At 39.8% G+C, this 60,948-nt stretch overlaps 3 protein-coding genes across 6 annotated transcripts; 2 read left to right on the forward strand and 1 right to left on the reverse strand.

Moving 5' to 3' along the window:
- Positions 1 to 8,078: 8,078 nt before the first annotated feature.
- Positions 8,079 to 12,822, reverse strand: slc25a47a (solute carrier family 25 member 47a). 2 transcript variants are annotated; one of them, XM_080882394.1, is made up of 6 exons: positions 12,685 to 12,822; positions 12,093 to 12,136; positions 11,940 to 12,011; positions 9,967 to 10,146; positions 9,597 to 9,861; positions 8,079 to 9,313 (listed from the first exon to the last, which is right to left on the reverse strand). In XM_080882394.1, the coding sequence occupies exons 1-6, from the start codon at positions 12,719 to 12,721 to the stop codon at positions 9,000 to 9,002; spliced, it is 912 nt and encodes a 303-aa protein (XP_080738520.1). In that variant the 5' UTR covers positions 12,722 to 12,822; the 3' UTR covers positions 8,079 to 8,999. The 2 variants fall into 2 exon arrangements, with proteins under 2 accessions (XP_080738520.1, XP_080738521.1); XM_080882395.1 differs by lacking the exon at positions 12,093 to 12,136 and having other exon boundaries at positions 11,940 to 12,030; positions 12,685 to 12,795.
- A 10,820-nt stretch (positions 12,823 to 23,642) lies between these two features.
- Positions 23,643 to 30,490, forward strand: LOC308396530 (mitochondrial basic amino acids transporter-like). Its single transcript, XM_080881904.1, has 4 exons — positions 23,643 to 24,004; positions 24,968 to 25,011; positions 25,181 to 25,264; positions 27,199 to 30,490. The coding sequence occupies exons 1-4, from the start codon at positions 23,977 to 23,979 to the stop codon at positions 27,955 to 27,957; spliced, it is 915 nt and encodes a 304-aa protein (XP_080738030.1). The 5' UTR covers positions 23,643 to 23,976; the 3' UTR covers positions 27,958 to 30,490.
- A 15,686-nt stretch (positions 30,491 to 46,176) lies between these two features.
- On the forward strand, positions 46,177 to 54,466 carry vrtn (vertebrae development associated). Of its 3 annotated transcripts, none has more exons than XM_080883787.1 (3): positions 46,177 to 46,427; positions 47,619 to 47,977; positions 52,228 to 54,466. In XM_080883787.1, exons 2-3 carry the CDS (start codon positions 47,666 to 47,668, stop codon positions 53,971 to 53,973), a joined length of 2,058 nt encoding a protein of 685 aa, XP_080739913.1. In that variant the 5' UTR covers positions 46,177 to 46,427; positions 47,619 to 47,665; the 3' UTR covers positions 53,974 to 54,466. The 3 variants fall into 3 exon arrangements, with proteins under 3 accessions (XP_080739913.1, XP_080739912.1, XP_080739911.1); XM_080883786.1 differs by having other exon boundaries at positions 47,664 to 47,977; XM_080883785.1 differs by lacking the exon at positions 46,177 to 46,427 and adding an exon at positions 46,650 to 46,721 and having other exon boundaries at positions 47,664 to 47,977.
- The last annotated feature ends 6,482 nt before the right edge of the window (positions 54,467 to 60,948 follow it).

The raw sequence follows: 60,948 nt of genomic DNA on the forward strand, positions 1-60,948 counted from the left end.
GTCTGTCAATCTCCCGCTCCCCTCAATCATGAATAAGTTCCCCAAGATACTTAAACTCCTCCAGTTGGGGCAGTAACTCGTCCCTGACCCGGAATGGGCATTCCAGCCTTTTCCAGCTGAGGACCATGGCCTAAGACTTGTAGGTGCTGATTCTCATTCCTGCCGCTTCACACTCAGCTGTGAACCACTCTAGTGGGGTTCCAATCTCTTCGAGGCAGTCTGAGAGTCTTTTTCCATGGCCTCTCTGAACTCCCCCCACACCCAAGTTTTTGCTTCAGCCACCGCCCAAGCTGCGGTCTGAACATGAACATGATCCATTCGGACTCAATGTCCCCAGTCTCCCTCAGAATGCTTTTGAAGCTCTGCCAGAGGTGGGAGTTGAAGATGTTGTGAACCGGGCCTCTGCAAGGTGTTCGGAGCACACCCTCATAATATGTTTAGGTGCCCCAGGTCTATTCAGCATCCTCCCAAAAGAACTGAGCACTTCTCTTCACCCGAGTGTCCAGAACATAAGGCTGCAGATCTGATGACTCGATTAAAAAATCAATCATCAATGTGCAGCATAGGGTGTCCTGGTGCCACATGCACTTATGGACACCATTATGTCCGAACATGGTGTTCATTATGGACAAACTGTGGTTTGCACAGATTTCCAATAACAGAACACCGTTCGGGTTCAGGTCTGCCAGGCCGTTCCTCCCAGGTCTCACTGTCATTGCCCGCATGAGCGTGGAGGCCCCCAGTAAGACGACAGAGTCCCCTGGTAGAGCACCCTCAAGCACCCCAACCAGGAACTCCAAGAAAGATGGGTACTGTAAACTGTCATTCAGCACAAAAGTGCAGATGGCAGTCAGGACCATTTCCCCAATCCGAAGGCACAGGGAACAAACCCTCTCGTCCACCAGGAAAATCTCCAACGTACAGAGTTGCAAGTTGAGGGAATACTAAGATACCCACCCCAACCCACTGGCTCTCACCAAATTCCAACTCCAGACTTGGACAGAGTCCAACCTCTGTCCAGGATTCTGGTTCCAGAGCTCAAGGCCTGCATTGAGGTGAGCCTGTTTATACAGACCCAATCAAAAGTTTAAGACGACTTGAAAAATGGCAAAAAGGCAAAAAAAATCATATTTTGGATGGTTGAATCTTAACAAGCTTCCAAGTAGAGCATCAACATGCAACAAGAAGAAATGGGAGGGAGACAAAACATTTTTTGAGCATGCACTTTATTGAAAACAACGCTTAAACTGAAACAGGCTGTTTTGCAGCTGATCAAAAGGACCACACCTCAAAAAAACCTGTAAACCCACCCAAAACAGAAATCAAAGTTCCAAACACGAACTCAGTATTGAGTAGGCCCACCGTTATTGTTGATCACTTAAAAAATTTGTTGTGGCATACTTGATGCAAGCGTTTCCATGAGGTGCATGGGAACATTTCTCCAAGTGGTGTGTGTTTCCCTTGCCATCTATCCCTGAATGTTCTCAGTTGTGGTCTTAAACTTTTGATCTGTATCTAGCCAGTACCTCTCAACCTCACGTGACACCTCAGGCCACTTCTCCAGAGGTCATGTTCCATGTCCCAATCTCTAGTCTTGGTAGCCGGGGAATCACCTCAGCATCTCTTGCAGGTGGTGGGCCTACAGGAGGGTTATCAGCACTTTTTATGTAAAAAAAAGTGTTCCTGGTGTGGTATGGCAGTCCTATTTCTATTGCAGTTTCTGCAGGGAAGATGCAATAAAGTCCTTAACTTATGAAGTTTGATCACATTTGAAACTAATAAGGGGGTGTGGAATTTATCCACTGCCAATATCTGGGTCAACACGTGCTTTGAATATAATCTGTCATCTGATGACTGACCTGGTCTGAACCCTCTACCATGACGCCAAGCTGTCAGTGTGAGTAGATGATCAGAGATGCCAACACTAAGGCTGCTCTAAGGCTCTCTTCTAGAACTGCATGACAGTTCTCTTCACCTACCCTTACTCTTATATCTCATCAGTTTTTCTTTGCCTCTTCCTTATCCCTTCTCCCTCACTTATCCTTGTCTGTTGCTTTCTGCTGTTTCTCTCTTTATTTTTCTCCATCTTTCCCTACTAATTTTCTTCTCTTGCAAAAGGTTCTTCCTTCTCAAATGTTTTCTTCTTGTTTTTTTCAATTGCCCTACATACAGTCATTTGGTTCAATTAATTTCACTTTCACACACTCATCCTGTGACATCAATAAAACAGTATAAAAACACCCTGCACATAAAATTGGGTTGCTGGCAGGTTGTACACAACATATCAAAAGTAAATGCCCATTCTACAGAAGAATATGCATCATTAGAGTTATACAGATTTTTAAGTACTTTACATCTGTTCAATCTCCAGCAATGGATTTATGTTCTGTAACATCATATTTGTAGTGGCTTTTGTGACACCACATATATCTGAAAACAGCTGATTGATTGAAAAAATATTCTAAATATATTAAATGAAATCTCAACAGAAAGAAAAGGCCTTAGCATTGTGTGTCATGATTAACTGTATGTATCAGCTGGGCATGGAGTGGGGTTAAAATATTACTGAAAAATACTGAAAAACAACTGCTTACACTGTGCTGATTCATTTAACAGAGATGCTAATCTGAACAGGCTCAATTTGCATTGCCAGCTGACACTGCAGCTGATGTCCACTCTCCATCATCAAAGCTTTTTTTTGTTAACATGCTAAAGGAGTTAACAAGAACTTCTTCACACCCTAAATCCTCTGCATCACATTGGCCAAGATGGTAGGTAATAGATGATTTACCTGTTAACATGCTTAGTGACTGAAATCACATTCAGCTCTGCCAACTCCTTTTCCCATTTTTTTCCCTGTACCACTATCTCCAAGTCATACACCATAGCAGATCTCTCTACCACCTTGATTTTACAATGCTACGAAATTCGAGTACAAATATTTCTAGGAAATGGGTGGAATGACATTTAACCCACACTTCCTGGTGTAACTAATTCTAACTCACTTTTATACTGTTGCATAAAAAAGAGGAATTTAAGCATGTGATGTTAAACAAAACAGCACCAGATGTTTATCTGCATGGAAAGCTGGCTCTGTGCCAGTGCTTTAAATGACAGTAGCTGTGTTTTGATGGAACAGAGGGGAGAAAGGGGACTGTGTACTGATTCCCAGAGCCTGAGGAATTTGAATAGGTTACTGAGGACATCTGTGCGTGAGGGAATGCGATTATGGGTGTTTATTGCCCCACCTCTGCAATTAGTGAAGCTCTGGAGGAGATAAGGTATTTATGGTTGACTTATCGATCCTCTGAATTTATGTTTCTGATTAAACTGATTTCAACGGATATCCAAACTGAAATGACTAAAGGAATGAGAAATCTTTGCTTTAACAGGCAATTTTTTGAAAGGGATAAAAACAAACTTCAACCACTGATTAATTATAATGTCTACAACAATTGTGTGACTGACTGAAACTCTGTTTGGGGATAATTGTCTCATTGTGGAAATCAGATAAAGTCGTATTTTTTTGTAAAGGTATGGTAACACTGGTGGCCTAAATATCTGATGATGTCATTGCTGTTTAACTATAATCCTAGAATCATTCTTTAACACAAACCTTTTTTGTCCATTATAACTACCAGGATTTAATCTTTGACCTACTACTGTTAATAAGTTCCTACACACTTGTAAAATTTATGGTTTTTGTGATTTCTTGTCAAATCAAACACATTAGAAGCTCAGAAAGGTGTCCTCCAAGGAGCAATATTGGGTCTCCTGTCATCTACTCTATGAACTTCTCTGCTATTTATATGCACTTTCTAGAGCCGCTTCCAGTATTGCTGTTGGAAAAGTCAAAGAAGAAAAATGTTAGATGGTTTATGTTTATTTATGTGTATTACGGACTGCTGTTCATCCCTCTTTAAGATAAAAGTATCTGATGGTGAAGGTGATGCACTATCAGGACACTAATGTAAGGCCAGTGGAAGTATCCGTTGTACTACTGTCATGAATTAAAATCAATTTCAAACCTAAAGAACTCGCTAAACAATATACAATACTCTCCTTGTCTACTTTTTAGCAAAAGGATTGTGAAAACTTTCTCATTTAAATGCAGTTTTAATTACCCAGTCTACCCAGTGCAAGAAATAAAGCAAAAGTACCACAAATGGATCTTGAAAGGCATGATTTAAGACAGAATTTGCGCTGAACATCAAGGGGATTTATTCAGTATATCCTTTCTTCCAAACAAATAAGAAGTACAATAGCGCCCCCACTCCTCCACCTCCATCATTGCGCCCGACTCTTCCCTACACTTGTTAGTCATCAAGAATTGAGAGCAGTTGATTTTTCCTCATGAATGTGTTCTTCATCTCTTCCCTTTCATGCAAACAGAATTTCACCAATGCTTAATTTAAAATGACTCAGATTCAAATAAAAATAATTGAGTTTTTTCCAAAGTGTTTCTGTCTGATTAATTATCTTGTGTACTGTATTTTTTCCCATTTTGAACTGCATCTCACTTAACATCCCTCTCTTGTCCTCGGATCATCTCACAGTATTTGTATTTCTTTAGTTTTTTCTGTCCACCTCCTCTCGTTCTAGTATCTTTGCTCTTACCCTTTCTTCTCATCCCTCCCACCCCTCTATTTCCTCCCGATTGATGCCATCTGAGGTTGCAGGCCCAGGCCGCCGGAGCTGCAAATTTACCCAGCAGCACACGTCACTAACAGGGGAGCGCAGAGCTCCCAAAATAGCCCAAACAGCAATTGGTTAAAGGGGGCCCAAGTGGTAGTTACCAAGGACCATTTCTGACAACAAAATGAAGCTTTCAAGACATTTTGCGAACACGCATCATTTAATGAATCACCCACACAACTGGCTGATTAATCATTGTACTTTGGACAGCCCTTTGGAAGTTCCTAAGATTTTGCTTCGAAACAATTGTTCTGAATTCACTTTATTCTATTAAAGTAAACTTGCTGCTTAATAATTTGGTTCTAGTAATAAAAAGAAACCAGGCTCCTATGATCCTTGAATATTCAGCATAGAAACATAACATGTGCTCTGATATAGTTAAAATACATGAAATTCTCCTTTGCCATGAGTCATGTGTTAGAACTAAACTCACCGATTAGCTTAGTAAAGTGGCAGCAGGACAATATTCTCTTTGCATGCTCTGCTTTGTGCATAAGAAGTTATGCTATCTTCTGTGCCATCCAAAAATGGAAAATCCAGGTTAGAAACATCTTCTTTTAATCACTGACAAATACGATAATCGAGTCATGTCAGCATATTCTAAGCCTGCGTCCTTCAATGTTGTTGAAAGATAGCAACACAAAAAGAAGAAGAAAAAGGTGTCACTCAGTATTCAGCCTAGCTTTACTGAAGGAGATCTTTAAATCATTGCATAATTGTGTGTTGTTGTTGCATGAGGGGAAAATGCCTGGTTTAATTAAAAGCAGCTAACAAAGACAACATGACTGGTTTTCTTGTTTCACAGTACAAAAGGCAGTTCCTAGAATTTTAGCAATCATCTCATTGTGGAAACGCCTGGTTTATGAATCCCCACTCTGGCTTGGAACTGAGATGAAGGCTTATAGACTGAGAAAACCTTCTTTTATGTTTGGCCAAACTCTTCACCCTTGCCGATCAAAGGCATTGAACTACACATAACTTTGCATAATTGCTATGTTAGGTCATTTTTAACGGAAACTGCGAACTTTTCTGGTTATCAATCATGTTTAAGACTGGTTTTTGCAGGCAGTGTAATGACTTGTCTGTAAATACATGCATGCAGTTTCACAACAGGAAAGCATGTATGTGTTTTATTTGTTCATGTTTGCAGGATGTAAACCAAAGGTCTGCCCAAGTGAAAACAAAACTCCTGGGGTCTCACCCAGCGTGATCTCACTTTATTCACTGAATAAATCTGTCATTTGTACTGCGATTAAATAATTACAGTTGAGTTCTAACAGGCCTTTATTGCACCCATTGTGGATACGCATGAGCCACACACATTTACACATGTAAAACAGATGAAACTGTCACTTTAACACATACTTCATGTGGAATAATTAGCAGTTCACACAACAAGCACCCTGAGAGAGAAGGAGAGTGAGAGAATGATTAGTGGGGTTATTGCAGAAATAGTGTCTGTGGGCTGCTCGGCGTGGTCATTCATTCAGCTCTTAAAATGCTTCCAGGATTCCACTTGATATTACTTGCGGGATAATGGCCTGTATTTGTATAGCGCTTTTAAAGTCCCTAAGGACCCCAAAGCGCTTTACACAACCAGTCATCCACACACTGGTGATGGCAAGCTACATGTAGCCACAGCCACCCTGAGGCACACTGACAGAGGCAAGGCTGCCGGACACTGGCACCACCAGGGCCTCTGACCACCACCAGTAGGCAACGGGTGAAGTGTCTCGCCCAAGGACACAATGTCCAAGCCGGGGCTCGAACCGGCAAACTTCCGATTACAAGGCAAACTCCCAACTCTTGAGCCACGATCGCCCTAACTGAGCCAATCATTTCATCAAACAATAGTGTTGTTTATACCCCTAACTCAGTTTTGAAGGGAATAGAAGAGGTGCCAGCTTCAAAAGAAGCTTTTGAAATGGATGTAACTCTGTGACATGGGGTTCTTGGTAGGAAGGTTTGATTCTCGCCTGCTTTTAATTTTTCCTTTTCTCTGACTAAAACTCAAGAACATCTACAGACCTTAATTTATTGGTTGCAGTGCAGCTGCTGTACCAATTTGTGAGGGAATTGAACTAGAGGATCATTAGGGGGTCCTATGGGACTCCCATAGGGCTTAAATCTTGGAGTCTCCACCATTTGACCTTAGAACTGATAAAGCTGCTCAGATGAGAGGTGAAGCATCTTCAATCAACTTAAAGAAGTCCAGACACTTTTCTGTCCAAGCTCTTTGTACATTTCCATAATGACTAAAACTAGCACCATTGAAGAAACAATGGGCTCGGCGTTCAGTTCCTTGATCATTAATATGCAAATTCTCATGACCATTGATCAACAACCACTGATCAACCACTGATTCGGATAATAGGGTCAGAATGTGCATGAACAACACGAAACATGACTCCATCCTGCCTTGTATAAACAGGCCAGACTGGTTGTAGCTTGGGGGATATTTTTATGCCACACTTTGTGGTCAATAATAGCAAGTAAGCATTGTTTAAATGCCAGAGCCTACAATTTGAAAATAGAATAGAGAACATGTGTCAATTTGGTCCAATCTGAGTAAAGTATGTCCAAGCCTGTCCAATTATTTTGGTAGTATAGGTCTCTAGATAATCATTTGGGAGATGCTAAATGTGTCCAATTCAAGAACAGCTCATACTGAAAAACTTGAACTCTGTCAAGTAACTGGGGACATTTAAAAAGCCGTGTTAGTGTGCCTTGCATGCAAAGTTCATTCTTTTGTCCATTCAAGCATGAATTTCGTTTCAATTTAATAATGCCAATGTATAATTATTGTAATAAATATCAACCTTCCTCTAATAATTCCTCGAATAAAATTAAAGGCTAATTTACAGCTCATGTTTTTTAGGTACATGAGGCGAGACACAGTTTGGACAGCATGTCTCCAAAAGTTGATTCTGTTCATCTGGATGTAGCGTTTTCAGTGGGAGAAACGTAACATGAACCATTTATCCACAATCTAATTCAATCAAATTTTTAATACTTATGGTAACTTTACTAATTTGGATAGTTATGTGAATTTGTTTCCTGTTATAACTGACAGTATTTATAGTACATATCTTTAAATATTTATGCATGATTTCTTTGGTTTCATGACATCTAGTCTTGTTAGAGTGTAGTAGTTGGAAAATATCCACTTGTAGAGACTTATCTTTACTTATAGGTGAGAATATATGTCTGTGTTTTTGTTTCCCCCCCAAAAAATAATATATAACTAAATAATTCAGCAACATTTTGAACAGGTAAATAAACCAGAGCGACAGAGCAATAATTGCTTTCGCTTACTTTTAACACTTAATTATGAAATTAATTACTAGCATTAATGAGGAGACTGTCACAACACTTAAAACAAATTTTCTGCAAACTTCCTTTATTATGGAAAGCACATTGAACATTCTCATAATACCTGTACAAACACATTGCTGGAGATACATAATTTGCAACATTCCTAGTGTTTGAAGATCCCTGATTTTTCTGTGCACCCACAAGACCTCAAAATAAAACCATAGCCAGCAGGAGTTAAATTGTGCTGTATTTTCAGAAATGAGAAAGAAATGGGAAAGCAAGAAAAACAGAAATGTATGAGTTAATGTAGATAGGCTCCAATATTATATTATAGATACAGATAACTTGTTTTAAAGATTTAAATAGGACTCATAAAGTCCTATTTGGTGATATGCAGAATGTAATCCTGAGTCTATTTTTAAAGACATTCAATTAATAAATAATTCAGTTCAAAAATGCCTAACAATACACTGATTTATGTTCAGCATATTTAAGTCACATTCTCCACATGTAACATTTTTGGAAACAGCAAAAAAATAAATAAATAAAAATGCACTAACTAAAAACATATACATGGCATGGTTGTGGACAGGTAACATGATTGCTGTAAACTGTGCGTACTGCGGCTCATTTTAAGCTGAAGACTTAAACGGTCTTGAATAAAGTCAAATATACGGTCACTGACAAAAGTCCTTTAATGACTCTGCAGACTGTTTTCTTACTTTTAGGCAGAGCAGAAAAACAAAGGCCAAAATGTGACAAGTTGGTCAGGGAGGCCATCTAGTGGTCACATGGATCATGCCAAAAACTCTTGGTAGCTTGACACTTAAACTTTACACTAAAAATGTATTGTATCACTTACTAATGTATGCATTATATGTAACAGTGCCAATGAAATGATCTTTCTTTTAAAATATTGCAATGCAAAAATGCATAAAGCAGTAGAATGCTATTACATATCAAGCACTCAGCCTTGAGGTTGGCAAATATTACTCTAACCCTAACTGAGGCGGGTCAACGCCTTCACCTCCAGCTTGGAAAAAACCAGTCAGAACCTCATATGTAAAAAACACCACCATGTTTACAGGGAATGCACGCAGCAAATTGATGCCTAGGCTCCTGAAGAAAACCCCAGTTCCCTCCACTCTTGCAGTCTCAGCTATGCAGTGGAAAAAGCCCTTATATTTCTTTATCTCCCTTGCTCCATCCATCTGAAGGCGCGCTTTGATGACGTCCATGGGTGTTCCTATAGTCCAACCGGCCATTCCTGCTATTCCTCCAGCCAGCATCACAACATACCAATCTAGAGGAAACATTACACAACTTTTATCATCGGGTAAATGCTAGTTAGGCTCCTCATATGAGCAGGTTAACATTTTCTACAGGGATTTGAATTAGTTTCAGGTGTGGAGCCACATTTAAAGCAGGTATTTTATAGAATTATATATAGCAAATTATAGAAATCGTTCTTGTACAATTCACCACACAACTGCTGGTTGTGTTGATACAGCTGACACAGATGAGTATTGAAGAAGATTTGCACATACTTAAAACAATAGCAGGCTTTCGCCCCCTGCTTCACTTACCTAACTTTTTCTTATTGCCACCTGCAAACCATTCACAGATAGTTGCATATGTCAAAAAGTAAGTGGCATATGATGGCCCATCTCTTAACATGATAGGAAGAGCTCCTCTGTAGAGCCCCATGAGTCCCTCCTGCTTGACGATGGTTAGCAGGCAGTGAACTGGACCGTGGTACTTTAGCGTGGGCGTCTTGGTTAATGCTCGCCTGGACTCTGTCTGACACTGCAGACGTACTTTCACGATGTCACCTGGAGACATCACTGATACCTGTTGGTCGGCATATCACAAGAGCTTCAGCAAAAAAAATGTTGCATGTTAGCATTGATGTAAACAATCTGTACAACTGCAAAACGTTATTGAAATCTCCATTACCTGAGCTACACCGCTGGCCATTCCAGACAGGAAGACTTCCAGTTTGGTGTTTGGACCACAACAAGCTCCTCGTGCCTGGCTCAGACACTGCAAGCAGTTCCGGTATGTGCCAAACACCACCGAGGACGTCATAGAGACTGTGGCAATGGGTAAGGACATGCCTTTGAAGAAGCCATGCACCTGATGAGATTAGAGAATAAAAAGAGAAACCACTGATCACGTAACTCCAAACGCTCAAACGCTAACACAGAAAACTAATGCTGAATTACACACAGCAACACATTTTCAAAACATTTATCACTCTATAGCATCGCCTCTTCTTTCCCACAGGGTTACGTCACCTCTTCTGAATTCAAAATGGCTTAATAATAATATAGCTGTATGTGGTGAGTATATTTAAGCTACATTCTCCAGATGCAACGTTTTTGGAAACAGAAAATGGAAATGACTAAGCAGTTGTAGTTTTGAAAGCTAAACGTACATTTTCAATCTTGAACGATCTAAGATTACAGCTGGTAAACAATTAACATCAAGAGGCAATTCAATTTAAAATCATCAATTAACCTAACCCCACTAACTAAGTTTGCACTGTTGGAGGAAGATTACCTGGAGAGAACCCACACGAACACAGGAGAACATGCAAACTCCACACACAAAAGCCCTGGCTAGATGGTGGAGTCTAATATACTCACCACATACAGCTATATTATTATTAAGCCATTTTGAATTGAGAAGAGGTGACGTAACCCCGTGGGAAAGAAGAGGCGATGCTACAGAGTAATAAACGTTTTGAAAATGGGTCGCCTACTGACCCAACAGATCCACAGAGGATGCCATCGCCCACGTCCTGCACACCACACTCAGCCACGTGGACAAGAAACAGGGTAACTATGTGAGAATGCTGTTTGTTGATTACAGTTCAGCGTTTAACACAATAGTGCCCTGCAGACTGTTCACAAAGCTCAGGGATCTGGGACTCAACAGCCGTCTGTGTGCATGGGTGTTGGACTTCCTCACTGGCAGAACTCAGGTGGAGAGGGTGCAGACCTTCAAGTATCTTGGTGTCCACATCTCCTCAGACCTGACATGGGCTGCCCACATTCAGGTCCAGACCAAAAAGGCTAGGCAGCGCCTGTATCACCTATGACAACTGAGGAAGTTCAGGGTCTCTCTAAAGATCCTCAGGATTTTCTATACAGGCGCTGTGGAGAGCATCCTCACACAGAACATGACATCGTGGTTTGGGAACAGCTGTGTGAAGGACCAAAAAGCTCTCCAGAGAGTGATCCGTACAGCAGAACGCTGCTGCAGGATTGCTCTCCCCCCGCTTCAGGACACCTACACCAGGAGATGCCGGACTAGAGCAGCGCAGATACTGAAGGACCCGTCCCATCCTGGCAACAAACTGTTCCAACTTCTGCAATCTGGTAGAAGGTTCCGCATCATCTGGGCAAGGACAGAGAGACTCAAGAGGAGCCTCTATCCCCTATATATATATATATATATATATATATATATATATATATATATATATATATATATTGTTCTTCCTCTACCCCCCCATTTTTGCACATGTCGAGGAGTGTGTCAGGTTACATTTCACTGTGTGTTATACTTGTATAACTATGCATGTGACAAATAAAGAACCTTGAACCTTGGAGTCAAACTCAGGACCTTCTTGGTGTGAGGCAACAGTGCTAACCACTGCGCTCCCAAGCTGCCCGTATTTGATACATTTTATATGTTGTTTAAATGATCTGAAAACTATAGTGTTCCATTTTCACCAACACTGGAGCTGTAGCTGTGCACACTTAATGTAACAAACTGATCTGTCACATGTGCTGCTTTTCCACAATTCTATTAGCTGAGCTGGTCCGCCTGAATCCCTGGATTTTGTCACATTAGCTTGAATTAGATCACACACCCACACCTTTACTGGGCATTTATGGTTAGGCTATAGAAGTTCCACTTACCCCTTCTTTTGAAAATGTCTCCACTACACACTGATATACACCTGTGAACTGCTTCTGTGTTTGTATTCGAACCTAGAGAGATTGAGAATATCTAGTAAAAAAAGCAAAAACAAATTATGTATGTTGTATTGCTTTGAGACATATTCGCCGTACCTTCACAGTGTCCAGAGGGTAGCCCACTGCAACTCCACATGCCCCTGTTTGTTTACAAGAAAATAGTGCAAGTACATAGCACACACATAGATGTTTGAGGTTATAAGTTTTAACTGCTACACTTAAAAATGGGGGACGGTGACAGCAAGGTCAGAAATGAGAAGTTACTGATCTGATGTTTTGTGTAATTTAAAAAAGTAACCTTGACAGGCTTTTCAGGGTAAACATTTTCTGTCATAGGTGGCAATCAAACTGCTAGACATGGAAAGTTTAAAGTTGTTGTGGATAATGATGATAATGATAATGCCAGGTTATATCTTTTTTTTTTTAATTGTCTAGTTAACATATCAGTATTAAGATCGTAACATTTACCAGGACAGAAGACGGTTTAGCTAGTGAGGACAGGACTCATTTATTTTAACAATTTACGGCAAAACATAGCGATCAAAGCATTATATGCGTTAGCATTAATCTAATATGCTGTTATTATAGAGGGTGTCCAAATTCATATCATGCTAGCTCATTAGCAAATTCCTCAGCTAACGTTAGCTTACATTCATTTATAAAATGATAGATTAATGTAAACCGGCACCTGCAAATGATCCAGACACGAAATCAGCCAAATGCATCCTGTCATTTGGTGACTGACCGACAAATATATGCCATATGCGAGCCCATTCTTCCTCTTGAATGCGCTACATAACCTTGACTGTCGCTCTGTTACGTCAATTTGTGTAACAGTGAAACGTCACCGCCGATGCCGACGAGGGAAAACGTTTTTTCCGACTTTACCTGAACCTAGCCAAAATGACCAAACTCAGCTTAGCGACACTGTTCGATAAATTTATAAATGCCAAAAAGAGTCATGTGAACTTAATAAACCCAGTTCGCTTTTATGTAGGATACTGTCCATGTATTATATATAAAATTGTGTGCGTGTGTGTGTGTGTGTGTGTGTGTACAGCTAGTTCAATAACTATTTAACTCCACACATGCAAGCAAATCAAAGCATAGACGTTCACGTTTTATGTAATAAGGAGAAATGATACAGGGAAAAAGTATTAAACTATGAAGAAAGGGGGGTGCAAAAAGGCATGGAAAGTCTTGCCACTAGCTGAAATCTATCAGTAATTATGAAGCAACCCTGCCAGTTAGTGCAAATTGGTTCATGCCCAACTGATGGCTATTAAAAAGGCCTCTCATTACCAAGGTGTCACACAAGAAACATTTTGTGATGGGTAAAATGAATGAGCCCTCTCAAGACCTTTGCAACTTTATTGTTGCAAAATATACTGATGGCACTGGATATAGAAGAATTTCTAAACTACTGAAGGTTTACATGAGCACTGTTGAGTTCTAATAATGGTCATAATCTGGAATCTGTGATGTACATATTGAAGTAATGAACCGGTATTGAACCACTTCATCAGCTGTATTGAAAATAGGTTCATTCATGCAACAAGAGGGAAAAACACACTGGACAAAGCCTACAGCAACATCCAAAAAAGTTATAGAGCAACCACATCGAGGTTTGTCAGACCACGTGTCCATGCTGCTGATCCCTGCATACACTCCCGTCAGGAGGAGAGCCTCCCTTAACCACAAAGACTTTGTAAACCTGTCCAGAAAGTTCATCACATTAGCTGCAGGACTGTTGTCTGTTGAACACCAGGACCTCAAGGAGCATACTACATCAGTGCTCTGCTACATAATCTTCAGTGTTGACAGTGTCACTATGGACTAACGTCTCTGGTTGTATTCCCACCAGAAACCTTGGATAACTAAAGAGGTTTAGGTCCTGCTGAAGCAACATGAAGCTGCTTTCAGATCTGGTGACGGTACAGTGCAGTCAGATCTGATCTGAAAAGAGGTATCAGAGATGCCAAGGCAGCACACAAGAGGAATATGGAAGACCACTTAAGCATCAACAATTCATGACAGGTATGGTAGGGAGTTCAGCACCTAACCAACTACAAGCCTGGCAAACTACACTGAAGTTGGCCACAATTGTCCCTGCCTAAACTGACCAATATTAGCAGCCTTAAAAACTACCGACCAGTTGCTCTAACACCTGTTGTAATTAAGTGTTACGAGAAACTTGTCCAACACCACATCATGTCCTGTCTTGATCTAACAGATCAACTGAAGACGCCATTGTTACAATTGGACAAATCGTTCCACCGAGGACGCTATCACCATAGCGCTCCACACTGCGCTGAGTCACCTGGAGCACCGAGGAAGCTATGTGAGAATGCTCTTTCTGGACTTCAGCTCAGCATTCAATCATATCATCCCGGAGATCCTGGTCCAGAAACTGTCTCACCTGGGACTCTCCACCCCCATCTGCCTCTGGATCAAGGACTTCCTGACAAATAGACCACAGTCTGTCAGACTCGGCCCCCACCGGTCCAGCACCATCACACTCAGCACCGGGTCTCCACAAGGATGTGTTTTGAGTCCCCTCCTGTTTACGCTCTACACATCCGACTGCTCCCCTACCCATCTCTCAAACACCATCATAAAGTTCGCGGATGACACCACAGTGGTTGGACTCATCTCAAGGGGGGATGAGTCGGACTACAGAGATGAGGTCAACAGACTGACTGAGTGGTGTTCAGTTAACAACCTCCAACTGAACACCACGAAAACTAAAGAACTTATCTTGGACTTCAGGAAGGGCAGAGCAGACCCGGCCCCACTTTACATTCACGGGAGCTGTGTGGAGAGGGTACACTCCATGAGGTTTCTGGGCGTGCAGATATCTGATGACCTCTCCTGGACTGCAAATACTACAGCGGTGGTTAAAAAGGCCCAGCAGCGTCTCCACTTTCTGAGAGTGCTCAGGAGGAACAACCTGGAGGAGAGGCTGCTGGTGACATTTTACAGAGCCACCATAGAGAGCATCCTAACGTATGGCATAAAAACATGGTATGCAGGGTGCTCAGCTGCAGACAGGAAAGTACTGCAGAGGGTCATCAACACAGCCCAGAAGATCACTGGCTGCTCTCTGCCCAGCCTGGAGGTCACTGCAAACTCTCGGTACCTCAGCAGAGCTGGCAATATCATCAAGGACCACTCTCACCCCAGCAACCAACTGTTTGAACTATTACCGTCAGGCCGACGGTACAGGTCACATAAAACCAGGACAAACAGATTCAGGGATAGCTTCTTTCCCAGAGCTATCACCGTAGTAAATAAGCACAAAAACAATTGAACCTATTCCATACCGTCACTGTCATTATATTATGCTGCTATTCATACTGTCATTATATTAATGCTGCTATCCTGTATATATTGTACATACTATTGTTTGAGTACTTACGATTTTTTTTTTGTACTTTTTATATTTTACATTTATATTTATTATTGAAACTTGCACCAAGGGAGTGGCACTCCAATTCCGTTGTACTCTGTACAATGACAATAAAGGCTATTCTATTCTATTCTATTCTATTCTATTCTATTCTATTCTATTCTCCACACCACCATCTCCCACATGGAACAACAGGGGCGCTACGCCAGGCTGCTCTTTGCTGACTTTAGCTTTGCTTTTAATATGATACTCTTGGATAGACTGCTAGTAAAACTTCGGACTCTGACTTCCTTCTACCACCTGCCGCAAGATCACAGATTTCCTCTCAGTACAGAGAATTAGAGTGGGTCCTCAGCCCTCAGTCTTAACACCAGCTCTCCACAAGGCTATGTACCAGGTCCCCTACTGTACAATCTGTACACACATGACTGCATCAGTACCAACCCAGACAATGGCAGCATGCAGAGTTGAGGTTCAGAGGCTGTCGGATTGGTGTGCAGACAACAACTTGGACCTCAATACCACCAAGACAAAAAAAAACTGAGTCGACTTCAGATGGAGGACGATCGTGCTGCAGCCCATCAGCATCAACACAGAGTGCGTGGAAAGGGTTTCCAGCCTTAAATTCCTGGGTGTGCACATAGACACAGACCTCCAATGGATCTCAAACACTTCAGCGGTTTTAAAGAAGGCCAAACAGCATCTACATTTTCTGAGAATCCTCAGAATAATGTACCTGAAGATGGAGCTGCTGATCATCTTCTACCGTTGCTTCATTGAAAGTGTGCTGACATGCTGCATCTCTGTACGGTTCTCAGCTGCGACATGGCACACAAAAAGGCACTTCAAAGGGTCAAGGGACATCCTCTTCACTCCCTGAAGGACCTGTGCAATGAAGAGTTATCTTATCTTATCATTGAAAGCTTTGTTTCAATGACATCTAGTGGCCAAACACAAGACATCAAAATGGTGTCTCAATAATCATGCGCTGAGTGTAAATAGGGTTTGTATGAATTATATAAATACATTCTTGGAAAGGTGCACTGACTGGTAATTCAGACTGTTGATTCTGTAAACTTATGTAATGCAGTAAAGAAAGGGGGTGTTTGTGTAACTAGGGCAGGGTGTGATTATCATTAGCAGCTGCAATGTTTTCAGCAGTGTCATCTTGTGGGAGGGGCAACACTACTGAAACTACTGTAGCCACGTTTGCATTGTCAAGCACATAATTGCAAATAACTCCAAGATATGTGTCCATAGTCAGGCTACTCCTTCTAAGTTTTCCAGCTTAGTCTTGGCCTTGTTCTCCTCCTCATATTTTTTCCCCCAGCATGTTCTTTAGTGCATGTCTAGAAGTGTACGTGGGGTTGTCGAGGAGTCAAGGACAACATGTGGAGAGCTACAGAAAGACCTCAAATCAGCAGGTACAATTACTTCAAATTATTTAAGTGCCACGCTCACAATGCAAGACTCCATTGCTAAAGAAAAACCATGTTGAATAATGTTTAAAGTGTGCTGAAGAAAGGGAACTGCATGTCATACCAAAAGCACCATACCAGCAGTGAAGTCTAGAGGCAGAAATATCATGGTGTGTGGCTGTGTTTCAATATGCAGCACTGGCATGTGTCATATCACTGAAGGAAGGATGAATGGAAAAATGTGCCGAGACATTCTTGATAAAAATCTGCTGCCGTCTACAAGGAGGATAAGGATGAAATGAGGGTGCACGTTTCAGCAAAAAATGATCCCAAACACACAACCAAGGAAACTCTCAGTTGGTTTGGGAGAAAGAAATTAAAGCTGCCATAATGGCCCAACCAATCACCTGAATCCAACTAAAAATCTATGGAAAGAACTAAAGCTCAGAGTTTATGAAAGGGGCACAAATAACCTTCAAGATCTGAAGACTGTGTGGAAGAATGGGCCAAAATCACACTGGAGCATATGACTAGTTCCTCCATAAGGAGGCATAAGGAGGTGTCTTTAAGCTGTCATCACCAACAAAGGCTTTGTGACAAAGTATTAAATTAATTATTTTAAGCGTGTTCAATACCTTTTCCCTGTGACTCATTATTAGACATAATCAATTTATGGACATCTGTTGTTTGATTTATTTGTATGTGTGGATCATATGGATTTTTATCAGCATCTGGTGAAAATTTCATGTCAATAGCACTTTGGAAAATTGTTGATATGTTCAATACTTATTTTACCTATACCCCACCTCTTGAGAATATGTTGCTTTGACTGCTTGAAACGAATAAACAGAAAGCACTTCTTTTCTTTTATTACATCTTTTGTTTATTTTTTTTTATTTTATAGTAAACATGACACCAAACTTACAACAAAACAAATGGCAGGAACAAGGCACAGACTGAAACAAACAAAACAACATACATAATTACATATTATGTAATTAGAGTATGTGTACAATACCTTGCATATCCAAGTACATGCTGTGTACTTTGTGTATGTGTGAATGTAGGCAGATCCATCTAGAGATATAAATAGATAGATATACAGACAAATAGATAAATAAAAATGATGATAATAAGAATAGAGAATGTACATCAATCAGATTATTTTGCATTTTAATCCTACTGGATTTGTGTGCCTTTGCAGCCTAATGAATGTTTTTGCAGGTTTTTTCCTTTTAGTTTTGCTTTCATTTTTATTTTCACCATGTGTGCATCCCTGGGTGGGGACACGGATGTTTCTTTAAATAATCACGGATGTCATAAAACAAATGTTTATTTAAGGAGAAGACTATCCAGGTGTTTTTTTTTGTCACCGTTTATCATTTGCAAAGTCACATTTAAAACACTCCCATATCTGTGTTACCAATCTACCATAATGGTAAGAACAGATTCATCTGAGCAGGTCCAACTAGACTGTTCAGCAGACTGCCAACGCACCATCTGTTCTGAACCATGAATTCTGATCGAATGTTAGTCATCTGATATGTGGGCCAGAAATGGGAAAGGAGCAAAAGTGGAGGTCAACGAGAAAACCACAAAAGAAGTACAGCATTAAGAGTACCCATGGCTGCAGTAGAAAAATTTCTTTGTTTTTAACATTCGGTTTCACTTCATCTCTTCAACTTCCTTCTTCTGCACGGCCCACAAAACAGCACAGACAAGAATGTTCCACAGACTAGGAGCGCCATATACTTTGTACACTGCCTCCATCAACAACAGTTATAATCTGGCAGATGGCTCCTTCCTGGACTACCAGCAGACTGCAACGCTTTTGCTTGTTCTGTACTTGGTCCATTATCCAGCCATGCAAAAAACACAGAAGTTATAACATACAAACAGCTGATTACCAAGTCCCCACTGTGGGTTTTTAAAATGAAAACAACAACACAGCTAAAGGTTAGAAACAATTCCAGCTGGTTATTTTAGGTGAATTTAACTGACACTTCCATATTTCTTTCTTTTTTCTAAAAGTAGACATTACAAAGGGTCTTACATTTAAAAACAAACATCAGCTTTCATTTATTGTAAAAACTGGCTTACAGGAGGTTTAGCAATTTTAAGCTACAGCAAAACCTTTCAGTTTTCAGCATGACAGTGAGTGGAGATAACACCGTGGGAACAATAACTGCAGTTCAACTCATCTGTGATTCTATTCTGATAGTTATTTTCAGTTGGTAATTTCAAATAGATTTGTATTAGAGATAAATCATGTCATTGGCAGATTTTACTTTGAGGTTCTTTCTGACTGGACTGAGTGGATTTCTCTTCAGTAGACAGATAGTTCAGATGTTAACAATTAGTATCTGTCACAATACTGGGTCTATGACCCAGTGTTTTGTGTTTGTTGTTTAATTTATATTATTTGATTTGGTGTTATTTGTGGGCACCCCATCCGTCCTGGACACCCTCATGTTTCATGTCTAGTCACCCCGGTCTCTATGTTTGTGCATCTCCTGTGCCTCCCCAGTCATATCTCCAGGTCTCAGTGTCAAGTCTTTGCCTTTGTGAATGTCTCTTGTTACCTGTTTTACTTTGACAGTTTTACGTCCTATGTTAGTGTTTGCAGTTTTGCTTCCTCCCGGACTTGTTGTGTGTGATTATCCCCAGCTCTCCTCCTGTATCTCATTCCCTCTTTATCTCTCTGTGTATTTAAGCCCATTGTCTTCTTCTGTTTGTTCCTGGATTTTCTGTATTTCACCCACTGCATTTCCCATGGTCCAGTTTTCACATCTCAGGTTTTTTAGTTTCTTTATACTTGTTTGGAGTTTCCTCCCTGTTTAGGTTTTGTCAGTCTTCCTGAGATTTTTTTGTGTTTTTTTGTTTTGCCTCAGTAAAAGGCACGTTTTCAGTTTCAGTCCATTGCTCGTGTCTGCATTTGGGTCCACACTCTCTCTCCCCTCCACACGTCTGCCACAGCAGACTTGACAGAATTAATTGGTGACCGTGAAATGATTGGAGTTTTTCTGACTGAATAGAACTGAAACCCTTCAACACAGGGTACATGTCTTTATAAGTTCATTTACATTTCAACTTCATTTTAAATTTCAAGGACTCCTTCCTTTTACCTCAAAAACAGAGAAGCTGTCAAACAGCTAACTGATCATCTGCAGAGGAAGAGTTTCACTCAGAATTCATAATTCATCACAGTTTCGAAACCGCATTAGTGAATGATCTTTGTATGGTCTCTGACTCATGTCTTATTTTTGGCTAAGATGTGTCCTTCAATGTGCATATTAACCTAATATGTAGGACTGATTTCTTGCTATTGCACTGTATCTCTAAAAGTAGAACAATTGTGTCTCAGAGTGATGCTGAAAATAGTTCATGCATTCGTTACTTGTAGGATGGACTATTGTTTTAATATTCATTGCTGGAGTTCATTTTACCTATACTGGCTTCTCTTCATTGGCTCCCTTTAAAATTCAGAATAAAAATTAAAATCCTCACTTACAAGGTCTTGAATAATCAGGCTCCGTCTTGTATTAAAGACCTCATAGCACCATATCACCCAAACAGAGCACTTCGCTCTCAGACTGAAGGCATATCTTGTGGTTTCTAGGATATGTAAAACTAGAATGGAAGGCAGAGCCTCCAGCTTTTAGGCCCCTCTTTTGTGACTGCGGCTCCCAGTTTGGATTTGTGATAGAGACACCCCCTCTACTCTCTAAAATTAGGCTCAAAACTTTCCTTTTTGATAAGTCATATAGTTAGGGCTGGATCCAGTGATCCTGAATCCTACTTTAATTAGCATTTTCAATCTTTGCTTTTATACACCACTTTACATTTAATTGTTAGGTATTATTGATCTTTGGCTCTCTTGCACAGTGTGCATTTTGCCCCATCTTACTCCCCTCCCGGCAGATGCCCGCCCCTCCTTGAGCCTGGTTCTACTGGAGTTTTCTTCCTGTTTAAAGGGAGTTTTTCCTTCCCACTGTTGCCAAGTGCTTGCTCATAGAGGGCTGTTTGATTGTTGGGAATTTTGTTGTATTATTGCAGGGTCTTTAGCTTACCTTAAATAAAATTGATTTCAATTGAACTGAATAATCTGTGTAGTTGTCATCATATACCACAGGAAGAAGTTTTCAAAATGAACTTTCAAATTCAGTCTTACCAGCTGAAACTGATTTTAAGTTCTAAACTCTCTTTCTATGTCACTCTCTTCCTGAAATGGATGGAATCTTGGCTGTGATTGATTCTTGCGATTAGGGTTGGTTAGTCAGAGAAATAAGAGAGTGTTTTAAGTATGACTTTGTCTGAGATAAACAATGACAAAAACACACGGAGGAGCAGTCCTGCTCGGTTTTATGAGATCCAAAACTCTTTAAAAAAGAGTGGGGTGCTATACTGTGAAGCTCGCTCAACATACACAGGTAAATATCTTCAGATTGGTAAAGCTGTTGTTGGGTTAGTTCTTAGTTGTACAGTGCACATGTGACAACAATTAAAAGCTACACTTTAGCTATTAGTGACTCATGGTAGAAGTTGCCATTCATTTTATCTGAATCCTCGAATCTCACCCTTCCTAATGATGTCCCTCCATCCATTTCTTTACCACGTTAACTTCATCTTCCCTCCTCTGAGTGTAAGACCTGGTTACTAGTTGTTGCTGATACTGTTGTCACGGTGCAGCAGCTATAACAGCATCTAACATGATGGTTAATTTGTCACATTGTGCCGCATCTATTTTTAGTTTCGTTTTATTGTTTTCTCTCAGCGTTTTACCCCACCTCAGTGGCGGATCTACAACATTTTACAAGGGGGAGCAAGGTCTTTTTTAAAACAGCCCTCACCACTCCACAGTCTTTCCCCCAGCCCACTGACAGCAGGCATCATAATGCCCCCGCTTCGGCACCTTTCGCCACTCCGGCAGAACACACAAAACGACACAGCTTTGCGATCTCCCCAGCATGCAGAGTCTGATGTCGAGGCCTTCTTGGTATGCTTTTAAAATTGTTTTAAAGCTCAATCACAATGTCATTGTACTCTTATCTTCAAAACACCAATTTATACTCCTGAATGTCATCTTGTTGTGATTTTCTTTCACAAAGTCCCAAAATATGTATGACTGTAACTCTAATAATAAAAAGCCAAAACAATCTTACTTTTAAATGTGGTATACTTGCTTTGAAAACATATGTGCATAAACAATAGAATAGAGAATCTGCTAATAGTCAAAATAGCTGAAACAACTTAATTTAAAATATATATTTTTGCATTTCTTTGTGTCTGACGGTGTTGACAAAAACCTTGCACTTCTCCAGCAAAAACATAAATTATTAAAAAAAATTTACACCTGGGAGATTGTACCAAAACATGGTGAGACAGCCAAAACTTTGTGTAACAATTATATGTAAATATGTTTTTGAAAAATCAAAAAATATATTTTAGAAAATTGAAACCTGTTTTGTCCCTAATCTCAGGAATCACTGCAGTATAGTATGTGAAACTCCGCATGGAGCCAACAAAATATCCACATAAATACTTAATAACTATTTAAATCTTCTAAGAAAACAAGATCTTCTAGAAATATAATTGGGCAATCCAGTGTCAACAAGGAATGGGCTAAAAACGCCCCTGGGCTGCACATTAGAGCTTTGAAGCTTTTTTTTTTACTGGATTTATTTTAACATTGAAGCTTACTGTCCCAGAGTCTGATAAGGAAGACGCGGAAATCCCTTCTGTTTGTCGCAGAACAACGTGAAATCAATGTGATTGAATAATCATATTAATACGGGCACATTCCCGTGACAACAGTTTTAATAAGGTACAGCTTCACAAATTGCACATGTAAAAGTATTCGCAGAGCAAAGACTCTATAATAAACATGCTTTATTTGAAGAAATGACGTAGCGCTTGCGGCTGATTTGAAAGCGAAACGGAAAATAACTTGACAGCTTTATTCTTCTCGCTGCAGACTGCGGTATTTAAGGCTTAGAGAGTAAAAATGAAACATAAGAGCAGAAATGAAACTTCAGATCAGCAAGAACAGTGTAGGAGTCCTGTTCTATGAAATATTAAGAGCAACTACTGTTGTGAAGTTGTTTTGCTGCAAATAGAACGAAATAAGGAATAAAGTTGCGTCTAAATATCGATATTATTTGTGACTAAAACGCAAAGGGGAAACACAAAGACAAATATGCGACAAATATGTGTATTTGTATGCGATTAAAAAACAAACAAACAGAAAAAAGAAACACAAGCAAAAAAAAATTTTGGTCCTCGGAGAGGTCCGAGGGACCTTCCAGGACAGGTGACGCTATTTTCTGGAGAACATCTCCGGAGCAGGTTGGGTCACAAGTTACCATATACCTCGGTAAGAAGCGAACCACGTTCGTAGTACAGAAAACCCAGTTAGCCAAAATTCAGGAGGAGGTCTGCATTGACTGTAAATCAAAATCTTGCTGACTAGTACCAACTCGGATTACGCCTGCCAGTTTCTGTGGATGCAACTTACCATGCGGGAAACCGCGCTTTAACGTGTTTATCACATTTTAAAAGAAGAAATTCTGTTTTATTCAACGAGAGAGCATTCAAAATGTGCGAAATGCGATATATACCACATGAGTAAAAACATATAGTTTCATATCACCCGTAGCATCAAGCTGTAGTGTGTATTTATTTATTTATTGTTTTCTAAATGTTAAGATACGCGGTGGTGTCTGTTCCCCTGATTGGATAGCAATTCTATGCGGGCCGTCCTACCGTTACCTGCAACTTCCTGTGACGCAAGCTCCTTTGACATACATATGTAATGAACTTCTGAATTACAGACAGTGTGGAGGAAGTCTGCATTGACTGTAAACATCGCAAAGGTTCATATAAAGCGCGTAGGTCAACAGGAGAGGTTTACCAGCACAAAGAGAGAAAATACTATTAGCAGGATTCGTGACTGTAACAGAGAGAGGCACGTTACAAGCTAGCTAATGGTAGCTAAGACAAACGTTATCTGATATTATCATTTAGCAGTGATCCATCAGCTAGATAAAACGCTTAGGTACACGTTTCGGAAACGTTAAAGTAAAGGTTGTTTGGGGAAAAGCTGAGAAAGACAGAAAGACATCGAGAACCTTTTGGTGTGCTTTAGATATTATTGATGGACTTCATTGCTGGATGCTTAGGAGGTAAGTCACTCATCACTTCTGTTCGTTTTTACCGTGTCAGATACCCACTGCGGTTCCTGATATTTGTCATGGTAGCAAACCATCAAAACACTGAGCAGCTTAAAAAAACTATCATACATAAAAACACGTGTGTGTAAAACGTATTTAAAAAATATGATTATATACTCTCACTCTCTCACACACACTCACACATCTATCTATCTATCTATCTATCTATCTATCTATCTATCTATCTATCTATCTATCTATCTATCTATCTATCTATCTGTGTGTGTGTGTGTGTGTGTGTATTTAGAAACGACTACTGTGATGTGTGTGCGTGTGTAAAAAATGTATATATACATTTAAAAAAACTAACTTACTATGATGTTTTTGTTTGTTTGCATGCACACACATAATGTGTGATTATATGACGCACGAAATATTGTAGTTTCACTTTCACTAATGGTATGACACTGAAGTTTGCTTTCGCTTCTAAGAAACTGCATTACTGAGCCTCATTTTATTAATGCCTCTTCCACCGATTGATTGGGTTCATTTATGGATGTAGATGTGGTTAACTCACTTTACTGTGTTCCAGAATTATTATTCAGTAGCTTAAATTAACATGGAACATGTGCTTTACAGGCCCAGATTACGCAACATTCAAAGGCATGCTGAAGAGAGTTTTAGAGAGTGTTGATGCTCAGAGAGGTGGCTCTGAAGAGGCGATGGCAGTAGACTCTAAAATGACACAACTGCAGCAAGAGTTTTTGAGCTTCAAAGACTGGTCAAGTGGGCCATATGGGTTATAAAGACTGCTTTAAATAGAAACATATGAATAATAAATGAATAGCTACATATGAATTGCAGGATATCTCATGTGTAATCAGAGAGTGCCTCTCTCAGGGTTTCCTATTTTTGCTTCAGTTTGCTCCAGATTAAAACCAAATGATTATTCCAGTATTGTTTCATTGTCTGTAGGTGCGGCTGGAGTGTTGGTTGGACACCCATTTGACACAGTAAAGGTAGGTAATAACAACGTTATTGCCATTTTTTCCCGTTTTTTTTTTCTTCCCCCCCACTCTCTCTCCTTGCATGTTTTAAAAGTGAAATCAGTTGCTTATAATGTGTAAAACATGCATGATTCTAGTCTTCCAGTGTTGAGGTGATCATTCCAAACATCTTGTCTTTCAGGTTAGACTGCAGGTCCAGAATGCTGATAAACCTCTCTATCGTGGGACTTTCCACTGCTTCCAGTCCATCATACGTCAGGAGTCGGTATGTGGATTTCTTTAGTCGTTCATTTTCTTCATATTATCCAGTGCAGGGTTGGAGCCTACCTGAGCTCTCATAGGGAAAGAGGCGGGGAACATGCTGGACAGGTTACCAATCTATCGCAGGGCGTGCAGATTGCTTTCACAGATCAATCTAATGCTAGTATGCATTATAATATGATTACAGAGATCATAGTTATATATTATAGCTTATATAATATATATAACTTGCTTGTTAGATTAAAGTCAATAAAGTCAAAGTGACGTGTAGACTTAAGTGATGCTTGATTCTTTTTCACACACTAACATAGGGATGGGTATCGAAAACCGGTTCTTGTTGAGAACCGGTTCCCACTGTTTCAATTCCCTGGAATCGTTTGCCATTTTTGCAAACGATTCCCTTATCGAATTCAGTCGCCACGAATGACGTCACCACGTTGCGGAGCGTCATTTACCTGGCAGGAAACACGGTGCCTAAGCGGCTCAAACGCTCAAAAGTTTGGTTATACTTTACAAGAACGGATGACAACAGGGCAACTTGCAATACTTGCAAAGTAGATACCTACGAACCTACGAATATGCAAAAGCCATTTGTTCACAAAACACGTGATAACCTTAAATGAATGTCGTGTTTTTAATTCCGCTCCGGACTCGTGAATCTCAACCAGCAGCAGCGGTAACGTTTGCACGTCCTCTCCCGTTAATGCAGCAGGTAAATAATCAACTAACAGTGCATATTATGTTAGCGCGATCTGCCTTATTACAAAACCTGCCATTACTGTGCATTTAGGTGACCATGATGAGACAGACAGAGTCTGGCTCAGATGCTGGCAGTTCTCGCTGCAGTCTTTTTTCCTGGGGACCCTGTGACACCCCGTTAAAGAGCCGTAGGCTGTGGATCTCTTAAGATCTCACTGTTGGGTTTGTAAGGCCATGTTACTCCTAAATTTCTATCTTATTCAAAGAGAAGATAAAAAACAAAGTTCTGAGCTAATCGACCTTAGTGTTCTCCTTTTTTAAAAAGAATCGATAGGAGAATCGATAAAGAATCGAATCGTTAAACAGAATCGAAAATGGAATTGGAATCGTGAAAATCTTATCAATACCCATCCCTACACTAACACCAGGCAGTGTTAGGAGAATCAGAGTGGGTCATTGTCCAAAGGTGCACTTTCTCACGTGTAACACACAGCAAGAGACATTGGCCCCATTGGGTAACACACACGTCTGAAAATGGCTTTGGTTTTATGGGCCATTTTAACCACACTTCCCATCAGAATGGTGCTATGTTTTTACTTTCACTGTAATTACTTCACAGATTTTCCCTAAATCATCATATTTTCTTCTTTAGGATTCAGGATACTGTTGGAAATATATATAAAATGGTCATAAGATTTGTTATGCAAATGCATGTTATCAGTCTCACTGTGGTACTGCAGGCTGCTTTATCATAGGGAATGGTATGTAGAAAATAATTAACTGCCTTGAAAGATAAAGCAACTTATGGCTCTTGCCATCACTTTATAAGATGTAATGTAGGTGTTTTTTTCTGACCCTTCTGGTTCTCAAGAGAAAAAGCTGTTCAAACTGAGATCAGGGAAGTAATGACAAGTGTAGATAAGTTCCTCATTGTGATGAAGGAACAATATATTATAGGTCTGGGATATGAAAAAGCTATCAAGAATACATATAGGCTTTAATTTATAGTGTTAGCTTGAAATATATGGGCTTCTGTGAAAACAGAAAATGCGAGTTAACCTGTTTTTTATTTTTTATTTTTAATGATTATTAAAATTATTATTGGATATTAATGCTATTTAAAATTAAGTAACAAGGAAAAAACAGAAACTGTTTAATTAAAACTCTTTTTATCTTTTACCCTGATTTCATTTTATCGTGATGTGTTACTGTATGTCTTATCTTTCACGCTTACCACAGGTATTTGGCTTGTATAAAGGCATTGGATCCCCCATCATGGGCCTTACATTCATCAATGCTATAGTGTTTGGTGTTCAGGGAAATACAATGCGATGGCTGGGGGAAGACACCCCAAGGAACCAGTTCCTTGCTGGTGCTACAGCAGGAGCCATCCAGACTGTGGTCTGCTGCCCCATGGAGCTGGCCAAAACCCGCATGCAAATGCAGGGTACAGGGGTAAAGACGGGCTATAAAAAGATGTACAAGAACTCCTTTGACTGTTTGCTACGCATTTACAAACACGAGGGTCTGCGAGGTGTAAACAGGGGCATGGTTACTACACTTGTCCGTGAAACACCTGCCTTCGGGGTTTACTTCCTGTCGTATGATTTGCTGACTCGCAGCCTCGGCTGTGAGCCAGATGCCCGCTTTTTGATTCCCAAACTGCTCTTTGCTGGGGGTATGGCAGGCGTCACGTCTTGGGTCTGCAACTATCCCGTAGATGTGATCAAATCACGACTCCAAGCAGATGGGATGGGTGGTGTGAACCAGTACAGCAGCATTGCTGACTGTATCCGGCAGAGTGTCAGAAAAGAGGGTTACATGGTGTTTACTCGAGGCCTCACTTCCACACTGCTAAGAGCCTTCCCTGTGAATGCTGCCACTTTTGCTACCGTCACCCTCTTCCTCATGTACGTACAAGGTGAGGACAGAGGGCCTAAAGACTGTGAGCCGGCCCCGACACAGACAGAGGAGCAGACCCGGCCCACCAACCTGTGACAGCATACAGTGCTCATCCTCAACCCAGGCACTTTAGAAGAATACAGCAAAACAAAATATATATTCAAACTTTTTGTTACTCTGACTTGGTTTCGCATCACATCAGCCATTCCTTGTTTTGAATCCAAATATACTTGTACTTTATATCAGCACTTTTTATTTTCTATGGAGCAAAAAGGAGAGCAAAACATCTTTACTTTTAGCAATAATTTAAGTTTAGTGTTTGCTTCTGTAGATGCAGAAGTTGATATACCTCTAATAAGGTGGGGGAAATAGAAGCTGACAGATTCTACAGCTTTTGAAATGACCTCATCCTTTGGATTATTTTGTATAAAAGAAAAGGATTTGTTACTTAGCCTCAAACCTGACAGTATGGCTAGATTGTGTGTATGGTATAGGCACTGGAAATTAATATCTCTATTTACATATATCTTCAAATTTGCAGGGTTTATTTGGATTTAAATATTCCAGAGAATCGTTTTTTAATGTATATCTAAAGAATTTCTCCTGCCTTATAAAATGTTTTTTTCTTTGTGTAAGGAAGCTAAAGCACCTGAAGTGTATCCTCTGAAGATTTGGGTGAGTAACAGGGAACCAATGTAGCGTGTGATAAGGGTGCACAACTTTTCACATTTAAACTGCTTTCAAACCAAAAACCATCACAGCTTCAGTCTCATCCATTGCACGATTAGCCCGTGCAGCACATGCCAGTATGGATGCAAGCAAAAAGCATCAGGTCTAACAGCTCTTCAGGGATCGAATGAAAAACGTATGGGTGTGAATCGAGGTTGCGGTTGCCGTTTTTGTTTTATTGTTTTGCCTGTGGGTGTTGTGTTCTTCCAAATAATATCAAGTTTTATTATTGTTACTCACTGCTGCGTTAAAGGTCTAGTATAAAACCTTGCTATTTTGTTTGTCATTATCTTCTTTTTAAAGGTGATTTTAAGTGTGTGCCTGATATTCAAGGCCAGATATTCATGCTGGGGCACTTTAAAGAAATCTGCTAGAATTGCATTTCTGAAACCAACAAATAACACAAGATTGAGGATGTTCCTTATTTTCTTGACCATTCATGTTTAACGTGTGAATGTGTTACTGCAGGCATGCGGCTTCTTGTTTTTACTCTAGGTCAGGGATCTCAAAGTCATTTTACATTGAGGGCCACACGCAGTCCACTTTCATCTTAAATGGGCCGGACAAGTGACACTCCACTTTCTGTTTAACTGCGCATTTAATCTATGAGATATATTAATATGAAGTAAAGAAGTGCAATTTCAACAGAACCTCTGTTTTTCTAAGTTGTAAATGTGCAAAATTACAGAAAACATTCTGGTAGCTCACTGAACACACTGTACTGTATTTATAAAACCTAAAGCTTTCATTGATTAATGAAAGTCTTTTTGTTTTAACTGAAATTTCTATAACAGGAACCTCTCTGTTATTTAATTGTTTAGCTATTACTTAACTACTTTGGTATAGTATGAATGACTGTGGGGGAGGTCTTTATCAGCAGGAAAGGCTTAAAACGTATAAAAAAATAAAGTTAATCCAAAAATGTGTGCCCTTCGTGATAGTTTCTAAAGTCATCCAGAGACCAGCTGTCTTTGCTGGGCCAATTTTAGGCCCTGGGCCTTATGTTTGACACCCCTGCTCTAGGTGATTCATTGCACTTTGGTGTTCTTCTGACTTTGTCTTGTTTCAGGGAAAACAGATCCAGATTTCTTTAACCATAACTGCCTTTAAGCTCTGGTGGTGTAACATCCTTTGCTGAATGAAGAACAGCAAACAAATTTAAAAGAAGAAATTTTGGATCAGTGTTCATGTTTAAATGTAAATGTTGCTATGAACTTGAGGTTTTCTTCTCAATAAGGGGATACTTTTCTGTCAGTCCTGTCAGACTCCAATCAAAGCTTTTTCGAGCTTTTAAGTTCTCACACTGGCAGCATATTAAACCCAACATGTTTTGCATTAAAACAATCTACTTACCTGCAGCTGCACTAATTCCACGTTTGTTGAATGTAACACACCTGTTTTGATGTGGAGGTCTTTTATTTTAAGAGTTTAAGAGTTAAGTATTTTGGGGGAGTCTTTCAATGATGCTTCACTTAAACAGAGTTGTGTTGTGGTGGCGGTGATGAATGAAAGCATGATTGCCATGTATGCAAAAGTTGCTTTTGTTTAACTCTATATTCAACTTCTCAAACAGCGACTGGTATCTGTGGCTATAAAGTACATCTGAAGCATATTACATGACAAATATTTAATTTATTTAATCCAGCTCTTTAAAAGATACAATACTTACAGGATATAATTCTGATAATGCAGGATTGTTTTGAAGTGACTGGTTAAATATATATTATATATTTTTTATTCTAAAGTAATAATGCAGTGCAATGCCTTGAATGACCACGTTTAAGTTTAAACTGTCTTTAATCAGTTTAAGGTACCTGGTGTATTTTCACAAAAAAGCTGAGACGTGATATTTTTGCCATGCAGAACCTATTTGTCTATTTTGGCAATAAAGATCTGTACAACTGGGTAAATAAAAATAATTTCAATAGTTGCTTGTTTCTTTTATCTCAGTCTTCTTAGTCAATGCAGTTTTTCATCTTTACTTCACACCAACAGTCACCTCAAGATACTTTATACTGTAAGGTAAAGACCCTACAATAATAGATTCCTGACAATCAGACAATACTGCTTGTGTGTCTGTAGCTCTGCGATTAGCACATATGCATTTTCTGAACAGTAATAATCACACCTCTTCTTTACTTGAGTTGGAGATATAGATTTCAAGGGCCAAACCCGATTTGATCAAAGTGTAGTTGGAATACTACTACATTAAATACAACAACAAATACATTACACATTCTTTCAGGCTTCAGTGTTGAATTAAAAAACAACGACAACAACCTGCATTTACACTGACTCGTCACTAGATGACAACCTACCTTTGTTTTGAGAAGTTTACATCCACTCATCTGTGCGTGAATGTTTTCTTTTTAAATTTCTTTGAATTGTTCTTTTTTCCAGAAAAACTAAAAAACGAGAATTGGGTGCACAAATTTATTTTGGGATTTCTCTAATCCACAATAGATCAAGAGTATACATGCGGGCTCAAATATATACAAATCCTCCCCTAAATCTTTAATAAGTGATGCTGAAGGTCACAGCTAGACTGGCCGTGGAAAATTCCGGGCAATTGCCCGATGGGCCGATGGTGATTTTTTTTGTAGCGGTATAAACAATGAAATGTGGTGGATTGGGCAAGGAGGTCGGATACACCCTCCCCCTTGCTTGGGCAAGGGCGCTGAAAGCAGTCTTATCACAGTCAAACAGAAGAAAATAGTGTGGAGGTGAAAAGGAACGTGATTTGTCCCGTACTTCAGCTAGAATGAAAAAAAGACACAGTGCTTGAATTATTCTGTGTCTTCTTCTCTCAGTCTTTCCCCTCCCTCTCCTGTTGCTACTGATCAATGATCAGCTGATCGGCTTTTCTGACGCAAGTCCCGTGTTTTGTTTATCGCCCACTTTGCGTCAGAAAGAGGAAACCAGCGGATATCGCGCTAAACAACACGTTTAAGTTTGATAAGCTGTTGTTAGAATTTATTTTATATTACTTTCTAGTATCAGCTGATGTTTGCTGGAGCCATGTCTGTAAACGCTGCTGGTCCTAGTATCGGTTTTGATGTCTTGTGAGAGGAAAATATGAAGATGAAACCAGGAGATGTCCTTACTGAGCTGAGCAGGTGATGGAGAAACAGGTTTATCTTTTAGGTGACATGAATGAGTTGAAGGGAAGTTATGAACTGTTTCTGAGAGACAAACAACACCTTCTTAAGGTGTTGTTTGTCCTTCTTAAGTAGCTGACAGCTAGTAACTGTGCAGGGGCGGGTCTAGCAGAGTTTTGCCAGGGGGGCAGGTAGGGCATTAACAGGGAAAGTGGGGCACAAAGAAATACTTTTCTTTCTTATTCTTATTTAAAATGTCTAGCTTTTATTAAATAATTATCTGATGTAAAATGTATAGAAATCATACATATATGCCAACAAGACTGTTTTTTTTTTGTTTTGTTTTTTTCATTCAAAGCCTTTTTATTGTTTTTCCTATAATGCCTGGTGGGCCGGTCTCTAGTCAAAATGCCAGGGCCAATTTTTGTGGCATTCCAGCCCTGCTGAAGGTTCAACAAAGTCAATAAAGTTGACAGGGCTGATGCATATTAACTTTTTAGTGATCGTGATTGAGTACAAGTTGTAGCGTCTCTTTGCTAGCATGAAAAAGGACTGGTTTGACCAGAACAATAAGAAAGTGCAAGGAACTCTGTGAAGATCTAAGGCAAACAAGTTAGAAAAGGTCCCTTTCATTTCTAAAAAACTGTAAATTCCAAGATCATCAGTTTAAACAATTGCAATTAGAAGTTATTTGGATGTAACTTTGCCAAGGTTATAGGGCCAGACTTTCATCCTTTTATGAGGAAACTGATTAAGATGTTCAGGAACTACACAGGAACCACCAAGGCTCAATCCTTCAATAAAAACATCCTGAAAATGTGTTAAACCTAAAGTGTAAAGAGTAGAAGCTACAGATATTTGTGTAAAAATATAGGGAGTAAAATTAAAATGAAATACTCAAGTAAAGTACAGATACCTGGAAATTCTCCTTAGGTATAGTAATGAAGTATTTGTACTTCATTACTTTGCACCTCTATAAATCCAGCATCTGTTCCTTTAGCTAGCAGACACATTGTGCAATAAACTCTGCAGAAAGTTTGTGTGTTTTCCTGATATTTGTTGCTCTGCTTGCACTCGCTCCTCTTCTGCAGTGGTAGTTGGATGCTGAAGTGCCACGACCACAACTTATCGACATCAGCACTTAAAACGCTGTTTCAAATCCCTCCAGTCCACTTTAATGCCCGAGTGTTACACTATAAATGACACATAAATCATGCAGTGATGGATATTTTCATTTAAACTTTCACATTGTTTTTCAAACTATATCTAAACTCTAACCGATTACCAAATGCAGGGAAAATTACATCTTAGGATAACAACAAGAAGAGAAGTTGAACTAACTGTCTGACACTGAGGGCGACACAAGGTTGTGGATGAGGAGCTAAAACTTGAACAAGGCATGTGTGCAAATAGTTACACTGTAGTAAACCATCATAAACAGTTTTGTCACATCTGTTTAACAAAACCAAACCAATGGCTGATAAAAACTAGCACTAATACAGCATTACAGAATAACATCTGTATATTTATTTACTTGATAGTTAAGTAGAATGTGGTAGAAATATATAATTTCATATTAAAGGTATTTGCATATTTTTTTTATCCAGAACAGATCTACTTACACCATGGACATAAAAACAATAAACAAATACATAAAACTAAATGAAAGCCACAGTTTAAGAGTAACAAGGGAAGCAAAACAACTAAAGACACAAAATTGAATACAAAATAAAACACACAAAATGCACACTTGTGATGTTATAGTTAAAAACACAAAACAAAACAAAAACCTTGGATGTTTTCATTTTTATTGACCTCAGTCGACACTGTCATGAGTTCAAGTGTGAACCAGAATTCATAAAAAGTTAGGATAAGAGAATCTTAGTGCTTAGATAATCCAACTGCATGGATTACATCCATTACCAAGGAAAGCCAAATTGTGCAGAGTATAATTTTATTTCTTTTATCTCCACCTGTTAATCCATTCTTCTCCTGTACTCATAAAGTATTTATATACTATATAGGTACTGAACACACTAAATTAAATGTAAATGTTCAGAAATTAGAAAAAAGGCTGTATTACAGCGTTCTACTGAATTCAATTTCAGTTGAAGCGCAATGACAGTAAACCTGAATTTTTCGTAAATAGATTCACACACGGGATGGTTGGTAATGTCATATTATTATGTGGCTGCTGCTTTTATCTTTGATCAGAACACATACAGTGGGGCAAAAAAGTATTTAGTCAGCCACCGATTGTGCAAGTTCCCCCACCTAAAATGATGACAGAGGTCAGTAATTTGCACCAGAGGTACACTTCAACTGTGAGAGACAGAATGTGAAAAAAAAAAATCCATGAATCCACATGGTAGGATTTGTAAAGAATTTATTCATAAATTAGGGTGGAAAATAAGTATTTGGTCAATAACACATCAGAGCTGCTTTTCCACCATCTCTGGACCCGCACCAGTTTGCATACAGGGAGAACCGGTCAACTGAGGATGTGATCGCCATAGTGCTGCACACATTATTGAAGCACTTGGAACACAGGAACACCTATGCACGGCTCCTCTTTGTAGACTACAGCTCGGCTTTTAATACCATCCGGCCATATAAACTCCGTCCCAAACTCCACCAACTGGGACTCAACTCCTCTCTGTGCAACTGGATTGTGGACTTCCTCACTAACCGCAGACAGAGTGTCAGAGTGGGTAAGAACACCTCTTCCACCCTTGTGGTCAACACCGGTGCCCCTCAGGGGTGTGTTCTGAGCCCTCTGCTATACACTCTCTTCACCCATGACTGTATTTCCTCCTGCGCGTCCAATCTCATTGTTAAGTTTGCCGATGACACCACAGTGCTCGGACTTATATCCAACAACGATGAGACAAACTACAGGACAGAGGTGCAACAACTAGAGTCATGGTGCCACGACAATAACTTGGTCTTAAACACCAAAAAGACCAAGGAGATCATTGTAGATTTCCGGAGGAAGGGTCATAACAACCATCTGCCTCTCTTCATTGGCAGTGAGGCGGTGGAGAGGGTGAGCAGTTTTAAATTCTTGGGGGTAACTGTGACCGAGGACCTGTCCTGGGGCAACCATATCACCTTAGTTGCACGGAAGGCCCAACAGCACCTCTACTACCTGAGGAGACTACGGAGCGCACACATTCCCAGACCTCTGATGTTGAACTTCTATAACTGTGCCATCAGCAGTGTCCTGACGCATGGATTTCTAGTGTGGTTCCCCAGCTGCACCAAGGCCGACCAGCAAGCACTCCAGCGGGTGGTGAAAGAAGCTGGCAGAATTATTGGAACAATTCTGCCAGAGATTAGTAATATCTTCCCCACTTGCTGTCTGAGGAGGGTGCACAGTATCCTGCGGGACCAACATCACCCTGCGCGCCACCTTTTCCACCTGCTGCTGTTTTTTTTTTTTTTTTTACGGGTTGTACGGAAGCCCCAAACGCAATTTCATTGTTCTTTGACAATGACAATAAATAATAATAATAATAATAATAATAATAATAATAATAACAAAAATACAACTCAATACTTTGTAACATAACCTTTGTTGGCAATAACAGAGGTCAAACGTTTACTATAGGTCTTTACCAGGTTTGCACACACAGTAGCTGGTATTTTGGCCCATTCCTCCATGCAGATCTTCTCGAGAGCAGTGATGTTTTGGGGCTGTCCCCGAGCAACACGGACTTTCAACTCCCGCCACAGATTTTCTATGGGGTTGAGGTCTGGAGACTGGCTAGGCCACTCCAGGACTTTCAAATGCTTCTTACGGAGCCACTCCTTTGTTGCCCGGGCGGTGTGTTTTGGATCATTGTCATGTTGGAAGACCCAGCCTCGTTTCATCTTCAAAGTTCTCACTGATGGAAGGAGGTTTTGGCTCAAAATCTCACGATACATGGCCCCATTCATTCTGTCCTTAACATGGATCAGTCGTCCTGTCCCCTTGGCAGAAAAACAGCCCCATAGCATGATGTTTCCACCCCCATGCTTCACAGTAGGTATGGTGTTCTTGGGATGCAACTCAGTATTCTTCATCCTCCAAACACGACGAGTTGAGTTTATACCAAAAAGTTCTACTTTGGTTTCATCTGACCACATGACATTCTCCCAATCCTCTGCTGTATCATCCATGTGCTCTCTGGCAAACTTCAGACGGGCCTGGACATGCACTGGCTTCAGCAGCGGAACACGTCTGGCACTGCGGGATTTGATTCCCTGCCGTTGTAGTGTGTTACTGATGGTGACCTTTGTTACTTTGGTCCCAGCTCTCTGCAGGTCATTCACCAGGTCCCCCCGTGTGGTTCTGGGATCTTTGCTCACCGTTCTCATGATCATTTTGACCCCACGGGATGAGATCTTGCGTGGAGCCCCAGATCGAGGGAGATTATCAGTGGTCTTGTATGTCTTCCATTTTCTGATGATTGCTCCCACGGTTGATTTTTTCACACCAAGCTGCTTGCCTATTGTAGATTCACTCTTCCCAGTCTGGTGCAGGTCTGCAATACTTTTCCTGGTGTCCTTCGAAAGCTCTTTGGTCTTGGCCATGGCGGAGTTTGGAGTCTGACTGTTTGAGGCTGTGGACAGGTGTCTTATACAGATGATGAGTTCAAACAGGTGCCATTCATACAGGTAACGAGTGGGGGACAGAAAAGCTTCCTACAGAAGACGTTACAGGTCTGTGAGAGCCAGAGATTTTCCTTGTTTGAGGTGACCAAATACTTATTTTCCACCCTGATTTATGAATAAATTCTTTACAAATCCTACCATGTGAATTCATGGATTTTTTTTTCACATTTTGTCTCTCACAGTTGAAGTGTACCTCTGGTGCAAATTACTGACCTCTGTCATCATTTTAAGTGGGGGAACTTGCACAATCGGTGGCTGACTAAATACTTTTTTGCCACACTGTAGAATGAGAGACAAATGAACCCAGTCTCATCATGCTATCTCAGTCTGATAATCTAATCTTTTATTTCCAGGATCTTAGAGCCTCTTGTTCCTCTTTCCACAGGTGTAACTGGGAAAGATTGTTCAATATTTTAAGAACGAGTTTATAATATTACATTTCCATGTGCAAAAGATTTTATCTGCTTCCTCACTGTATAAAATCTTGGCACAAAAATAGAAACTGATTACAATGCTGTACTACCAAACGGAGTCATCCAGGCATCTATATCATAGGATGATGAGTCAAAATGCATTCTGAGAATCAAAGATCTCACTGTGAAAGATGCTGGACATCACCACTGTCACTCTCCTCACATCAGCAAGCACTAATCAATCAAATCAATCAAATCACTTTTATTGTCACATCACATGTGCAGGCACACTGGCACAGCACATGCGAGTGAAATTCTTGTGTGCGAGCCCCACAAGCAACAGAGATGTGCAAACACAACAACACAAACGAGCAAAATACAAGAATGGCCAACCTGAAACTAATAAATATATGTACAATATATAATAGTGTATGCATTTCTGGATGTGTATACTAAATATTTTCCTACGTGTGTGTGTGTGTGTGTATACACATTTTTACAAATTAAATAGTAAAAAAAAATAAAAAAATAAATAAAATAAATAAAATAATAATAATAATAATAATATATAAAATATACAGAGTTGAATATGTGCAAAACAAGTGGCATTTATATACAGTGTGGAGTGCATAATGTTGAAGTTCCAGTAGTGAAGCTGAGGTGTCTATGACGTGTTCAGCAGTCTGATGGCCTGATGGAAAAAGCTGTCTCTCAGTCTGCTGGTACGGGACCGGATGCTGCAGAACCTCCTTCCTGATGGAAGCAGTCTGAACAGTTTATGGCTGGGGTGACTGGAGTCCTTGATGATCCTCCCCGCTTTCCTCAGGCACCGCTTCCTGTAGATGTCTTGGAGGGAGGGAAGCTCACCTCCAATTATCCGTTCAGAGCACCGCACTACTCGCTGGAGAGCTTTGCAGTTGTAGGCGGTGCTGTTGCCATACCAGGTGGTGATGCATCCAGTGAGGATGCTCTCAATGGCACAGTGATAGAAGGTCCTGAGGATGCGGGGGCTCATGCCGAATCTTTTCAGTCTCCTGAGAAAGAAGAGGCGCTGCTGCGCCTTCTTCACTGTTTTGTTTGTGTGTACTGACCACGTAAGATCCTGCAGTTTCCTGTCCAGCTTCGAGGGAACGATGGTATTGAATGCTGAGCTGTAATCTACAAACAGCATCCTCACATACGTGTCTCTCTTCTCCAGGTGTGACAGGGCAGTGTGTAGTGTCAGGGCTATGGCATCATCAGTGGACCTGTTGTGGCGGTATGCAAACTGTAGAGGGTCCAGTGAGTCGGGTAGTGCAGAGCAGATGAAGTCCCTGACCAGCTTCTCGAAGCATTTGCTTACGATGGGGGTCAGGGCTACAGGTCGCCAGTCGTTCAATGAGGAGATGGTGGAGGATTTGGGTACAGGGACGATGGTGGCCATTTTGAAGCAGGCTGGGACTACAGACAGAGAGAGGGAAAGGTTGAAGATGTGCGTGAACACTCCAGCCAGCTGAGCCGCGCATGACCTGAGGACGCGGCCGGGAATCCCGTCCGGACCAGTAGCTTTGCGTGCGTTCACCTTCCTGAAGCACTTCCGCACATCCTCCTCAGACACAGTGTGCGCACTGACGTCATCCGCGGTGCGCACACTGTCCGGTCTCATGGTGTTCGCTGTGTCGAATCTAGCGTAGAATACGTTTAGATCCTCACACAGAGAGGCCGTGGTCTGCGGTGTGCTGGTTTTCCCTCTAAAGTCTGTGATCGTGTTTAGTCCCTGCCACATACTCCGAGGGTTGTCAAACTGTTGCTCCACCCTGTCCCTGTACTCACGTTTGGCTGCTTTGATCGTCTTCCGGAGTTGGTAATGTGCGTGTTTGTAGTCCGATGTGTTCGCGGAGGCAAAGGCGGTGTTCCGTGCCGCGCGAACATCTCCGTTAATCCAATCCACTAGCAACATGAAAGCCTTTTTGTAGGATAATAACAAGAAAGCCCTGAGTAACGAATCTATGCAATTAACACATTTTCTTGTTTCTCTCATAACCTCATGCCCGATGAAACATTGTCACTACAGAATATTCTGTTCACCTACCCAAAGCAAAAACATTGATATAAACAGCAACAAAAGCTGATCATTCAGACGTGGGTGCATGAAACTGGTGCTCAAATACAAGAGGACGCTCAGTATCAGATTAAGCAGCAGACTGCTTGTGATATAACTCTGACTGTCACTCTTCAAAGTCCCCAAAACAAGAAATTCAGGTGCTGGATGATTGTGGATGAGCAAGCCAAAATGTCAGTGGAGCTGTGGGTCAGGGTGTCAGGTTTGTTTAACTGTTAACCCTGCAGTAGACTCTGACATACTGAAAGTAAAAGAAAAGATAATAACAAATGTATTTTTGTAGCACTGAAAGGGAGAGAAAGAGGCTTCATCGTGGATCAAGAACCTGAACCTCTAAGTACAGATTTATTCTTATTCATATACAATAAAAAAAAAGGTTTGTTTTGCATAGGTGAATTTATAATCCTCATTTACATATTTCAGATAATCCAGCAAGATCTATATATTATTTTGAAGTTGTTTTTTTTTCTAAAACCACCATTTGGGCATTGTAAACATTGCTTTTACCAGCTCAGACACCTGTGAGCATCATCCCAAGTACAGCAAAAGACAACCAGTGTATTTCACTTTTATTTATTTATTTTTTGGCAGAAATCTGTTTAAATTATTTTTCATACTTCGCTTAAAGAGACCCAATTAAAGAGAGCTAGTTAGAAGTGGTCCGATTATAATAGTGATGATAAAACCTAGTAAAGCTGAAATAGACCAAGACACTATATCAGCATTGCTTATTTTCTAACTCTTATTCTTTAAGATTAGATGTGGTGTTAAAGAACATGTCTCATCATTGCAGAACATTATTTCAACATTTAAAAAGTACCTAATCTCTATTTTCAGACCTCAAAGGACACAATACATGCAATCATATCAATAATATGAATGCATGTGTTTTTTATTTATTTATTTTTGTAGGAATTCAGTTACTTAATGACCCATCTAACGCAATTACTTCCATCAATGTAGGTCTTCAAAGAATGTAAACTGCTAACCTGCTTTTAAAGTGAATAAATATGTCTATTTGTCTATTTGTTTAGGTGATGAATGTAGATGATGTGATGCATGCAGACAATAATCTCTCTGCAGTCTAAGACACACTGTGGGTTCAAGAGTGCGAATCCACACAATACACCTGTGTCAAACACAAAAAGCATGCTGTACAAAACAAAAGAAAACCATAGCCATGTGTTTAATATCACTACAGGGAGTGCAGAATTATTAGGCAAATGAGTATTTTGTCCACATCATCCTCTTCATGCATGTTGTCTTACTCCAAGCTGTATAGACTCGAAAGCCTACAACCAATTAAGCATATTAGGTGATGTGCATCTCTGTAATGAGAAGGGGTGTGGTCTAATGACATCAACACCCTATATCAGGTGTGCATAATTATTAGGCAACGTCCTTTCCTTTGGCAAAATGGGTCAAAAGAAGGACTTGACAGGCTCAGAAAAGTCAAAAATAGTGAGATATCTTGCAGAGGGATGCAGCAGTCTCAAAATTGCAAAGCTTCTGAAGCGTGATCATCGAACAATCAAGCGTTTCATTCAAAATAGTCAACAGGGTCGCAAGAAGCGTGTGGAAAAACCAAGGCGCAAAATAACTGCCCATGAACTGAGAAAAGTCAAGCGTGCAGCTGCCAAGATGCCACTTGCCACCAGTTTGGCCATATTTCAGAGCTGCAACATCACTGGAGTGCCCAAAAGCACAAGGTGTGCAATACTCAGAGACATGGCCAAGGTAAGAAAGGCTGAAAGACAACCACCACTGAACAAGACACACAAGCTGAAACGTCAAGACTGGGCCAAGAAATATCTCAAGACTGGTTTTTCTAAGGTTTTATGGACTGATGAAATGAGAGTGAGTCTTGATGGGTCAGATGGATGGGCCCGTGGCTGGATTGGTAAAGGGCAGAGAGCTCCAGTCCGACTCAGACGCCAGCAAGGTGGAGGTGGAGTACTGGTTTGGGCTGGTATCATCAAAGATGAACTTGTGGGGCCTTTTCGGGTTGAGGATGGAGTCAAGCTCAACTCCCAGTCCTACTGCCAGTTTCTGGAAGACACCTTCTTCAAGCAGTGGTACAGGAAGAAGTCTGCATCCTTCAAGAAAAACATGATTTTCATGCAGGACAATGCTCCATCACACGTGTCCAAGTACTCCACAGCGTGGCTGGCAAGAAAGGGTATAAAAGAAGAAAAACTAATGACATGGCCACCTTGTTCACCTGATCTGAACCCCATTGAGAACCTGTGGTCCATCATCAAATGTGAGATTTACAAGGAGGGAAAACAGTACACCTCTCTGAACAGTGTCTGGGAGGCTGTGGTTGCTGCTGCACGCAATGTTGATGGTGAACAGATCAAAACACTGACAGAATCCATGGATGGCAGGCTTTTGAGTGTCCTTGCAAAGAAAGGTGGCTATATTGGTCGCTGATTTGTTTTTGTTTTGTTTTTGAATGTCAGAAATGTATATTTGTGAATGTGGAGATGTTATATTGGTTTCACTGGTAAAAATAAATAATTGAAATGGGTATATATTTGTGTTATGGTTAAGTTGCCTAATAATTGTGCACAGTAATAGTCACCTGCACACACAGATATCCCCCTAAAATAGCTAAAACTAAAAACAAACTAAAAACTACTTCCAAAAACATTCAGCTTTGATATTAATGAGTTTTTTGGGTTCATTGAGAACATCGTTGTTGTTCAATAATAAAATTATTCCTCAAAAATACAACTTGCCTAATAATTTTGCACTCCCTTTATATATCACTATATTCTCAGCATTGATGTGTTTGATATATTAAAAAAGATCTGCTTCCTTTTGAGATTGAAGTTTTAATCCAGTGATTTTTCTTCTGTGTATTTCCTAAACATGTAAATGTAATTTAAGGTTTAAAATTTAAGGTGCAAAAGTGTGTTTAAATCTAAAATACACAGATGATAAGATTACAAACATGGTTCAGATGGATGATAATTGTGCTTTAGGTCAGAGTCATACTCTGACATGGATGGTCGCTATTAACTTGAGAGATTTGGTGATGACACCTGGTTCGCAGTATAGGAAGTGACAGTGGCAATTGCAAATTTTGGTTTCCTCTGGACAAAGAGATTTTCTGCCTACCCACGTCTAACTGACTTAACAAAAACAGCATATAGGAAATGCACTGGTCTACAAGCAAAAAGGGGAAAACTACAGACAATGACTAGAATTCATTACAAAAAGACCTCCCCACCCCCAAATGCTGTTTGTCAAGTCTCATGCTTTAGTTCTTTTCTTGGGCCTCTTCTTCAAAGCAGGCTCCACCCTGGACCACCTCTTCTGCCCAGGTTAATTAACAGGCAGCAGCTACAGTGTTATCTGATGTGGAAACCGTGTGCAGTGGTGAGAAATAAGAGTTTGATGATCAAACTGCACTGAATGAGGTTAATACTTTATATAATGGAATAATATACTGAGGATATCATTTTTAAAAAAATGATAGGAAAGTGGACAAATTGGTGGAAAGTGGAAACATGGGGAACTGAATTAGATTCTAAATGTGAAAAAAAAAATCACTAATAAAAGTCGGCATGCACTGCATATGAGTAATACAGTTAGAACGGCAGTAATGTCATGGGTTATGTGGTGGGGCAAGAACGAGAAGCTGATACTGCAATATTAAAATATATGTGCATGCATAGATTGTCTGGGCAAAAAGGAAATCAATGTGTGGGGTATGGTTCAGCAGCCAAGTCGGCATCGTCACACCTGAATATTATTCAGGCTTGTCTCTGAGGATTTGCTTAGGGGCAATGAAAACAACACCAGTATATGCTTGAGGCATTAGAAATGCCACTGTGGCTCCGTAGGGAACAACAAACGGTCAGGTAAAGAAAGCTATCCAGCAAAAAGGTAGGTTTGTTGAAAAAAGTATCAGTTAAAAAAGGACGCAGCTAGCAGAACAAATCAAATTTAACTTTGTCCTACAGTATTATAACAGCCAGTCTGGAGCAAGTCTGGATGTTATAAAAACCCTTGGGTGATTATTAGAAAAGAAAAGAAAAGCTAGTAAAAAATCCACTGAGTTCATTTGTAGGGGCTGAGCTCTTAAATGATGAGCAGTGAGAAATCACCAAGATTTAATATATCAACTACTGTGTACTACCACACAAGAATCCCTTGAAATGGGACAGTAGACAAGCTCCAAACAGGTCAGTCAGCATAGGAAATACACATGTTAATGTTAAACAATGGCAAGGGTATTTAGGTAGTGCAACAAAAGAAAGACACCCGGAATAAGAAATTTTTGCAACTTTCAGCTGGGCAGTAGGATCAGTGATAAGAAAATGAGGCAAGAAGTGAGATAAGAAAAAGAAGAAAGTTGAAGAGATGTAAGTAGATGTTTTTAAACCAGCACATTCAACACATTCAACCTCTAAAACTAATTTTTATGTTTAGGAATGCAAGTAAAAAACTTAATCAAAGATAATAATGTGCTTTTTAAACAATATTTTTTTTAAAAATTCATTGATAGCAACAGTAATTATATTTTAACAATAAGAACAACAATTTGGTTAAAGAGCCTGGGCATATTGGTGGATTAACCATTACAGAAGCATAACACATAAAACACAGTACTGAGCTGTTCCAACATGTAAACGATACATTTTGTGGTGGTCAAATAACTTGTTAATCACTGTATGCTTTATATGTTAAGTTCCAGAATTATCTGGCTGTACAATCTCAAGTTCAAAAACACTGAAAACTGAATTTTTTAAATATTTTAAAATATTTAGATTTAGGCAAATCAGTTCCATGTTTGGCCACTCCTATGCAAATTGTAGTACTTGTTAAATTGAATTAATTGCTCTGCAAACCAGGTGGAGTAACTGGGAAGAAACTGAAGCACATGTACACAAACAAAACACTGGATTGATAACACATAAAAAGCACAACAAGCACAACAAGTCTAACTGAATCGTTTAGCAGAGTCGCATGTTCATGCAAGTGATGGAGTACAAGAAACTGACCATTCAGCAATTTGTGCCATGAATGTTAATTAAATTTGTATAGAGTGCAATGTTAGATGCAATCTAAAGCTCTGTCCCTTCTTTCTCGCACTTACACACAGACATGCATCCACAGCAGGTAAGAAATTCCTGGAGCCGGTCCTGGTGCTGCCCTATTTACATTTTAAATACTTGCAGCCAGCCCACTACTGTGTTCACAGCGCAACGCAGCACAGCTAATCTACACACCTAAGGCTAAAGCCAGGAGTCTGCGGGGGTTGAGGAGATGGTAAAGACAAACACTGACAAGAAAGGTGGCATGAATACACATGAGGAGCCTCACTGGAATTGGCTAAAGGCACTTATTCCATACAATGTTAAGTAGAAGCAAATATCTTTATCAGATTCTGAAGACGTACGATTATTTTAATGTCAAACATAGGAATGCAAGAAGTGAAGATGGATAGAGTACCTTTTCTGCCAATTGCCTGAAAGCCACTAAAGTACAGATGAAATTTAAGAGCAGACATGAAGATGTTTTAAAATGTTACTGAACTAGAACTACATAAAATGTACTTTTCAGTCAAATTTGTAATGATGTGTGTGGTGTGTGGTCTCTCACACTCTATTCATCCAAGTGGAGCCTTCCTGAGATCAAAAATCACCATTTCCAGATGGACCTTGCCAAAATGGCACTGCCACACTGTACAACCTAGGGAAGACAAAATCCAACTCATATGCAATCTTATGGAAAAACAAGATTCAGTTTCAAATGAATTTCAGAGTAGCTTTATTGGCCAAAAGAACTATGTTCTCAAGCTTTTGAAACCAACCTACCCATATGGAAAAGGTATATATAAATCTTACAAAGTTTGTATCTGTCTTGTGTGAAACTTGTATGATAGCATACAAGAGTGAAAACAGATGTAAGATCCCTTGAAAAATTATATAAATGAAACGTGTATGTTTTGGATACTTACTAAAACAATATATAAAAGTAATGAGAAAGTGGCCACTTTCATGAGTAAATCATATAAGCCTGATATGATTCACTATATGAAGTAGCCCACATCTTATGCAAGTCTTTTATAAGTTTTTACTATTTCTTTTCCATATGGGTAAACTTCCTTGTAGTATCCAGATCTGACAGTTTCAGTTCCTTCTATAGATTATTCAGGCCAAAAAAATAAATAAATATGGCGGCGTATTTAAAAGCTTCTTTGCCTGTTTCACTTTGTGATTTCTGCATCACCATAGTGATCATCTTTCAAAATCTACATTTTAGTGAACCCTTTCTGTGGATGTCCACATGTTTTTAGACTTTAAACTAAGACAATGGATGCAAATCTAAAGGAAAAGAAATTGTCCACACACCTAGAGCTGCACTTTTTAACAAGTGGGTGTTTGTATGCATTATTTGCAGTGTTAACTATACAAACCAAAGTGTAAAATGTACCCATTCTACTGTAAACCCCCCACACAAGCAACCACATTCACACATTGACCAATTAGCTGATAAGCTTCAGACCAAAGCCTTGAACCCCGGTGAACTCAGGCACCAGTGAGTCTGCTCAGAACTTGGAGTGCACAGATCTTTGGTGTGTCCCCTGGTGTGTGCATCCACACACCAGGGGACAAATGCTCTTGTCCCCTGGTGTGTGGATGCAATGGGGGAGTTTTGGAGGTTTAAAAAAAAGTCCTCCAGAGAGGGTGTCCTCCAGCTGTGGGGGGTTAGGGTAGAGTCACTGGGATTGTGTGTGTGTGTGTGTGTGTGTGTGTGGGGGGGTGTCTCTGTGTGTGTGGAACAAAAGGCCTTGATCCCTGAAATCCTGCAAAAGGCAGGAGAGGAGGTGTTAGAAGTGATACAGTATAGAAACAAGTTGACCTGGGCTTCTGGAGCCTTTTTCTCCTCTCATGTCAACACCCTGTCTACACATATCCACTTCAATAACTAAGTAGCACTTACACTACTGTCTACCCTGGACAACCTAAAACTGATTTGTAGTCTTCTGAGTGGAAAAAAAATAATAAAAAAATAAACTGTCAACGTGTATTTTTATGCAGCATAAACGTAAGGTTGGTCAGTTAATGAAGCAAAAATGGGGCCCTGCTGCTCTCTTAACCCGAAAGCACTTGACAAATAACCTTGAAAATGAACTTTTCAGTGTGAACAAAAACAAGCCAAAACTCGTTGAGGAAAAAAAAAACTACAAGTACCTTCTTCTTATGGCCCCTAACACATTTGCTCCTGTTAACACTTCACTTTGAAATTGACCCTGGCACGACGTAAGGAGGAGCAGGCGGGGAAGACGAGAAAAGGAGGAGGTGTTTCGCGGGGAGGGACGGCGAGAGGCGTCCAGGGTCGTCCGTGGACTGTTTCCTGAAGGGAGGTGTCGTTAATCGATGTCCACATCTCAACTGCACACCGGAGAACAGGACTCCCAGAGGTTAAACGGACGCAATGGACTAAAACACTCGCAGCGTGAAAGCAATCTATGATCTGTGAAACCCTCCAGTAAGGTACCAGTAAGAGTACGTGGTTTTCATTGATACTCATCTTAGGTCACTAGGCGCTCAGGTAAGAAAGATAATGGCTTCCATCATTGTTTTGGGTTGTGATGTGGAGTTACTGTTCGGCGTTCGTTCAGGGGTTTTTTTTTTTGGGGGGGGGGGGGGGGGGGGGGGTTTGGGGTTTTTTTTGGTGACTAAGAAGGCGTCAGTGGTATGTGTGTGTTGTTTTTTTTTTTTTTTTTTTTTTTTTTTTTTTTTTTTTAAGTAATCAATAAGCGTTGGTAGAAAACAAAAACACGGGTAAATAAAACCCCCAAAAACAAACAGGCCATGACGCAGCGCAAATTGAGCCATATACTAGGTAATGACTTTGAAATTGTTCAGATTTCTTTTCTTTCTTTCTTTTTGTCCTTTAAATAATGTAGCTAACAATTTCTCTATTTTAATAAAAACAAAAATAATATTCATCACGGGCCACTATGACCCAGGCCAATTTTACAGACTTTTTGTTGATTGCATTTTTATTAGGCGACCTGTAAATTTACGGAAGTGTGATGCACTCATTTGAGTTAAAACAAAGTGGTTTTTTTGTTGTTCTTCTTCTTTCAATTAACGGGACTATATCTAAATTTTAAACATAACGTTTTATGAAACTTTCAATAATTAAAAGGTGTTATTTCACAGATGCATAGGACCTGCTTAGTTTAATCCAGTTTTATTTTGGTTTAGCTTTGACGCATTAGGAGATTTTAGTGTTTGTAATGTAACTGTATCGTACCTGTGCTGACCCCCTCGCTTCAGTGTAGGAGGGGTCAGGCCTGTTAGCTGCAGGTGAGAGCTTCTAGCAATGTTTTGGGCTCGCTTTAATTTTATAATTGATAATCAACATTTTATCACGTGAATACGCTGCGCTTCTGCTGAAAACACAATAATTTTACATTTAAATAACACTCGCTCAGATGAGTAGTAGAAACATGCTTTAATTTCCAGGTTAGCCTTTCCTTAATTAAGGAGGAGGTGGTGTGGAGTTATTTGTTACTAACAGCATTTGGTAATTCAGGATTAAAGTTGTTGTAGTTGTTGCTTTTACATGTTTCAGCCACAGTAATCTCAGTAATGTAGTTTACTTGTGATAAAGGCATTGGGATAAGATTTACCGGTCATATTTTATTTAACAGTTTAAATAATTAAATCTCAAATAATCTTCAGTTTTCCTGGGATCTGGAATTGTTCTCTCCCCCCACTGTTCTTCCTTTAGGTCTTATCTCCTCCTCCTTCCTTGCATCTCTGGTGTGATCCACAGGTATGGTTCAGAGGGACGAGGTCATGCTGTCTGCTCTGGGAGAGCTCCAGGAGGCCACAGAGAGCCCTGGCCTAGATGCAGTGACCAAAGTGGCCCAGAAGGTGGAGCAAGTCCTCGCTGCCTTTCAGCTGCCCAAGACCACCTGTCAGGATTTCCCTGAGTGGGCAGGAGTTGACGATGCCGCTCATGGTTTGTACCCAGCTGATGCACCCAGGGGCCTCCTGCCTCTAAACTGTGATGGAGAAGGCAACTTACTGTTTGATGCAATCAGCTTGCTGTTAGTGGGCAACACTGGACTGAGCTTGGAGCTACAGGTAAGCAGGATCGTGTGCGCTAATGGTCTAAATCTACTGCCTTGGTTCAAAAAGGTTACCCCTGGTTTTCGTGGAAGGGAAAACATTTAAGAACTACAGTCATTTCTATACACAGCCTCATTTCATTCATTTAATTTAATTAGCAAAGCTATGTAATGTTAAATATAAGGATTGTCTTTAATCACTGGATAAAAATAATTTGCTGTGACTTCCTGAAGTCTAGAACACATGGACCACCAAGTGCTGGAGTTCCTCCCTTGAGATGTGCTGCTAGGCCTTTTTTGTGGGTTTATCTGTCTTTTGTTTTATCTTCCATCACTGAAACACATGTTCTGTGACCTGGTGACTGACTTGACCGGTGGAAAAATATCTAATTTCTTCCTTTCCTTGATACACTTTTGTGTTACTTTTGGAATTTTTTGGGGGGGTCATCATTTTTTTGCACTTTGAAGCACTCTGATCAGCTTCACTTCAGAGGTGATCCTGTAGGGACTCTGTTACACTAGCAGCTGTACACTCCCAGGCCATAACGCTGCCACTGTGTCTGACATATAATGGGAGGTTGTTGTTTTTTTTCCCATCATATTGATACACGTTCATCTCAACTAGGTGCAGGGTTTGATAGATTGTTTTAGTCTAATATGGCCCCTTTGTTCTTCAGTGTAACCAGTGCTTTGCACCTCACTGTAAACCTTTCATATTGACATTAATGTATCTCTTTTATATACTTTTAAAATGATGTGGCAAGCTCCTTAAGAGTGTTCTTGATTTCATTAGAAATGCTCAACCTGGTTTTTCTTAACACTCAAATAATTCTCTCATTTTGTACTTTTAGTTGCCTTCTGTGATCTTTGGGATATTTTTTTTGTGTGTGTGTTGCAGAGCTGACTGGTGTGCTTGTTCACTTGCCCTGACATGTCTTTGGATGTCGAATTTAAAATTAGAGTGAAAATCTGTAAAATGTAATTTAACACTTTGAATCAATTTTCAGTTATTATGTCCCCTCAATTGAAATAACAATTAAAAAGACATTACCTGGCCATGGAACTGCTTGTCAGTCAAGTGTCCAATCAATTTTGAGCCTTTAAAAATGGGGGACTATATATATTAAAATGGCTGTAATTCCTAGAAATGTCCTCCAATTTTTCTTATAAAACCACTTGAAATTGTGCACTTCAGTCATATATTGAATGCATGATTTAAAATCATCAACATTATTAGCGAATAGGGATCAGGTTATTCCATCTCAAATCATCATGTTTTTAGAACATCTCTGTTAAAACAACCTCCAATTTGCCAGAAATTTTGTATTTAAAAATTTGACATATACAATGATATGTCAACTACATTTCTAGATATATTTTTTAAAAGACCTGTCCACCTACTCTCAGGCCTCTTTCTTTTCAGATTGAAATATGAAGCAATGAGCATGGGTATCTCAAAAAAGTTTGAAGATAAAAACCTACAATTTTACTGATCTTTTTTTAAAAAAAAAAATTGCAAATGGCATTCCCCCCCCCCACTAATCATGTTTTCCACTTGCACCTGCAAAGGTGTCAGCATTGCATCAATGTCAGCACAACATTTTCAGATCTTTTGTACTCTCAAACTTTAGTCTCGTCTGCATTTAGCAACTAATTTTCATTGTGAAATCATTTCAATATATGATGCTGTCAGAACAAATCGACTGTGAATGCAGTCTGTATTTAAAAGACCACTTCTTAAATTCTTAAACATCCTGGAGTAAGAACCACAATCATCCTCACTCAGAAATGCTCTCAATCATCTCAATCATATGATGCCAACTGTGAAAAGAATATTTAATCTGTGCAGCAGGAGGAATGACTGTTAATCAGTGTCTCTTGTGCTTCAGTGTAAGGGTATTGACTGCTAGCAGTCCTAATGTCCACGCAGTGAGAGAACTCTAAAGAAGTATAGCTTTTATTCCAAACTGAGGATGAGTTCATGTGGCATGGATCATATCAGAAGCTTCATAAGAAACGAGTGGTCCTTAAATGTCTTGTCATTTTTTTTAAAGGATATAAGCTAAGCAGTTTGGGGTTTCGGTTAAGGTTCAGAGTGAGTGACCAGGATATGTATGGGGCGCCGTTTGTAAAGTGAAACATGCTGAAATTAACGGCAACATTTTTCCACATTTAGCTCAAAACCTTACAAAAACATGTTTTTTCGAGTAATTTTTTACAACATTTAGTAAAATATTTGTAACTTTTCATCAAATGTTAAATATTAAATCTAAATGTTAAATTTAAATGTTAAACCTAAATGTTTAGGCTAATATGCAAATTTATTGTACGAATCAACGGAAATACCAAAATAAAAGCTTCCCGAAAACCTCCGGTGCAAAATTGTGTCTGTTCTCCTCCTCACTTCTCCCCGCCATGTGCTGCTTCACTTCTTGCCTACGAGCATGTCCAGCGATTTTGCTGGACATTTGCTGCAGCGATTGTGAAGTGGAGACTGCAGCTGCTAAGAGTGCACTACTGCTGAACCTTTGGATGGCCGACGAAACGGATCTTCCGATGTTTTCAGCTAAATCGCCGGACGTGCTTTCTCATGGTCCGTGCCAATGACTGTATAAATGTATAAATGACTTTTATACAGTCATTGATCCGTGCCGGGTTATGGCTGAATTCCAGTGGAATGACGGTCTCGCCATAATAGACGTTCCAGCCCTAAACATAACCTTATCCCTAACTATAACCTTATTCTTAACCTTTACTAGCAGTTAAATGACGTAAAATAGTGTTTCCCAAAGCGATTTTTAGAAAATGAACAAACGTGTAGATTGAGTCCAAACGGTTCTCATGTGCTCTCCTTTTTCCGATGCCGTAATTTAGGAACGTGTTGGGTACCCGAAAGCATAAAATGTTGACAATTTGTCACCTAGCGAAAATTATTATGCTTTGGGAGTGAGAACGTGTCTGACCACTACCGGCACACTTTTGCACCGGTGGTTTTCGGAAAGCTTTTATTTTGGTATTTCCGCTGATCCGTGCAATAAATTTGCATGTTAGCCTAAACATTTAGGCCGATGGCGCGATATGATATGGCAGCCTCGCTTCTGTCAGTCTGCCCCAGGGCAGCTGTGGCTACAACCATAGCTTGCCTCCACCAGTGTGTGAATGTGAGAGTGAATGAATAGTGGCATTGTAAAGCGCTTTGGGTGCCTTGAAAAGCGCTATATAAATCCAATCCATTATTATTATTATTATTATTATTATTATTATTATTATTATTATTATTATTATTATTAACATTTAACATTTAGATTTAACATTTAGATTGAATATTTAACATTTAAAATCCTGTTTTAAATATGAAAAGTTACAAATATTTTACTAAATGTTGTAAAAAATGACTTGTTTTGAGCTAAATGTGGAAAAATGTTGCCGTTAATTTCAGCATATTTCACTTTACAAACGGCGCCCCATAGATATGTGACCAAACCTTAAGGCTTGCTTCATGCAAAAAAAGGGAAGTTCTCTAATATCAGGATTAACAAATCAAATCTCCGTTAGCAAGTTGACGCTATGCAGGGTCTTTTAGGTGGGGATCATACTTCTCATTCATACATTCATTTTCATTTTGTCATCAGACAGTTAGAGCAATGGTCTATGTGGATGTCTGCGTGCCTGCCTATTTTTTGTGATTGCACAGACTCGTCAGTGGAGAATTTACATAACAGTCTACCAACTATGCATGAACCCAGGACTTCAAAGAAGTATAACGTGAATGACTGGTTGGTTGCTGGGTCGCCAGCTAACAATGTCCGTAACTGTGTATAATACAGGCTTTAGAAGCCTTTTGGTATTTCTGAGCCAAGCAGTACATTTATTCTTGTAAAGAATAGACCAGATTGTTGATTTGGTCACTCCTTTTATTTTCCTTCAGCCCAAAACTAGCCTCTCTCACTTGTACTGACATGTCTTTTGTGTGTCATATTTAAAATTACAGTCAAAATGAAAAATACTTCCAAAATTATATCTGCCATTTGTCATGAAATAACAAGCAAAAAAACTCACATGGCCATCGAAGTACTTGTCAGTTCATTATCCAAATAGTTTTGAGCCTGTGAAAATGGGGACTACGTATAAAAATTGCAATTCATCAGCAGTTAATGCAAAATGGCCCCATGAATTAAAGTTGAAAGTCTACACTTGAATTTTAAAATTGGTGAACAGAAGCACAACAACAAAAATTTTCTTTGTCCCTGTTGTTGTCCCTCACAGGTACGAACCACAGTGGAAATGGCGCTGTGGAAGAGATACTACTTGTCTGGGATGATAGATTCTAAAATGATGCTGCAGGCTGTTCGCTTCAGTCTGTGTGCTGAAGAGTCTGAGGACATGGTAAAACTGCCTGGAACAGTATTGGAGGCCATCTTTGATGCAGATGTTAAAGCTTCCTGCTTCCCTGGCACCTATGCTAACATGTGGCATGTGTACGCCCTGTCATCAGTTCTTCAGTTCAACATCTACTCAATCTACCCCATGTTCAATCTGAAAATCAGGCCCTATTATAACAGAATCATACGCCCGAGGACCTGCCCCAAAGACTTTGAGCCCCAAACCATCCACATTATGTGGTCTGGTGAGTTGCAGTCCGAATCATCATTCAGACCCAATCATTTTGTGGCATTAGTCCGCACAAATGACCTTACATTTGAAAGCCCTAACAACACACAGAGTGTGTCAGCCATTAAGAGTGACGAGCAAATTCAGGACCCCCAGCTTTCTTATCCCAGTCTGAAAGACAAGTACAACATCACCAAGAGAACCTTCTATCGTTGGAAGAGGCAGACGCAGGAACACTGCAAAAAGTCAGCCGCCAGGTATGAGGCTAAACATTTCTTGCAAGCTTGCTACTTATCAGGCAAGCTCATCCCTTTGCACCTGTTTAAACAGTTCTTCCCCGAGATCTCTAGGTCATCTTATTACAACTGGAAGCATGAGCTCATGAAATCTGGAGGAAAATTCTCCACCACCTCTTCCACTGGGGAGACGAGTTCAGGAGATAGCACAGAGCAGGAAGCCTGGTCATCACCTGATGCAAAGCAGGATGAGCTGGATCCTAATGATAGCGTTGCCGGTATGTTTGGCCTCAACCTTGGCAAGCTGGATGCAGAACGTGCTCACAATGTTGCACATATGCAGGAAGCTAAGCGCTGCCTGCAAAATTGCATTGCCATGAACGCATCCTTGCCCTTCAGAATCTTTAAAAGAAATTTTCCAGGAATCTCAAGATCAACCTACTACAACTGGAGAAGAGAAGCCATGCTGTTCAACAGAGGGTACAAAGGCAGCACTGGCAGCAGTGAGGATAGCTCAGACAAGAGTCAAAGCCCCAAAAGTCTGTCACCAGAGCTGCGCAATGTCAGCCAGCCTGTTTTGGCAAGGATGAGGATCTACAGACAAAAACACAGAAGCTACAGGCTTGCATATATAAGCAAAAAACAGCTCAGAGAAGCTGCAAAGTTGCACGTCCAGAAGGCCAAATGGTCCCTGGCAAAGTTTAAGATGAAATTCCCCTCCATGTCAACTTGCCTCTACTGGCTGTGGCGTAGTAGCCAGAACCACAAAAAGAAAATGGTCACCCAGAACACAGAGGCCAATGTCCTCAAGACGCTGGAGAGCACAGGTACAGAAAACCAGACCACTGAAAGCAGGGTGGAGAGTCAGCATGTAGCCCCATTTGTTGAGACCCCTAAATTTCTAGAAAGGCCCACCATGCCCCCCTTTGTCCCCACCCACATCCTTCACAGAAAGGCACCTGTAGGTGAGTCGATGTTTCCGATGGATGTTGTGACTCTGGCCAACTTTAAGGCAAAGGCCAAGCTCTTCCTACAGCAGCGCTTTGAGGAGAAATCCTTCCCCACATTTAAAGAATTCAGGTCCTACTTCCCGTTCACCCCTCGCTCGACCTACTACATGTGGAAGCGAGCCTTGCATCACGGGGTGTCACTAATTCACGCTTAAAAGCTTTTGTGCCACTTAAAAATTGGCATTCAGGAGCAAAATGAAAGCTCTGCTAGTCTATGTCACGTTCATACCGCAGCGTTTTGTTCTAAACAAACTACCTACACATTGTTGCCTTATGTTCTAATGTTCTAAAAGATTGTATACATGGGCTTAGCATTTAAATGCATTCTGTCCTTTCCTCCCCCCAGCACCACCCCAGTAGGTCATTCCTCCCTCCTGGACATTTGCACATGCACATGTGTGAAAAGAAACTGAGCTGTGGGTCCATTCAAACCATGCATGTTACCCTCCAGGCAAAAGGCAGTTCAAAGCTTTTGTTTTGTGTCATTTTGTTTGAACCTGCATCTCCTACATTCTCCTTTAATCCCCATCCCCACTATATAATTCGGGTGTCCTTATTTTTCTTTAACTTTTTTATTTTCTTTAATTCTTAATGCTTAAGTGTAAGTTTTTCGTTGTAATTGGCCTGGGGATTTAATGATTTTTTTTTTTAAAAAAATTTAAAATTTTTTTTATTTCTTTGAATGTAAACAACAGTGTTAGTTTTCAGATAAGATTACTTTTCGTTATAAAAAACAGGGTTGCATTTTCCTTTCAGGTTGTTGTTGTTGTTGTTGTGTATTTTTATTTTTATTTTTTTGTACTACAAATTAGCGAGCGAATTGGTGAGCTGACAATTTAGGTAGTTTTTAAATGATCTTAAGATTTTGACATGCTGGCTTGACTTTTGTTTAGGAACTTAGTAGTTAATAGTACCAGTACACTGTTGGATGTATTACTTGAGTCATTACACCATCTAGTTCCATCTCCCAGCATGTCAGTTACTGCCATGTTATCAATAGGCCAGTGATACTGCAGAAACATCCACATGGTGTCCTTTTCACCTCGTGCCTCCATGCATCATTTGAGGCAGGAGTTACAGTGGTGTAAATCAGCACTGGTTTGTCAACCAGAAGACCTTGACTCCTTTTCCACTCCATTTAACTACTGGGTTAGATTTAGAGGAAATGATCTTGACATTCTTGGATTAAATGGCCACCTTAAAAAGGTTCCTGTATGCTAAAAAATCATGTTTAACAGACCAAATCGGAGGAGGTTTCCATTTAGGGTGACACTTTTCTCTTGACATCTTGTGCATATTTTTGGCACACCAGTGATTTGTGGCAGTATCTGACATCCATAGCAATGAGAATGTGATACACACTCTGAGTATGTACTTCAGAGTATTTTATTATTTTATTGTTGTTGTTTTTTTGCTTTTAACTGAATCTAATTTTGTGAAAAAAAAAAAGAAAGAAAAAAAAACCAAACAAGCTAAAAATTGAATGTATGAAGACGTGCCGTTGTGCACACAATTTTAGAACTACCTACATCAGTAAAATATCTGTGAAGATTTCTTTTCATAAGCTACTCTTTTGTATTGTGCACCCTATGGATTCCCCATAATAAATTTAGTCTAAATTTGACCTGAGCATTTGTTTTTTGTTACGTCTGAAAAGTGTACAGTTAAGAATGCTGGCATGTTTTGTTTTTCTTCTCAGCACAGGTTTTGCTTCTTTTAACTGCATATGAACCTAAGAAGTGCAGTGCTTTATGTCAGCTCATGAACACGGGTTACCTGGTGCAAAGCATTAAAACCACCCCTTGTTTACTGCAAACATATGGAAGATTGGGGAAATAGTTGAATACCTCTACTTTTTCTAAATAACTTGGTCATCCTTCCAAGTTTTTGGATGGATACCAACAACCCCTTTCTGAGCATATCTAATCTTGTACTCCATCAACTGAATCCTGATTTGATTGTCTGGTAGAATGAATTGGACCACTTAACAGGTGAAATTGTTCATTCCACAGTGCGTCATGACCCAGAGGAAGTGAGGCATAGGCAGTATATTCATATTAACAAATTCCATGCTGTGCAAAACATAAGCAAGGCAAAAATAAAGAACAAAATCCCTTTATATAACCGCAGACGAGCAGGTCAAACCGAGCCAGTGGCTAAAGAATAACAATGAGCTTTGAGACTGGTTTTGTGGTTTCTGCTTGCCGCCTCCTCTCTGTTTTAGCTATTGTGCTCATGTTAATGGTCATAAGTGTGAGGGCGAAAGGGGGGAAGGGGGTAATTGTATGCATGCGGATAAAAGTGTTGGAGATCAGACCAAGAGATCCAAGAGTTTGGGGGAGGGATGGAGGTAATGAAAAGGAAGAAGGGCTCTGTGTAGCTTTTTGTGTTTAAAAATCAGCATTTAACCCCTTGTAATGAATAGCTGATGCCACACTGGAATTTTACTACAAGTAGAAATTCACAAGTTATTATAAATAGGTAGTTTCCAGCGCAATGTTTCTTACATACTCTTCAGTGATTTTACTTGCCCTGTGGTTGGACATCAAGTCTGGAAGCAAAACAATTTGTTAACTTAAGAAGGCTTTATAAAAACCGGGGATAGTTGTAACATTTTTGACATTTCTGTCTGTAAATTGGAGCTCTTTTAAGGTAGTGGATTCAAAATGTAATGCAAAGTATTTACATGTCTCTGCTATTAAATAGTGCAGCTATTTTCTCTGCAGCGCAATTACCCATTGCATGGTATGGTCTCAAACACAAAGAGTGAAATGTTACAATTAACCCCATAGTCTGGGTTAGTTGTAACATATCCTGGGGTGAAATGTAACACAATGAAATAAGGGTACTGACAAAACATTAACATGTAATCTTTTTTTATTCAACACACGAATGCACTTAGAGCCATTTATGTAGCTGTGTGTGTGTGTGACAGAATGCAGAAATCTAGCCTTTGAACATATTCCAACCCCCCAAAAAAGACAAATTATGGAATTTTCTGCAACTGAATATTTCATTCATTTTGGTTGGTCTTCCTTGAGTTTGGCCTCATTGGCTCAGTGGGCATTATAACCTACAACTCTTGCACCAATTTTGAACATAACAATGAAGTTGAAAAAATGTAGTTGTTCACCAGCATCGCAATTCCATTACTTTTTATCATGGCTTACCTTGGTGTGGTTTGCAAAGTGCTTCAGAAAGATGAGGAAATCTGTTTCTTGCACCCATCCTGATTTATTTCCACTACCAGTAAGTCCTACTGGTCCATCTCTGACACAGTGGTCTGCATAATGTATGTATGGGAACACAAACAGTGGAGGAATTGTGTTGCCATGGCATTAACCGCATATACAAAGGTGACCAGTGAACCTCTCTCTGCTGATGTCATATCCACAACTTGTTTAATATAAGTTAAAGTAATAGTGTGGTAAGTTGTAACATCTGCATTATTGTTACAACTAACCCAGACTGTTGCTGTTGCAACTGACCCAGACTCCTATAGCCATGAACTAGCTAACATTGGCACTAAAGACCTACACAGAATATATCCCCATAGACATACAAATAACACAATTTAAGTTTGATGAGTTTAACTGCAAAGCAGATAATGCTGTTTGAAATAAAGTAGAAAAACTTACTTTTTGGCATACAAATTACTATTTTTTTCATGTTAAATTGTCTGTGTTTGACAAAATGTGCTGATTTTTCACATGTGATAGCAGAACTGAATTGGGCATGTACAGGATGAATCACATCATTTGAAACTTAGCCCTGATTGGAGAAATTGGAAGTGTTACAACTGACCCACGTTACAACTATCCCCGGTCTCCCCTACATGAAATCTAAACAAAAAACTGTTCTTGCCATTGTTGCTGTTTACAGCCTTAGTGATGTGGGTGATGACGTCTGGGCCTGTGGATTCCAAACCATATTCTGCATCTGTAATAAATGATTCGGAATGCAATGTAGCACTAATCAAAAGCTGGTGAATATAATACATGTGCAATTCAGCTTAAACATAAAAATTTGTAAAGTTTTTCATTTTAAATAGTAATGTGATCGGCATCGTGCAGTCTCAAAGTAACTGACCTTGATATAAGCAAATATTTGATGAAGTCTCTTTCTTTGCCTTTGGGCCTGTTTGCCATCTCTATCTTCATTACTGTATGATGGAGGGAAATCTCGCTGGCACTAAGCTACTCTGCATTGTTTATCTCAAAAATAGCATGAAAATAATGAGGGCTGGCAGGTGGGAGCTGAAGTCTTCAAGGATTAGCATACTGCAGTTGCCTCAGAAAGACAGAGCGATAAAGCAGAGAGGCATCTCAAGGATGCCAGGTTTATCAGTAAACAAAACAGGCCTGTGAGACTCTTTAGGCTTCCAGTTTTCTGCCAATTATTCTCTGACAAGAATGGTGATGCAGACGCAATCTGACATTTGACCCTACAAGAAAGGAAGTAAAGAAAGTGAGTTATTACTGAAAATGTTGCAACCCTGATGACTTTTAGAAATTACCAGATAGTCATTATGATCTCATTTCCTTACTCAAAACTGAGCCGTGCCACACAGGATAATCATGTGTTTTCTGCCACCTTCATTTAACAACAGCTCTGATCTACATCCACCAAAGCATGCATTTAAAACGTTTGCCCACTTGGTGGCAGTGGTTTGCTTCATAAGAAAATTTCCTCGGTTTGGTTCCCTTTGTGAAAAGGTTTCAGGCACACACATTTTGGTTTGGACACAAAAATCAATATGTTACTGCACTGCTCAGGGTGCTCAGTGCAGATTTCTCCTGTGAGTTTTCTCCATTAATAAACATAATTCTACAGTGCAGCCAACTAATGCTGAAACCAGATAACATCTGGGAAACAAATTGTTTAATGCCAGATTAAACAGTGCAAGAAGAAAGAAGGAAAACATGGAGAGACAAGAACACCTAAGAGACCCAGTCAGGGATTATTTTTATGCATGAACACTTGATTGGTTGTTTCTATTTCCGGCATGGAAATTCAACCCCCAAAATAAAATAACATTTGAATAAACACTTTGCCTCAAACGTTAGGGCCCCCCAAGAGAGCTAAAGGTAAGATTTTAGATCAGCTAATGGGTCCGGGATTCACTAAATCACAATGGCTCACATCACCCCGGTACATTTTGTTTCCAATCTCCGAAATAAAGATAAAGATTTGAAAGACCACCCGAATGGAGGTAACATCATTAAGTTTATTTTTTTGCAGTATTTTTAATTTAAGTACATATAGCACATCTGTGCCACCTCACCCTCATGTGCGACATTTACATTTGGTCTTTGTTTTATTTTAATGGCAGAATTACCTGTTGAGCTTTGATGGCTTATTTGTGAACTAAGGCTCCCAATTTTAAGTCCTTCACTCCTCAGAAAAAAGATCCAATTTTTGGTCATTTTGAGCTGGCCCAGCATAATTAGAATCAGCACCTTGTCACGTTAGGTGATAAAAAAAAAAAGTATATCTGAAGTTTACTTTTTTAATGAGCACTAGAACACGCTTTTTTTTTTAAATTTTCAATACTCGATGGCAGAAAAACCAAAGTGGGTTTGCAGAGTTTAAACCAAGATGCTCACAAAGGAACAATGAGGCGTTACATTTGACTTGAAAATGAGGCTGATGTGAGATGAAGTTTTGAAGCGCTCACATCAGGCGAGAAGAAAAAAAGCTTTTTGTGAATTTTCCATGAGTAATGTGCCATTTTTATGCTTAATTATGCATCGTGCTCTGTCTGAGATTTCTCAGATCTTGAGGGCATGGCAAGAAGGACTTTAAAAAAAAAATAAAAATACAAACTTGAGGAGGAAAGCATCAGTTAATACAGTAGGAATTGTATTTACTTACTGCTGCCTCATGGCTTTGATCAATTTCCTCTCATATTTATTTTAGTGATTTACAGCAGTCTTCTAGTTGTTGTTGTTTGTCCAGCACCTCCTGTTTCATTTACACACACACACACACACACACACACACACACACACACACACACACACACACACACACACACACACACTAATCGGGGACCTGCACTGAAAAGCAAACCAATGAGTGACAAAACCAGACTCACTTTCCCCACATCAATTTTTATATTGTTTGTTTGCACTGAATCAATAATCATTCTTTTTTTGGGGCTCTCTGAAAGGAGAGTGAGAGACAGTGAGTCTGTCCATGCAACGACGAATTGTTAGTGCAATGCAGTCAACAACTACTCCATCACAATTTCTCCTAGTGCACTCTCCCACATGTTGACAGATGATAATCAGGGTCAAAGGTCAGATACATAAAGACCTCGATGGGTAATCCCTGTTTGTGTTCAAGTAATCCTTTGTGTATGTTTGCTTTGTGGTCTTGTAACTTCTAACACTTGTTCAGTTTCAACATAAGCTGATAAAAAGCGAGAGGCTTGATACTGCAATGCAACTCCTGAGAGCCAGAGAGCAGAACTGCAAAGTTCAATAAAGTTGGATCTGGAGATAAGAAGGTGAAAGGGAAAATCTTTTTTATCTTCTTGGGCATCCAGCCCTCCATCACAAGTCTTAGTTCCGTTTTGAAAATCAATTTTCAGTTAAAAGTGCAAGGAAAGCAATAATTAGCTATACTACACTTTTCTTTAAACTTTTTTTTATATGTTTTGACTAAAACCTCTCCTGGCTACAACTGTCAGTTTCGGCGAGAAAAAAGGTTGTTTTGCTCCCTTGGCAAAATGAGAGATCAATATCACTCTTGGTTCAATATCAGCAGCTCTTGAGGTTAGCATAAAAACTGGAAAAGAAAGAACAACTAGCATAACTGTATTCCAAACCAAAACTGAGACAGCACTTTTCTAGCATAGTTTTAAGATAAATATATTTCATTTCTATAAAACATTGGATGGAATTTGTAACAATCGGGTGGTCAGGTGATAGTTGGCCACAACAATAAAACGAGACAAGAAAGCTGCTTTCAGGTATTCCTTTGCCACGGGAGTCAGCTTTGCATGTTTTTATTTGGAGCTGCACAACAGATGCTCTTCCTTTGTGTCTCTAGCTGGAATCAACAACCTTTTGCAGGTGAAGTGAAAAACCTTATTTTGCTGCAGTGGCATGAGTCAACAGTTGAAA

This window comes from Rhamphochromis sp. 'chilingali' (genome assembly GCF_963969265.1).
Source record: "Rhamphochromis sp. 'chilingali' genome assembly, chromosome: 5".
NCBI lineage: Eukaryota > Metazoa > Chordata > Actinopteri > Cichliformes > Cichlidae > Rhamphochromis > Rhamphochromis sp. 'chilingali'.

Coding starts and splice junctions, on each gene's coding strand:
- slc25a47a (XM_080882394.1), bottom strand. CDS start 12,721: ATGCATTTGGCTGATTTCGTGTCTGGATCATTTGCAG. Junction 12,137..12,684: donor CGTGTCTGGATCATTTGCAG/GTGCCGGTTTAC, acceptor GTAAACAAACAG/GGGCATGTGGAGTTGCAGTG. Junction 10,147..11,939: donor AGACATTTTCAAAAGAAGGG/GTAAGTGGAACT, acceptor TAATCTCATCAG/GTGCATGGCTTCTTCAAAGG.
- LOC308396530 (XM_080881904.1), top strand. CDS start 23,977: ATGGACTTCATTGCTGGATGCTTAGGAG. Junction 24,005..24,967: donor CATTGCTGGATGCTTAGGAG/GTAAGTCACTCA, acceptor CATTGTCTGTAG/GTGCGGCTGGAGTGTTGGTT. Junction 25,265..27,198: donor CCATCATACGTCAGGAGTCG/GTATGTGGATTT, acceptor CGCTTACCACAG/GTATTTGGCTTGTATAAAGG.
- vrtn (XM_080883785.1), top strand. CDS start 46,691: ATGACGCAGCGCAAATTGAGCCATATACTAG. Junction 46,722..47,663: donor CAAATTGAGCCATATACTAG/GTAATGACTTTG, acceptor TGTGATCCACAG/GTATGGTTCAGAGGGACGAG. Junction 47,978..52,227: donor GACTGAGCTTGGAGCTACAG/GTAAGCAGGATC, acceptor TGTCCCTCACAG/GTACGAACCACAGTGGAAAT.